Source organism: Myxine glutinosa, chromosome 1 (assembly GCF_964187855.1).
Source record: "Myxine glutinosa chromosome 1, kmMyxGlut1.1, whole genome shotgun sequence".
Lineage (NCBI taxonomy): Eukaryota > Metazoa > Chordata > Myxini > Myxiniformes > Myxinidae > Myxine > Myxine glutinosa.
In genome coordinates this window covers 71,707,903-71,779,690 of record NC_136261.1, presented here as the reverse complement: position 1 = coordinate 71,779,690, position 71,788 = coordinate 71,707,903, and the positions used below count along the sequence as shown (strand labels likewise).

At 46.8% G+C, this 71,788-nt stretch overlaps 2 protein-coding genes across 5 annotated transcripts; both read right to left on the bottom strand.

Moving 5' to 3' along the window:
- Nucleotides 1–19,840: 19,840 nt before the first annotated feature.
- Nucleotides 19,841–39,616, bottom strand: LOC137424949 (protein YIPF1). Of its 3 annotated transcripts, none has more exons than XM_068112873.2 (9): nucleotides 39,328–39,616; nucleotides 36,561–36,619; nucleotides 35,086–35,237; nucleotides 31,691–31,771; nucleotides 29,178–29,265; nucleotides 28,446–28,562; nucleotides 25,341–25,507; nucleotides 20,843–21,025; nucleotides 19,841–20,461 (listed from the first exon to the last, which is right to left on the bottom strand). In XM_068112873.2, exons 2-9 carry the CDS (start codon nucleotides 36,589–36,591, stop codon nucleotides 20,375–20,377), a joined length of 906 nt encoding a protein of 301 aa, XP_067968974.1. In that variant the 5' UTR covers nucleotides 36,592–36,619; nucleotides 39,328–39,616; the 3' UTR covers nucleotides 19,841–20,374. The 3 variants fall into 3 exon arrangements, with proteins under 3 accessions (XP_067968974.1, XP_067968982.1, XP_078629366.1); XM_068112881.2 differs by having other exon boundaries at nucleotides 35,086–35,177; nucleotides 39,328–39,386; XM_078773240.1 differs by lacking the exon at nucleotides 39,328–39,616 and adding an exon at nucleotides 36,917–37,155.
- Nucleotides 39,617–44,459: 4,843 nt separating this feature from the next.
- LOC137424939 (cysteine protease ATG4C) lies at nucleotides 44,460–69,933 on the bottom strand. 2 transcript variants are annotated; one of them, XM_068112851.2, is made up of 13 exons: nucleotides 69,469–69,933; nucleotides 67,187–67,361; nucleotides 66,847–67,019; nucleotides 66,442–66,525; nucleotides 66,006–66,269; nucleotides 64,203–64,363; nucleotides 58,347–58,507; nucleotides 57,444–57,514; nucleotides 55,560–55,741; nucleotides 47,300–47,378; nucleotides 47,083–47,159; nucleotides 46,022–46,141; nucleotides 44,460–45,854 (listed from the first exon to the last, which is right to left on the bottom strand). In XM_068112851.2, the coding sequence occupies exons 2-13, from the start codon at nucleotides 67,219–67,221 to the stop codon at nucleotides 45,645–45,647; spliced, it is 1,617 nt and encodes a 538-aa protein (XP_067968952.2). In that variant the 5' UTR covers nucleotides 67,222–67,361; nucleotides 69,469–69,933; the 3' UTR covers nucleotides 44,460–45,644. The 2 variants fall into 2 exon arrangements, with proteins under 2 accessions (XP_067968952.2, XP_067968962.2); XM_068112861.2 differs by having other exon boundaries at nucleotides 44,604–45,854; nucleotides 55,695–55,741; nucleotides 69,469–69,727.
- Nucleotides 69,934–71,788: the final 1,855 nt, after the last annotated feature.

The following is a 71,788-nucleotide window of genomic DNA, read 5'->3' as shown; positions in this document are numbered from 1 at the left end:
AGCCCTGGAAAGGCGAGTCTGGACCTGCCCGGGCGTGCTGGACGAGGCCTGGCAAGTCGACAGCGGGCATGCCCGGGCGTCCTGGACGAGCCCTGGAAAGGCGAGAGCGGGCATGCCCGGGCGTTCTGGGCAAGCCCTGGAAAGGCGAGAGTGGGCATGCCCGGGAAAGACGAGACCGGGCGTGCCTGGGAGGTTCGGGCGAGCCCGGGAACAGCGAGTCCGGGCATGCCCGGGAGAGGCGCGTCTGGGCCCGTCCGGACGAGCCCGGCATGGCGATTGCGCCCTGGCCACGTCCTGGCAGGTGCAAGGCGATTGTGTACACCCAGCGGTAACCGCTACACACGCCCCTCCAGAATCGACCTGCACCGGCAGGGTCAATTTAAGGGGGGTCCGGATGACACGGCCGAAGCGACCCCTGGAGGGTCGTGGGGGGGGGGTCCGATGTGGTGGTGGGTGGTCGAGCGGGGGGAACTGTGGACGGGGGGCGGCCTCGCCGCAGAGGAAGGGCCAACCGTGGTGGTCGGTCGACGTCCACGTGCGCCGGTTTGAGGCGGTCCACAGAAATTCGGTCCGACCGGCCGCCGAAGTCGACGACGAATGACTTGTCGCCCCGTCGCAGGACCCGGAAGGGCCCGTCGTACGGTGGCCGGAGTGGCCCCCGGTGTGCGTCATGACGCACAAAGACGTACTCCGCTGTGCGAAGCGCCGGGGGGACGTAGGACTGGGGGCCACCGTGGCGGGACATTGGCACGGGGGCAAATCGTCGGGCGGCCTCCTGGAGGTCCGAGCGCTGGCGTGCGGCGGACCAGGGACTGGTAGCGTCGGGCACGAACTCGCCCAGGACGCGGAGCGGCTGGCCGTAGACGAGCTCGGCGGCGGACGGCCGGAGGTCCTCCTTGGGGGCCGTGCGGAGGCCCAAAAGGACCCACGGCAGCCGGTCGGCCCAACCGTCGTCCTGAAGGCCGGCCATGAGGGCGGCCTTCATGGAGCGGTGAAACCACTCACACAACCCATTGGCTTGGGGGTGGTAGGCCGTGGTGCGGTGCAGAGTGACTCCCAACGAGCGGGCGACCGCGCCCCAAAGTTCGGACATGAACTGTGGGCCGCGGTCGGACGAGATGTCCGCCGGTGCGCCGAAGCGCGCGACCCAGGTGGCGATGAACGCCTGCGCCACATCGGCGGTGGTGGTGGAGGTGAGGGGCACGGCCTCCGGCCACCTGGTGGTCCTGTCCACCATGGTGAGCAGGTGGGTGAACCCCCGCGATGGGGGCAGGGGACCCACCAGGTCCACGTGGACGTGGTCGAAACGCCGTTCAGGCACGGTGAAAGGTGCCAGCGGGGCTGGATGTGGCGGTGGACCTTGGCCCGCTGGCAGGCCGTGCCCGGGCGTTCGCGACGTCCGCGACGTTGGCCCAGTCGCGGACGTCGCGTCGAAGGCCGTGCCAGACGAAACGCGCTGACACCAGCTTCTGAGAAGCTTTCCGGCCCGGGTGAGAAAGGCCGTGGATGAAGGCGAAGATGCGGCGCTTCCAGGTAACGGGCAGGATGGGGCGAGGCTGGCCCTGGGAGACGTCGCAGAGCAGGACAGTGTCCGCGAAGGGGATGTCGGCCAGGCGGAGGCCCGTGTCCGCCGCCCGGAGGGCCTGCACCATGGTGTCGGTGGTCTGGTCGGCCGCCATGAGCGCGAAGTCCACGCCGAGGTGGACCGCGTTCGCGCTGGCCCGAGAAAGACAGTCGGCCACGGCGTTGTCTTTGCCGGCGACGTGCCGGATGTCCGTGGTAAATTCCGACACGGCGGAGAGGTGGCGCTGCTGGCGGGCCGACCACGGCTCCGTGACTTTGGCCATTGCGTAAACCAATGGCTTGTGGTCGACGAAAGCCGTGAACGGGCGGCCCTCCAGGAGGTGGCGGAAATGGCGAACGGCCAGGAATAGACCGAGGAGCTCGCGGTCAAACGTGCTGTATTTTAACTCGTTCGGCCGGAGTTGCCGGCTGAAAAAAGCGAGTGGCTGCCAAACCCCGTCCACCCATTGTTCATGGACGGCGCCCACCGCGTAGTTGGAGGCGTCCGTAGTGAGGGCGATGGGCGCGTTGAGCACCGGGTGAGCCAGCAGCGTTGCGTCGGCGAGGGCCCGCTTTGCGCTCGCGAATGCCGCGTCCATGGCCGCGAACCAGACGATGTCATGCTTGGCCGGCTTGCCCCGGAGGGCCTCGTAAAGGGGCCGCATGAGCTGAGCAGCGCGGGGCACGAATCGGTGATAAAAATTCACCATGCCGAGGAACTCTTGTAGGGCCTTGATGGAGCGGGGACGCGGGAACGTGGTGATGGCCTCGACCTTGGTCGGCAGCGGCACGGCCCCGGTCTTGGTGATGCGGTGGCCCAAAAAGTCAACGGTCGTCGTGCCGAAGTGGCATTTGGCCGGGTTGACAATTAAGCCGTGCTCGCTGAGGCGACCGAACAGTATTCGGAGGTGGAGGAGGTGCTCGGCGCGGGACGTGCTGGCGATGAGGATGTCGTCCAGATAGACGAAAATAAATGGCAGGTCGCGCAGCACGCCGTCCATCAAGCGTTGGAATGCCTGGGCCGCGTTCTTGAGGCCAAACGGCATCCTCAAAAATTCGAACAGGCCGAACGGCGTGATGACGGCCGTCTTCGGGACGTCGGCCGGCCGGACAGGTACCTGGTGGTATCCCCGTTTCAGGTCAATTTTTGAAAATATGACTCGTCCTGCCAAACGGGCGGAAAAGTCCTGGATGTGCGGGATCGGGTACCTGTCGGGGGTGGTAGCGTCGTTGAGGCGGCGGTAGTCGCCACACGGGCGCCATCCGCCCCCCGGCTTTGGCACGATTTGCAGTGGTGAGGCCCACGCGCTATCGGAGCGCCGCACGATGCCGACGCGCTCCAACGCGTCGAACTCGGCCTTTGCCACGGCGAGCTTGGCCGGGTCGAGGCGGCGGGCCCTGGTGTAGACCGGCGGGCCCGTAGTGGGTATGTGGTGCTCGATCCCATGTCGCACTGCGACGGCCGAAAACGTCGGCCGCGTGAGGGCCGGGAATTCCGCGAGCAGGCGAGCGAACTCGTTCGCCGTCGGGAGGGCGCATGCCAGTTCGGTCGGCGCAGAGCTGCTCATCGTACACGCCAGGGAGCTGAAGGTCTCGGCGTTGACAAGGCGACGACGTTTGACGTAGACCAGCAGCCCGTGCGCGCAGAGGAAGTCGGCGCCCAGCAAAGCCATGGGGACGCTGGTGGTCACAAAGGTCCACTGAAAGCGCTGGCTGCCGAAGCAGAGGGTGACGTTGCGCGGGCCGAAAGTGCGTATGGCCGATCCATTAGCAGCGACCAAAGAGGGGCCGCAAACGGCGTTCCGCCTGTCCTGCTCGGAGGCGGGTATGACGCTCAGTTGGGCACTGGTGTCACAAAGGAAACGCCGCCCGGACGCTTTGTCCTTAATAAAAACCAAGTTGCCCGAGTGGCCGGCGCTCATGGCTGGTAATAAACGCCGGTCCAGCCGTTTCCCGACTTGCCGAAAGTGCACGGGGGTCGGCATGTCCGAGCCTTGTGTCCGAACCTGGCGTGGTAATAACACCACGCCTGGTCAGGTGGAGGCCCCGGCCGTCGTGTTGGAAGCGGTCGGCGCGGCGTGGCGGCCGCCAGTTGCACCGGCAGTTCGGCCTCCAACCGCGCAGGGCGCTCGGGCGTCGCCTCGGACGGCGGCGGGCTCCAGGTAGCCGCTCCGATGTGCTGGCCCGCCGAGGAGATCTTGTCGGCTTCCCTGGCGAGGGCGCGGGGATCCGTGATCGACGTGCCAGCCAGGGCGAGGCGTACCGGGTTAGGCAGCTGGCGTAGGAACAGCTCGCGGAACAGAAAATCCGGAGAGTGCTCACCGAGCAACGAGAGCATGTAGTCCATGCGCTCGGACGGGCGCGTGTCGCCGAGCTCGGGCAGGTCGAGCAGGCGCCGTGCGCGTGCCGCCGGTGAGAGGGCGAAAGCGTCGAGGAGGAGCGTCTTAATCGCGTCATACTTGTCAGCAGCTGGCGGGCGCTCGAGGAGGCTCAGGGCGCGGGCCGCGGTGGCGGAGCCGAGCGCTGCCACGACATGGTGGAAGCGGGTGTCGTCGGCGGTGATGCCTCGCAGGGCGAACTGGGAGTCCGCCTGGGCGAACCAAACAGCCGCGTGAGCCTCCCAGAAGGTAGGCAGTTTAAGAGCCACTGCCGTGTCCATGTTCGGGGTCACCAATGAAGGAGCTGTGCTCCAACGCGAGTCGAAAGGATTGACGCGACCAAAGACGGAAATTCGTCCGAGTTGCTTTATTGCACGTATCAAACTTGGGTACTCTGAAAAGCCCGTTTATCGGGCAGCAATATATATATACACATTTATGCCGGAACGTTTGCCCGGGGAAAGCGAGACCGGGCATGCCCGGGTGTCAAGGGCGAGTCCTGGAAAGGCGAGTCTGGACCTGCCCGGGCATCCTGTGCGAGCCTTGGAAAGGCGAGGCTGGGCGTGCCCAGGCGCTCTGGGCGAGCCCTGGAAAGGCGAGAGCGGGCATGCCCGGACGCTCTGGGCGAGCCCTGGAAAGGCGAGAGCGGGCATGCCCGGGCGTTCTGGGCGAGCCCTGGAAAGGCGAGAGCGGGCGTGCCCGGGAGGTTCGGGCGAGCCCGGGAACAGCGAGTCCGGGCATGCCCGGGAGAGGCGCGTCTGGGCCCGTCCGGACGAGCCCGGCATGGCGATTGCGCCCTGGCAGGTGCAAGGCGATTGTGTACACCCACCGGTAACCGCTACAGTACAAGAATTTGAAGTAGTAATTAAAGTTTCCAAAGCGACATCAACACAAACCACACATCGTAGTTTCATAGTAAACGCAACAGATGACATTGTCGGTTGTAAGTTGTGACTATATGTAACCTCTGCATGTGACGTCCTCAGTACATTTTGATGTAAATGACACGATCACTCAGAGGGAATGATTTACAAAAAAGTTTCTTGTACCGACATCATCGATACATCGATGACCGTTTCTCGCAGCTGGATCCGGTGTGTTCCTGGAGTTGAGGGAGGGATGAGGCAGGAAAGGGGTGGGGGGGGGGGAAGGGGATGAGGCAGGAAAGGGGTGGGGAGGGGGGGATATCCGGTCGGTGAGGGGAGGTGGAGGGATGAGGCAGGAAAGGGGGGGAGGGATGAGACAGGAAAGGGGTGGGGGGGAGGGATGAGGCAGGAAAGGGCGGGTGGGGGGAGGGATGAGGCAGGAAAGGGGTGGGTAGGGGGGGGTATCCGGTCGGTGAGGGGAGGTGGAGGGATGAGACCGGTAAGGGGCAGGGGGTCGGTCGGTAAGGGGTGGGGGGGGAGGGATGAGGCAGGAAAGGGGGGGTGGTGGGGGGAGGGATGAGGCAGGAAAGGGGGGGTGGGGAGGGATGAGGCAGGAAAGGGGGGGTGGGGGAGGGATGAGGCAGGAAAGGGGGGTGGGGGAGGGATGAGGCAGGAAAGGGGTGGGGAGGAATGAGGCAGGAAAGGGGTGGGGGGAGGAATGAGGCAGGAAAGGGGTGGGGGGAGGAATGAGGCAGGAAAGGGGTGGGGAGGGATGAGGCAGGAAAGGGGTGGGGAGGGGGCGATATCCGGTCGGTGAGGGGAGGTGGAGGGATGAGACCGGTAAGGGGCAGGGGGTCGGTCGGTAAGGGGTGGGGGGGGAGGGATGAGGCAGGAAAGGGGTGGGGGGGAGGGATGAGGCAGGAAAGGGGGGGTGGGGGGAGGGATGAGGCAGGAAAGGGGGGTGGGGGAGGGATGAGGCAGGAAAGGGGTGGGGAGGAATGAGGCAGGAAAGGGGTGGGGGGAGGAATGAGGCAGGAAAGGGGTGGGGGGAGGAATGAGGCAGGAAAGGGGTGGGGAGGGATGAGGCAGGAAAGGGGTGGGGAGGGATGAGGCAGGAAAGGGGTGGGGAGGAATGAGGCAGGAAAGGGGTGGGGAGGGGGGCATATCCGGTCGGTGAGGGGAGGTGGAGGGATGAGACCGGTAAGGGGCAGGGGGTCGGTCGGTAAGGGGTGGGGGGAGGGGGAGGGAAAGGATGAGGCAGGAAAGGAGTGGGGGGGGGGAGGGGGAGGGAAAGGATGAGGCAGGAAAGGAGTGGGGGGGGGGGGGGGCGATCGGTCGGTGAGGGATGAGACCGGTTAAGGGGAAGGGGGTCGGTTGGTAAGGGGTGGGGCCGTGGTCAGCGTGGCCAAGGAGGACCACGTGTGTAAAGGTCGTTCTGTGCAGTCTAAGAGTGGCTAGACCTCGACCTGATGATGATTCGACGCTTCATCCATCAAATCAAAATATTTAATATTTATTTTTCGTCTCTGAACATTTTCCCCAAAGTTTATTTATTTAACCCGCGAGTCCGATAAACAACGAACACCTTTCACCGCGTCCGGTTTTAATAACTCCATCGCGCATTTATAAATATCATAGTTAATACCCAGGTAACAGTAGTTTATAAATCAGGTGACAAACTCAAGAAGATCCTTGGACCTGGTCGACATCAACACGTACTTACGACTCAGTCAAGATAACGATATCGATCAGGTAATCAGTCACTCAGGTAGGTGTTTTTAACGAGGCGCCCTCACTCCTCAGCCCGCGCAGGTGAGAATAACACGGAACATTTCCCTCCAAAGTTGCTGATGATGATCGATATCGGCAGATAGATAGATAGATTGATTGATGACGTGCCGACGCAGAACCAATTGATTATTAGTTTATTACTCACCAGTGTGCGGTCTTCAGGTGGCGCAGGATGAGCGGGAGGGAGATCGCGTGAAAACACTTTTTGGGGGATTCCAGTCAGCGGTACGCGCCGAAAATCCACATAAATTTGGATTCTACCTTTACCACACTTGGTTGTGAGGGGTGGGTTTGAGGACGATACCATTACTCCGCTTGGTTGTGAGGGGTGGGAGTGAGGACGATACCATTACTCCAGTTGGTTTTGATGGGGGTGGGTTTGAGGACGATACCATTACTCCGCTTGGTTTTGAGGGAGTGGGTTTGAGGACGATACCATTACCCCGCTAGGTTTTGAGGGAGTGGGTTAGAGGATGATACCATTACTCCGCTTGGTTTTGAGGGAGTGTGTTTGAGGACGATACCATTACCCCGCGAGGTTTTGAGGGAGTGGGTTAGAGGATGATACCATTACTCCGCTTGGTTTTGAGGGAGTGGGTTTGAGGACGATACCATTACCCCGCTAGGTTTTGAGGGAGTGGGTTAGAAGATGATACCATTACTCCGCTTGGTTTTGAGGGAGTGGGTTGGAGGACGATACCATTACTCCGCTTGGTTTTGAGGGAGTGGGTTGGAGGATGATACCATTACTTCACTTGGTTTTGATGGGTGGGTTTAAGGATGATACCATTACTCCGCTTGGTTTTGAGGGAGTGGGTTGGAGGACGATACCATTACTCCGCTTGGTTTTGAGGGAGTGGGTTGGAGGATGATACCATTACCCCGCGAGGTTTTGAGGGAGTGGGTTAGAGGACGATACCATTACTCCGCTTGGTTTTGAGGGAGTGGGTTGGAGGACGATACCATTACTCCGCTTGGTTTTGAGGGAGTGGGTTGGAGGACGATACCATTACTCCGCTTGGTTTTGAGGGAGTGGGTTGGAGGACGATACCATTACTCCGCTTGGTTTTGAGGGAGTGGGTTGGAGGATGATACCATTACTTCACTTGGTTTTGATGGGTGGGTTTAAGGATGATACCATTACTCCGCTTGGTTTTGAGGGAGTGTGTTTGAGGACGATACCATTACTCCGCTTGGTTTTGAGGGAGTGGGTTGGAGGACGATACCATTACTCAGCTTGGTTTTGAGGGAGTGGGTTGGAGGATGATACCATTACTTCACTTGGTTTTGATGGGTGGGTTTAAGGATGATACCATTACTCCGCTTGGTTTTGAGGGAGTGTGTTTGAGGACGATACCATTACTCCGCTAGGTTGTGAGGGAGTGGGTTTGAGGACGATACCATTACTCCGCTAGGTTGTGAGGGAGTGGGTTTGAGGACGATACCATTACCCCGCTTGGTTGTGAGGGAGTGGGTTTGAGAACGATACCATTACCCCGCTTGGTTGTGAGGGAGTGGGTTTGAGGATGATACCATTACTCCGCTAGGTTGTGAGGGAGTGGGTTTGAGGACGATACCATTACTCCGCTGTGTTTTGATGGGTGGGTTGGAGGACGATACCATTACTCCGCTGGGTTGTGAGGGGTGGGTTTGAGGATGATACCATTACTTCGCTTCGTTTTGATGGGTGGGTTTGAGGACGATACCATTACGCCACTAGGTTTTGAGGGAGTGGGTTGGAGGATGATACCATTACTCTGCTTCGTTTTGAGGGAGTGGGTGAGAGGACGATACCATTACTCCGCTTGGTTTTGAGGATGTGGGTTGGAGGACGATACCATTACTCCGCTAGGTTGTGAGGGGTGGGTTTGAGGACGATACCATTACTTCGCTTGGTTTTGAGGATGTGGGTTGGAGGACGATACCATTACTCCGCTAGGTTGTGAGGGGTGGGTTTGAGGACGATACCATTACTTCGCTTGGTTTTGTTGGGTGGGTTTGAGGACGATACCATTACGCCACTAGGTTTTGAGGGAGTGGGTTTGAGGACGATACCATTACTCCGCTAGGTTTTGAGGGAGTGGGCTGGAGGACGATACCATTACTCCGCTGGGTTGTGAGGGGTGGGTTTGAGGACGATACCATTACTTCGCTTCGTTTTGATGGGTGGGTTTAAGGATGATACCATTGCACATCGACACCGGGAGTGGGTTATTAACGCACGTCGTGTCTGTCGCTTTGATGTAAATAACATTTTAGTCAGTTATTTAGGGTAACGAAAGCGAAATAAAATTTGCATTTCACACTCCAGAAATTTGCCTCGGCAGTGAAATAATACAGTGAATGCTTTAATACAAGTTAAACTGTTGAGGTGTTTATCATGTCGTACTCATAAATGATGTAAACACCATATGCTGTTACAGAACGGTCGTTAGACGACTTGTTGGTACAAACTATGTAATGACGTCATGAATATTAATGAGGAAGTGTTCATACTCCATCTCACCCGGAGTGCAATGATATATTATTTATTTTCCCACCGACGGTGCTGTTTAAAGATAACAGGTAACAATGGCCGAGAATCGCAGGCGATACTATCGTCTATAGGTAGTTAAATATCGCCTACTTCTGTACATTGGCAGAACGCAAATGTTAATACCATAATAGGCCATATATTTGTTATGTTGAAGCACGCGGTGCTACGTGCGTGACTTGCTACCAAGGAGGAAGCGGACAACGCGGTAAGTTTATAGTTCTTTATTCCAAAGAGGTCACTGGAGCACTGGCGCGCTCCGGGCTGCGCGCCCGGTGTATATCCTGAGGCCACGCCTACCCCTCGGGCGTGGCCGCCGCCCACTTGGTGCGCGGAATGATGTCACCACGCCAGTGGGCTTTCGTGTACGCCACACGCGCCCCCCCAGAATTCCCGCGCACCTGGAGGGCTAGTTTGCGGGGCAAACGGATGACCCGGCCGAAGCGCCCTCTGGCGACCGGCGGCGTCCGGGGTGCAGGGATGCCAGGTGGGATGCCCCCGGCTGTACCCGGGATGGGTGCCGGACCGGGGGGCGGCATGCCTGCAGTGCTGGGCAGTGCCGGCGGTGGGTGGTCCACGTCGAGGTGGGCCGGCTTGGGGCGGTCTATGGAGACCCGGTCAGGAGTGCCGCCGATGTCCAGGGTGAAATGTTTCACCCCGGTCTCCAACATGCGGAAAGGCCCGTCGTACAGGGGCCGCAGTGGTGTCCGGTGGGCGTCGTGCCGGACGAAGATGTACTCCGCGGTGCGGAGCTCCGGGGCGACGTGTGTAGGAGGGTGCCTGTGGTGCGCCGTCGGCACCGGGGCGAACCTCCGGGCGGTCTCCTGCAGCGCAGAACGCTCCTGCGCCGCGGACCAAGGTGCCGTGGGGTCGGGGAGGAACTCGCCCGGCACCCGCAGCGGTTGTCCGAAGACCAACTCCGCCGCGGATACGCGCAGGTCCTCCTTGGGCGTGGTCCGGAGGCCCAGCAGGACCCAGGGGAGCCTGTCGACCCAGCCACCGTCGTGGAGGGTGGCCCGGAGCGTGGCCTTCAACGAGCGGTGGAATCGCTCGCACAGGCCGTTGGCCTGGGGGTGGTAGGCCGTGGTTCGGTGCAGCTGGACCCCGAGCCCCCGCGCGACCGCGGCCCAGAGCTCCGAGGTGAACTGGGGGCCGCGCGCGGTCGGACGAGATGTCCGAGGGGGCGCCGAACCGGGCGACCCAGGTGGCGATGAACGCCTGCGCGACGTCTGCCGCCGTCATCGCCGCCAAAGGCACGGCCTCTGGCCACCGGGTGGTGCGGTCCACCATGGTAAGGACATGGGTGAAACCCCGCGAGGGGGGCAAAGGTCCCACCAGGTCCACGTGCACGTGGTCGAACCGACGTTCCGGCACCGTAAACGGGGCCAAGGGGGCCTGGGTGTGCCGGTGCACCTTCGCGCGCTGGCACGCGAGGCACGTCCTGGTCCAACCGCGGACGGCCTTCCGGAGGCCATGCCAGACAAACTTGTCAGCGACCAACCTCTGGGAGGCCTTCGTGCCCGGGTGGGACAGGCCGTGGATGGTGTCAAAAACCTGGCGCTGCCAGCCTGCGGGCACGATGGGGCGAGGCCGCCCGAGGGAGACGTCGCAAACGAGGGCCGTGCCCACGCCGTCGAAGGGCACCTCGGTGACGCGGAGGCCCGTGACGGCGGTCCGCAAGGCCTGGACCCTGGGGTCGGCGGCCTGGTCCGCCGCCATCCGGGCATAGTCGATGCCAAGGTGGACTGCGTGGGCGACGGCCCGGGAAAGGCAGTCGGCCACCAGGTTGTCCTTTCCCACGACGTGTCGGATGTCCGTCGTGTACTCGGACACGGCCGCGAGGTGACGCTGTTGCCGGGCCGACCATGGCTCGGCGACCTTGCCCATCGCGAAAACCAGCGGCTTGTGGTCGACGAAGGCCGTGAACACACGGCCCTCGAGCAGATGGCGGAAGTGCCTGACCGCCAGGTGGAGCCCGAGCAACTCGCGGTCGAAGGTACTGTACCGGCGTTCGGGCGGGCGAAGCTGCCGGCTGAAGAACGCCAGCGGTTGCCAAGCACCACGCACCCATTGCTCGTGCACCGCGCCCACCGCGTAGTCCGAGGCGTCGGTGGTGAGGGCGATCGGTGCATCGGGCGCCAGGTGCGCGAGCATGGTGGCGTTGGCCAAGGCGAGCTTCGCGCCCGCGAACGCCGCGTCCATCTGCTCGGGCCAGGTAACGTCACCTTTGCCCGGCTTCCCTCGAAGGGCCTCGTGTAAGGGGCGCAGGAGCTGGGCGATGCGGGGCAGGAACCGATGGTAAAAGTTTACCATGCCCAGGAACTCCTGGAGCCCCCTGATCGTGCGGGGGCACGGAAACCCCTTCACCGCCTCCACCTTGGCCGGTAGAGGGACGGCCCCGTGCCTGGTGACGCGGTGCCCCAAAAAGTCGATTTCAGCGACACCGAACCGGCACTTGGCGGGGTTCACGATCAGACCGTGCTGGCCCAGACGTTCGAAGAGCGTGCGGAGGTGACGAAGGTGCTCTTTGCGGGACGCGTTGGCGACGAGGATGTCGTCTAGGTAGACGGAAAAAAAAATCCAAGCCGCGCAAGATGCTGTCCATGAGGCGCTGGAATGCCTGAGCCGCATTTCTAAGACCGAAGGGCATCCGAAGAAATTCGAAAAGCCCGAATGGCGTGATGACAGCCGTCTTCGGGATGTCCTCCGGCCTGACAGGGACCTGATGGTAGCCGCGTACGAGGTCCACCTTTGAAAAGAAGGACATCCCCGCCAACCGGGCGGAGAAGTCCTGGATGTGGGGGACGGGGTAGCGGTCGGGGGTGGTGGCGTCGTTGAGGCACCGGTGGACCCCGCACGGTCGCCATCCTCCGCCGGGCTTGGGCACGATGTGGAGCGGGGACGCCCACGCGCTCTCGGAGCGCCGCACGATGCCGAGCCGCTCCAGCGTAGTGAACTCCGCTTTAGCTACGGCGAGCTTCGTCGGCTTGTGGCGGCGTGCCCGGGCGTAGACCGGTGGCCCGGCGGTGGGGATGTGATGTTCCACCCCATGCTTGACGGTCCCCGCCGAGAAGGTGGGCCGCGTGAGGGCCGGGAAACCTGCGAGGAGGCGGGCGAATTCGTCCGCTGCCGGAAGCGTACAGAAGAACCTGGCCGGAACGGAGCCGCTCAGCAAGCCGCTCGGCAAGCCGCTCTGTGAGCTGCTCAACGAGGCGGGCAGCGCACACGCGAGCGAGCTGAACGTCTCAGCCTGGACAAGCCTTCTGCGCTTTACATCGACCAGTAAGCCATTAGCACATAAGAAGTCCGCGCCGAGCAGTGCCATGGGCACGTCGGCCGTAACGAACGACCAACGGAAAACCTGACCTCCGAACCGCAGGGAGAGACAGCGTTTTCCATACGTGCGTATAGACGTACCATTGGCCGCAAGCAGCGCGGGACCTCGGCCCGCGGTGTGCTTGTCGGACGTACCGGCAGGAACGACACTCACCTGCGCCCCCGTGTCGCACAGGTAACGGCGCCCGGACAAGGTGTCCGTTATATACAGAAGGCTGTTTGAATTGCCGACGCTCACCATTGCCACCGAGCGCCGGCTCGCCCCTTTCCCGACCCGCCGAATGAGCACGGCGGGCGACACTGCCGAGCCTCGTGGCCGAACTTGGCGTGGAAGAAACACCAGGCGGGCAGCTGCGGCGTCGGAGGCCGCGGTTTTCTTCGCGGTGGCGGCGGTGGTGGTGGGCGGGGCGTGACGGCGGACACGAGGTGCGGTGCATCGGGGAAAGCCTCGGGAGCGGCAACCGCGCCAAGACTCGCCTGCGTGTCCAAAGCCGCATTGTATTTGTCGGCCTCAGCAGCGAGCGCACGGGGTTCCGTTAACGCGGAACCAGCCAAAGCGAGGCGGACTCGTGCTGGCAGCTGGCGTCGAAACAACGCCCAGAATAGAGCGTTCGGGGTTTCCTCGCCCATGAGCGCCAGCATATGGTCCATACGGACCGACGGTCGCGTGTCCCCGATCTCGGGGAGGTCCAAGAGGCGATCGGCCCGTGCGTCCACCGTAAGGCCGAACGTGGCGAGGAGGAGACGCTTGACCGCCTCGTACTTGCCGTCGGCAGGTGGATCCCTTAGGACCGATACGACGCAGGTGGCCGTGCCGGGCCCGAGGGCGGCGACCACGTGGCAGTACATGGTCTCGCCCACCGTGATGCCTCGAAGTCGGAACTGGGCTTCCGCCTGCAGGAACCAAACTTCGGCTTGTGACTCCCAGAATTCGGGGAGCTTGATGGAGACCGCGTTGGTAGCCATTGTGCGGCGGTTTCGAGTAGTCAGCGACGGCTGACTCGAATGTCGGAGGTCACCAATGAAGCACGCGGTGCTACGCGCGTGACTTGCTACCAAGGAGGAAGCGGACAACGCAGTAAGTTTATAGTTCTTTATTCCAAAGAGGTCACTGTAGCACTGGCGCGCTCCGGCTGCGTGCCCGGTGTATATCCTGAGGCCACGCCTACCCCTCGGGCGTGGCCGCCGCCCACTTGGTGCGCGGAATGATGTCACCACGCCAGTGGGCTTTCGTGTACGCCACAATGTAGGCAAAATAAATAGCCTATTGATTCATCGAAATCTTTATAATACCTGCTGTACATTGGGCTTTGTTCATTTATTTTGGTGCATTTTCCCACTTATTCCCATAACAGAAAGTTCTGCATTTCAGGATTGCTGCCGCAGGACAACGATTCCGATTTGTCGGGTTTTTCCAAGTCTTTCACGAACCGGCTGGCCAGGCCTGAAGTACCATTAGTTTTGATGGAGGTTCATTTTTTTAAAATTGATGTTCACCCTAAACATGGCTGAGAGCCACGAAATGTGAAGGGCTATAAAAATTTTAAAAAGAACAGGAAAACCTGGCAAAACCTAAACCTAGTCCTGAAATTAACAAGGAAACTTCTTCACAGGACCAGTGTGCAGGAGGAGTTAAGATCCTACGGTGTCTTTCACGAAGAGTAGGCGAGCTATCACTGGCACCCTGAATTAATGACCAAATTATGGATCTTCATGTTTTCAGTTAATGGTTTAAAATGATACTATCGTGTGACTACCCTCTGGTGAACCTCTTGATATCCTCTGGTGTGACGTTCCGTTACGCCACCCACAAGACACTTTGTGGCTCACACACCAATCCCTTCACCGGCCATGCCATCACTCTCACCCACCCCAAATTCCAAATTACTCATGTCCCAATTTAAATCAGCAAGTACCAAAGCCTGGGACAGTAAACATCAATGCCTTACCTTTACCTTGATGTGCAGGTACTGTAGTTGCAGGTTGGTCGGGTCCAAAAGTGTCATCCACCTGACTGAATCCCAAATTTATCCCATGGGGCCTATCAAGTTTCCGACAAATTTCCTTTGTGAATTGGAAATATTTCCATTTCGAACTGCAGGGTGACACAGATGACCAAACGAGCTTTAACTCCGAGGCGTTCAATTCAATGGCGGACCATCGTTATACGCGCAGGGAGCAAGTGGGGGAGAAGCAGTAAGCGCTTACCTTCACGCGTCCACCCGATGTCCTCGACCCTGCAATAAATCCACTCAAACCAACACGGAATTAAAATGTACAAAAATACCGGATTTATTAAAGAAAATGCCAATCACAAAATAATGCACGATAAAGCTATATTCCTAATTGGAGTGCTCCCACACAGACCCGAATACAGACAAAGGGAAATATAACTGAAAAATAATTATGTGTAGTTTGTGGCACTTACCTCGAATCGGCTCTTTAATCTCGTCAGGAATTGTCAAAACCCCCTCGCGTCCTTGGCGGAGAAATGCGCTCGTTTGTGCGAACTAGGCCTCGACTCACGTCTGCTTACTCGTGGCTTCGTCGAGAGCGCAGCGTGCAGACCACATCCGTCCACTCGTCGTTCTTGCTTGGGAAACCGCAGTTTTCGGTCTGCAGTTCCTCCTCCTCACGATCACGAGGAAGATGTCGGAACATGGCCGTTCGTGATGAATCTTCCTTGCGCAAGATCAATAGTGACCTTTCTCTATGGGATCCAGAACGAGAAGAAGCTAATGTTGGCACACAACCGTTCACCACCAGATCCAGAACCCGAGAGATAAAATGTCCGCCGTTCTAATTGTTTTGTCCGCGAGGCTCTGACGTCATCCCACGACGTCTCCGTGTCCACTCCTATCAGCGAGTTCCATCTAACCAGTCCTTGCGCCAATCAAATCCCGGACCAATCATTGCTCTTCGGTGCATGGCTCCATGGCCCAGCCTGATTGAGGTGGTGATGTAGCGGCTGCAGCACCAGCAGTAGTGTTCGATGCCTGGTTTCTGGTTGGTTTTTTAATTAGTGTCATTAATTATGGTGTCGATTGCTTGGCTTGGCTATGGTGTGTGGTGCGGTGTCATAAGGAACACAGGAAAATGTTACAGAGGCAATTACATACAGGGGATTAATTTCCCCATAATCCCTCACTAATTAACAAACACCACCCCTCTCATGGGGACGAAGATACAAGCTTACCCGACATACGGTCCACACGAATTTCATACTTATGATACATCGAGGTTTCTTATTCTTCACGACAGTCGGAGCACACTACCTATGCAATTCTACCTGAACTAAGGTATTGCCTACAAACGTAACAGTACTTTCAAGTGCTCCATATCGTCAACATCTTATTTACTCTTATAAACATTCAATATCCGGGGTGTGTTCAGTTACCAAGCAGTTAGATAGCGCTTGCCAAGCGATCCCTTCCTTATCAATGGTTTCAAATGGAGTGCTTGCTTGAATGCTTAAGCTACTTGGCGAGCGCTCTACCAGAAACACAGTAACTGAACACACCCCAGAAGGCTTGCGATTATCACTTGTTTCTTGTGATATTTTCCCAGTTCTAGTATTTCTTTTACATTATTTGAGGTTGTATCTTATTCGTCCCCTACTTGGAGGTTTATGAAACTTGGTACCTGGCTTTAGCCCATTGCACTTAGTCTGAAACGGGGGCTTATGGATTAGACCTTGTCCATACATCCGTCCGCAACCATATCTCGGAGATGTACTGATGTTGGTCAAACTTGGCACACAGATAAATGAATGATGGCTTACATATGCACATCATTTCTTTTAAGATCAGATCCAAGATGGCCGACTGGCCGCCATTTTGTTACTTAACCCTTTGAGTACGGGAATTTTTTTTGATAAAAAATAGCCCCGGTACGGGATTAATTTGGCATTTTGGTACGGGAATTCAACCACGTACTCAAAGGGTTAATACGTACAACCATGTACTCAACCACGTACTGACGATCTATTTATAGGTATAGTCGATGACGTGTAAAAATGTCATCTGTACACAAAACTTTTTCGCGGGTTGCGGCACTGGACGTCATCCATACTCAAAGGGTTAAACGTGTCCCCAACCATTTCTTGAACATGCATTGTTCGATTTTGTTCAAACTTGGCACAAAGACAATACATGAGAGTATACACGTGCAGAAGATTTTGTTTTGTAATCCGACCAAAGATGGCCGACTGATGGCCTTTAACTACGTACAGCAAAATTACTAAAACCACGGGGGCTAAGACATTTTGTCCTTTTTCTTCTTGTTATGATAAGTTACAGAAAAAAGTTTGAGTTTCAGTGCGTTTCATCAATATCTCATAGGGTTATGCCCTTTTTGGACTTAGAAAATATCACATATTATACATGGGTCAGTCTTTACTTTCTTCCCATACCCTTTCTTTGACATTCAACTGAAACTTTGGACATTGCTTTATTATGATAAGTTACAGAACAAGTTAGCGTTCAGGGTGTTTCATCAATTTTTTTAATTTGTTAAAAAATCAAAAATATTCTTTGGCACCGATACTAAAGGGGACGTGTATTGCAAAGCAATTGTCGCTCTTGTTTATCAATCTATGGCTGCTTTGATTCTGCCACTGGTATGGCAGGTGTTTCCTTGAATTCGCCAAAATCTCTTTTTAGGTTCACGTTGTACTAACTACTTCAGGAATAACTTGGGCCAGTTATTGAGCACCCAGGTACTTCAAGTGTCATTGTCATCCTTAATTTTATTGATGAGTGCAAACTACAGGTGGTCGCACTACCTTCATCTATTCAATCTGTCCACTCCTCTTTTGTCATTCTTCCTTGTTGGTATTTTTGGTTTCTCTTGCAGGTGTTTAAAAAAAAAAACGTTCTTGATAATTTCTAGCCAGGTGAGTTAAGGATGCGGGTTTAGTCTTGTTTACTTCATGCTCATTTACAAGACCGACTCAATTATGTCTCGAACTTCTTCTTCTTCTTTTTTACATTCACGATGCATCCCACAATTGTTATTCAGTGCACCTGGTTCGTTCAACCCAATATGTCTCGGCAGGTATATCGTTTTGGGATGCACTGATTTTTTTTGTAGAATATATTGTGAATCGCAAGCAATCTCCTTGTGTTTTATTATCCAGTTTCTTCTTGATCCTTTCGGCCAATTTAATATATCTCAGCTCTGTATTGTTGAGCACAAAGCTGGTTTACAGCTTTGATGGTGTTTCTTGGGGTGACATATGCTTTGCAGGATTAGCCGTGTTGAGGCTATAAAAGATAGGTTCTGTAGTTTTCAAGAATGGCTTGGGCTTTTCCCAATTAGTTCTGAAAGTGCATGTGAACTTTGGTATCATTCATTCATATAGCTCCACTGCCACTCCACACTCCCCTCCTCCACCCTTCCACACCCCCTGCCCTTCTACACTCCGCCCTCCCCCTCCACACAGACCTTCCCCTTCCACACTCCCCCTTCCCATTCCACACTTCCCCATCCCTTCCACACTCCCCCTTCCCCTTCCACACTCCCCCTCACCTTCCACATTCCCCTCCCCTCACACACTCCCCCACGCCTCACACACTCCCCCACGCCTTACACACTCCCCCACGCCTCACACACTCCCCCTCCACTCCCACACTCCTCCAAGCATCTTTCAATAAAGATCATTGTGTTCAGTGGTGTGTTGACCTGTTTATCATCCACTAAACCCATGACTCATTGTACTGGGAATCCAGGTTCAAATGTCACATGGTACTGTACAGTATATGTATTTGTCCATGGTCTGCAAAAGTCCTTGCAACTCACATGAAAGTACATTATTCAGTTGTTATGTGCACACACAACTCTATGTATCTATTTTATCAATTATTGTATTGAAAAAGCTGCCACATTTATTTTTAAGCCCGCATCTTGTATTTGTATTAACTGCTAAAATTCCTGCAATCATATAATCTAACACCTTTCCTCTCCATGGTGTTTTAAGGCGTTTGATTCTCATGTCTATACCTTATTCTCACCTCATTAGATTAATCTACAAGTCCCCATCCTTCCCAAGATTTGCTGCTATTGCCGAAACAGACTTATGGCAAGTGCACTGGATGGTTTGTCATTCCTTTTGCAGCAGTGGAGCAGGAATTGGGATTCAGCAATAGCCTACTCTTTTGCAAGGCATCGTGGAATCTTTTGGGAGCAGGAGGTGGGCCTGGGAGCAGTGGATTAATGGGGGTAAAAAAAAAAATCTTAGTTTTGGATGGGGGGAGAAGGGTGATCTGAGATGGTGGTGAACAAATGTCTTGAACACCTGGAAGGAAGAATGCGACTGCAGAGAATGTGAAGGTTGGTTACACAGTTGAGAAAAAAAAGAGGAACAAAGGAATAGAGGTGAGCAGTGATCCTGGATTTAGGTAGTTTAACCAGAAGAGGGTTGATGGTGGACCGCGTGCACCATGCAGAAACCTGGTGAGAACAACGCACGGAAAGAGCAGTGGGTGCAAGACCAGAAAGGAGGTGGTAGAAGACAGAGAGACCACTGATCTGTCTACGATGGGAAAGTGATAGGCCCATAGATTTAGCTTCAAGGCTAAAGATTCCAATGATCTTGAAAGCCAAGGCTTCAACGGAATCAAGGTGAACAAGGTGTGAGGCAAAGGCACCAGCCTGGAGGGGAGAGCGGTACTCCATCAAGCTATGGACGAAGGCCTTGTAGGAGGATAAGAGTTTATACCTCGGCTTCACGTCCCATGCAACAGCCAACGCACTCATTTATGCAATTACCTGCATGTGAAACACCAGGATGACAATTTATAGTCCTGTCGGTAATCAAACCCAAACTTGGCAGTTCAGAGGTGAGTGAGTCTGCTATATCTGAGCCATCCAGTCAGACCATCTTAAATATAAATAACATCTTACTATAATTCACCAAATGCCTGTCTGGCCGTCTGTTCCCAGGTACCGCAAAAACGGCTGAACCGATTGCAACGAAATTTTGGGTGGGTAATCCTGGGACCCCCTGGAGTAAAATAGGCTATATTGTTTTTCCAATTTCCCAATTTTTCCAGTTTTTCCAAACATGATGGAATAATATTTACCGATATGAACAGTGATGCGGCTTTTATTGAAATTCTACAAATACTGTTTCGATTTTGATGATTTGCGTGTGATACGATTTAACGGATGTTTATATAAATCGTTTAAAATATAAAAAAAGCCTTCAATTTCTGATATTTTGCCTTTTCATGTGGGCCTCCCAATTGAAGCCCCGCCCATAGGGCGGGTACCGTTTCTAGTTATTATAATGTGCTTAATCTAAGTATATATAACCTTTTATAGCCAACATATCAATCAATAACAACTTCTATAGTTGAACACGTCCACAACCATTTCTCGGACATGCATTTACCGGTCTTGTTCAAACTTGGCACACAGATAAATGAATGATGGCTTCCATATGCTCGTCATTTTCTTTCGAGATCAGATCCAACATGATCAGATTAATGGAAGGGGTGTAGGATGTGGGTGTTTGTGAGACTGGTGTGTATATGGTTCAAACAAAGCGGAGCGGTCAGAATAAATGGAGTATTATTGATAAAATTAGGGTGCAACACAGCTGAATAAATGCTCATCTCCTTGTGAATGCAACTCTCTCGAGGTACAAATTGAGATCCTTTGACAACTGTTGCATTTTCATTCAAAACGACGACGAAAGAGATCGTTTGCCAGTAGTGATATACCTTCATCGAGAATATGCATTTTTGTACAATACAATACACCTCAATTTGAAAAGCTCCCAAAAAAATTAACATCCCACATTTACACTCAAACACAAATGGGAGAGTAGTCATGGGCCGCAGGTCCAAAGTCGACAGTCAACCACCTTGTGAAGACCGGCCCGAATATCACCATTGAAACGGTCGCTACTGGCTTTGCTGCACCGTGGCATTGTTTGCATGAGTGGTTTGTGACGTTTCAGGAACGGCTTGTGGAGCGTCAAAGAAATACAACTGTAAAGGCAGTAAAGAGTGGGGGAAGAAACCAAATAATGTCTGCCAGGCAATTCACCGTATAATCACCTTCAGCAAGCATTTGGCATTTTCACAAGAAACGTTGACACAGGAGGAGGCCATTATGCCCATTGCCCATCGAAGCCTGCAGTACTGTTTCCAACTTGTGGTTGTTTATCTATTTTCTATCCTTTGTTAATGTTGAACGTGAAGCGAGGAAGCAGCACGTATCATTTTTGAAGTTTTTGGTATGACTCGACCAGGGTTTGAACCGCCGCCCTCCCAGAAGCAGAGCGGACGCTCTAACCACGGACGCCACAGAGGCTGGTTTATTGTTCAAACTTTAATATAAACAAACCATAGTTAACTCGGGCGGCTGACCTTGCAGCCAAGGCCGAGGCCGATGTGAAGCAGCAACAGGAAAACGAGGGCGACAGCGGCATGGTGCTGGCCGTAACGCCGCAACACAGGCCACAGGGCCACAGCAAGCACACCCCCTGATAGCAGGCAGGCAAGTACCAACAATACCCAGCGCATGGGCTCTATTGGTATGAGCCACAGTAGCTGCAAACAAACAGCATCAGAAAAAGGGCAAAAAGAAACAATGGGTTCTGGATGAATATAAGTAATGAAATGAATGGAAAAAAATAAAATAAAATATAATACACAGTGAAAACTCAAAAGGCATGCAGTATTACATTTTAAGACTATCACATGTATTCGAGATCACCAGAAAAGAAGACACCGCATATAGAAGTTAAATGCATTAAGAGGTGATGCCGAGCATATAAATGCAATAAATATCAGTAATATTGTTGTTTGTAGCCGTCGGGCCGTGCAGTTCCCAAGTACAAATCCGATGAACCGCATCAAAGCAGTCACGCCAGCCAGCCGCTTCACTTCCCCAGCAGGGTCTCAGGCCTATTTTGCCACGTTACCTGATACGGACGAGTGTCGAAGCCGACCGGGCATGTGTGCTAATGCAGTGCCTCACATCTCCCCCCCCCCCCCCCCCCCCACTAGTGACCTGAGCGGATGTCACCAGATGCAGGCACAATTTATACGGCGCTACGGACCACGAGTCCAACTTGTCCTTTAACTGACTTATGTGATCACCACAATTAAAATCACTCAGAGACCAAGTGGTTTAATGATAGTGTGTATTTCAAAATGTGGTGGGGATTACAATGTAAGTGAGGAGAAGCAAACAATAAACATTTTAAAAAACCACTACTCAACCCTGAAACAATGTACAAATAAAAGATCCTTAATTACCTAAGTCTTAAGGCCTCATTTATTCCATGAGAGGACACAGGAATACAGTATCTGCACCTCAACGGGGAGCAGCGAAACAGTCTTGAGTTAATGCAACCGCACGACACAGCGTGGACTGGCTGGTGAGGAAAGACAAATCCTGGATGTGATTTATCAGCTCAATCAGGAAGACACAGGCAAAGACCTCATGCAGTTGCCAACACACATCTCACGCGACTTCCTCTTGCGCCACCTTTTTAACCTCGGGCCTTCACCCTCCCCGTGACGTTGCTCGACTCCACCCGCTCTGAGCTCATTGGCGGCTCAAGCGTAACTAATGCCGAGGTCCTGCCTTTGTGCTTCCCCGCTCACCCCCGGAGCTCCCGGCAGCCGATTCGCGCCTAAAGTGGCACCTTTCGCAGCGCGCAAGGCCGCCAATTCCCAAAAAGGAATGTTAAACAGATTACAAAGGGTTAAAAGGGTCAAGAAAGAAGCACTTTTCGACACAAACACAAGGGGAGGGTTGACAGAGCTGGCTATATGAATAGCCATGCATTTTCGATATCACAATTAAATTACCTCATGCTTACTCTAATTCATGCAAAAAGGGAGATAACTACCCTTCCACTATACAAAGTTAGCTACTAGAAGTCATTCCCATAACAATATTAAAAGATTGCGGTGGCGGGGGATAGGGGGGGTTGAGGGGGGAGGGAGGGGGAGAGGCCGATATTAGTTACTCCCATCACTTAACGATGGCTCCTCCCCATATCGTCTTCTATTGAAACAGCGTTCAATATCAACTGTCCACTCAATCAAAAATATTAGGCTCAGTGAATAGATCCTGCTGCAGAAAAGATCTTCCATGTTGGCCTCACTTTTCTCACCCTTCCCTGAGCCGACATTATCTATACAAATAAATAACAAAAACAAACGCAAGCTTTGTTTGTTCAAAAACAAACTATTTTTGGGATCTCGGGGTGGACAAAAGTGCTGGAAATGGTCAATCATTGTGGCAACAGAGTATCTGGAAGGTGGGGGACACTTTTTAAAGGCCATTATGCCCATCGACTTTGTTGACTTCAGAAAGCTAGTAGGATGCAATCCTATGTGCTTGGTGTCTTGTTGAAATGGGTCAAAATAAATAAATAACCAAGCTCGGTTGTGAACAACACAGTTCTACAAATGTATTGCACAATTACAGAGAGGGGAAAGAATCTGTTGCAAAAAAAAAGAAAGAAAAAAAGCTGCATTAACAAATGCTGTGAGTTACGGCATGATAAATGTGACCTTTCTTTATGGCACAAGATCTCAGATCAAGCCCCGTTTCTTGGATACGTCAATGACTTATTTATTTGGTTTAACCCACCCCAACCCTCCCTACCCTCTCTCTCAATTCCTCTTTGCAGATGCCTTCACTCTTTAATACAATAGAGGGATAATACATAATGGGTGAAAATAAAAACAAATACGGCATTCACAACAAAATCAACAAATTTACCAAAATTTTCAAGGCTCTTGATTCTGTCAATCAATGAGTTGGATCCGATCAAGATTGGGTTATTGAGACGCTCGGAAAGCATCAGAAAGATGAAGCCGGCAGAGAGATAAAGGTCTAGAGCGGCCGAGCTCTTCCCCTCTCCCGGCCTAGATAGCCACAGCCTGAGCCAATGTGAGATGAGGGGCGGGCACACGTCATGCGACATACGATGCTCACCTTCGCTGAGAGTGATGTCATTTAATGTTTTTACACAATTTGATCAATGAAAGTATTTATTGTGATGTTGATCTGTGTGTGAAAATAATGTGATACCGCAAATTTCAGGGAAATTGGCCCAGAGGTTTTGAAATGTATAAGGAACAAACAAACAATATTCTGTAAAATATGAAGAATGTGCTCATTTCAATTCCTCTGTGCCTCTCCCCCAACCTTTCATCCCAAAACAAAATCCAGCTCGTATCACCTTTAGTTTCCTACATAAAGCTGCAAATCAGTATCTTTGGTAATCAAAGTGTACATGATTGTTGAGGCCTTTCCCAAGCCAATGACTAATCGCATGGCCTGAAGGACTGCAAATAATAATGCCACTGACTTGTCAAAATAAAGCAAAAAATGAAACAGCAACAATAAGGAGTGTAAAACAACACAAGGGGAGGTATACAAGATTTAAAAACATGCTAAACTCGAACAGCACTAGGAGAACGCATAGTCTCGCCTCACGTCTTCATTCTGAACAAAAATACCATTGTTAGCTGAACACGCTTCTATTATGGCCCACTACTATTATGGTCTATATACCCGTATCATCCACGCACCCTATTATGTCACACAGTATCTTGTCATGGGTTATGAATGTCATAAATTAAATTCGTCCCTCACATCAGGTGATAGATCAGATATACAGGGTGCGCCAAAAGTAGGTATACAGTTAATTAATCTATTTTTATTTATTTTATTTTTATTTAACTGAATGAATGAATGAATGGTCGTTTTAAGGCCATTTTCCCTGCTAGAGCGGGGGTTAGCCTTGCGGACCCCATGACAATCATGGTTCCCTGTTTGAGGCAATGTTTTTATGGCCGGATGCCCTTCCTGACGCCAACCCTTGGTCGCCTCTTACGATGCGCAGGGATACACACGTACAGTGTACCTATTCTAAACTGGGGTACACACCGTGATCATTCATCCCAGCAAGCTGGTACTCAATTTGCCGACCTCGGAAGGATGACAGGCTGAGTCAACCCCCCTGGCGTTAATTCAGCGATCGACCGGGATTCGAACCCAGGATCCTAGGATCCCAAGCCGGCACCCTAACCGCTAAGCCAACACCAGGCAATTTTTTTTTTTTTTAAAGCAATATAGATGGTTAAAAAAAAAAAAAAAATTCTTTAACTCTAAGGCATTAACTTTCCATGTGTTAAAAAATAAGATTAAACAAGCAACTGTATACCTACTTTTGGCACACCCTGCATAACCACTGTTTAGAGGCCATTTTTCCCCGCAAGGCGGGGGTTGGCCTTTTCGGGGACCGTGGTTGTTGTTGTTTTTTTTTTTTTGGTCCCCTTTTTGAAGCAGTAGTTACCCTGTATGAAGTTACCCTGTATGAAGTTTCAAATTTCGTATAAGGCTTTCAATTCAACCAATTATGGGTGGAATATCACATCATCAATGACATCATCATTATTACCCTATATACACCATAGGAAGTTGATGACATATGCCAAGTTTCAATTTTTTTCATTGAGCGGCTTCAGAGAAAATTATGTCCAATTTTTTTCCTGTAATCCAATATGGTTGCCATACCATGTGACCTATGACGTCACAGTTAGAAATACAATAATCTCCGTGGAGGATTCCCACCTAAGTTTAAGGTTTCGCATTGGTGACAAGCAGTTGCAGAGAAAAACATTTTTAAAGTAAATAATATATGGACGCAGACACACACAGACAGACAGACAGACAGACAGACACGTACACAGACAGACACACAGACAGGGGAATTGTAATAGTCTCGAATCCCTTTTGGGTGAGACTATTGAGTCAATGTTTCAGGTACTATTGCGATGCAAAAGAACAAGGTGACAGAAGATGCAAATGAAGAAATGGGTAAGCTCACAACCTCACCGCGGCAGGTATGAAGGACGAAAGGCAGTAGCCATATGTGCAGACGAGTTCTAGGAAAGAATATGGTGCAGGAGCTCCTGCATGGCCATGCCACCACACCAAGCAGCCCCACAGTACCAGAGGAACCAGCCACGCATATGCATACACCGCCGTGGCAGCGATGGATACTGAAAAGAGAAAACGCGTAATGGGAGCTCTTCAATTCAATTAAGTGAAAACCCCAAAAACTGGGCATTACCATTACGCAACTTGGTGCAAAAGAAACATTAATTTAATTTTTTAAAACTTGTATCTTATGGTAACGCTTTTCTGCAAGTAAAACAATGTATCATTTTTGCTTCTAATTGTGGTAAAGGTGGACTTGTGGCCCTAGGAGTTGTTTGGGGGCTGGACCTACAATCTTCTGATTAGCTTTGGTTGTCCACCATTGGCCTAGAACCTAGATGATAAGCACCAAGATCAAGGTATCACGTCGTCATAGTCTTATATACATGGCATGAAAGCACAAGCATGTTAGACAACATCGGATAAACCTAAAACAAGATAAAACACAAGAAAGCAGGTCCAAGCTTTCCCAATAACCTTCGATGACCTCTCCCCCCTTTTCTTACCTTTACAAATGAAAATAAAGATGGAAGCTCGATTTTTGCTTTTCAAAAATAAATACAGTACATCAATGCATATGGTGCAGAAGGAAGCCTGTCCTGCAATATAGTTACTTAATCCTCAGAGAATATCCGAATTGGGCTCAACCATTCCCAAAGGGATGGGCGAGGCTCTCGTAATCTCTGTGTATCAGTGCCTGAGTGGGCAGACAGATCTACTTTCATATAGATCATTCATTCTCAGATCTAACATAATCAACATATGCCTGCAAATTTCAGAAGGAACAGAAGATGCTATTATAATGGGACCACGTCGGTTTGCAAGGGAGACCACACCGGTTCTCAGATCTACTGTAACCTATATACCTCAGCAAGGCTCTGTGATGCCAAATTCTCAATCTTGCTGTTTCTGTAAGTTTCTGACAAAGCATTCTGTTTTCATTCCCCTGGGATCTTGGTGCGATTGCTTCTGAGTCGTCTACTCTGGATGGGACTTCCAACAACACGTGACATTTCACGGCCAATCATTGAGCCTAAATAGCAAGACAGCCAATTCCAAATAAATGACTGTCCAAGGAAATTCACTTTGTTGCATTTGCTGCTTTATGATGCATTATTATTCCAAGGCTGCAAAGTGAAAATGTTATAATAATTATCAGATGGAATCTGATAGCAAAGTCATGGAATCCATCATTGCTTCGGATATGAAATCTTTCCTCTTCTCCAATGGCTTGATCTCTGATCATCAATTTGGTTTCAGACCAGGTCACTCTACTCTGGACATGCTGCTTCTGCTGTCTCAACAATGGATGGAGGTCCTCAATGCCAAACAGGAAATTAGAGCTGTCTCCCTCGACATATCACGTGCCTTCGATACGGTCTGGCACCCCGCTCTGCTCACCAAACTCTCCTCCTTTGGTATCCATGGAAATTTCCACGCATGGCTGGCGGACTTCCTCTCTAGTCGTCGTCAATGTGTGGCCCTGAATGGGTTTCTCTCATCTCCTCTTCCTGTTCAGACTGGAGTTCCCCAAGGCAGTGTTCTGGGCCCTGTGCTTTTTCTGGTCTTCATCAATGATCTCTCTGACTCTCTTGAAAATCCTCTCTATCTCTTTGCTGATGACTCCACTCTCTGCCGCTCCATTCCTCTTCCCTCAGATCGGCAGTCTGCAGCCTCCTCACTCTCTGAAGACTTGGACAAAATCACAGACTGGTCAAACAAGTGGAACATGTCTTTCAATCCTGACAAATCTCACACTCTTACTATGTCTCTCCGAAAAGATCGACTGGACAACCCTCCCATCTACTTTCTCAACAATCCTCTCCAAGAAGTTCTGTCGCTCAAGCTTTTGGGTCTCACTATCTGCCATGATCTTTCTTGGGAAAACCACATTTCCAAGCTGGCCTCCAAAGCCAGTCGCCGACTGGGCATCCTCCGTCGTGCGAAGTCCTTCCTCGGCACACCTGAGCTCCTCACCACATACAAGGCTTTCATCCGCAGCTCAATGGAATACTGTTCTCCCCTATGGGCCGGTGCTCCTGCCTCACACCTAGCTCGGCTTCACGCTGTTGAAACCAAAGCTTTCAGAATTATTGGAATCTCCCGCGATGAAGCTATCTCTGAGGGCCTTTCACTCACTCACCGCAGGCAGGTAGGTGGTCTTTCTGTCTTCTACCGACTCCTCTCCGGCCTTGCACCCCCAGCTCTCTCTGTGCTCTGTCCCCCAAATATTCCTACAGGTCGCACAAGATCTGCCAGCAACCCTCTGATGGTTAAACTGCCGAAATCTCGGCTCTCTGCTCACCTTCACTCTTTCATTCCTCTTTTCTCCCGCCTCTGGAACAAACTCCCTCACTCCCTTCAATCCCACTCCTCCCTCCAGGTCTTTAAAACAGCTGTTCACCACCATCTCTTATCTTCCCCCATCCAAAACCTTGATCTTTTCTACCCCCGCTAATTCACCCCAGATCCACCTTGTTTGAAATTCCAACTTCTTTCCTGGAAGTCCTGGCAGTGTCCATATGTTTTATACCTCTCCCACCGCCCCCTTCCCATGCCCCCCCCCCCCCAAAGCCCTCGCCCTCTCTCAGATCTCTCGATGTCTCCATGTCTCTCGGTCCCTGCTCTCAAATGTTGTGTTTGTGTCCTTCCCCCTCTCTCCCCATCTTGTCTACCGCTCCCGATGTTATATGTTTTATGTGTCGGTTTGTCTTTCTGTGTGATTAATGTTCGCTCTTTCACGAGCCTCGATCTTGTATACAAAAAAAAAAAAAAAAAAAAAAAAAAAAAAGATGTAGTGAACCTCACCTTTTGAAATTTGTTTCCCTTTAATGACCGAGAGGCATGAAGCATGGCAATATCATCATGGCATTAATAGGGCTACACAATCTAGGTGACCGTAAGTGAATGGTTTCACAGCACAGGTTGTATTGTAGGAAGTGTTTGCACAAGTAAGCAGAATCAGATGAGGAAGAAACTAAAAATGGACACTCTGCTCACCTTTCTGAAACTCCGGTGTATAACGAAATCCACTTTCTCCCCGATGCACCAAAAAATTGGAAAGGTTTCCACTGATACTGATGGCAAAAACCAATGTAGCACAAATCCAGAAGGGCCCTGTTTTAAAAACACGCACGCCAGCACACATATCTGAGCATATCGTACCCATACGACCAAATAGATGGGTGAGTGCTTTTTAAGCAACCGCTAATACCTCGTAGAAGTTTCACTTTGTTAAACGAGTCCATTATAGCAGTTTCTAGGGATCAGAATCGCAGTTTCACTTCAGTGTGATCCTGCCCACTATACAGTAAGAACCAAGCAATTAAACAGTGATTACAACACCAACTCCTGACCAATCCTGCATCTACCAATAAGTGAAAGGGAAGGTAATTGGGGAGGAGTGTTTCGTTAAGCTGTTTATAAGTGGAATTGTCTGCAGGAAAATTAAGAGACACATCAGAAGTCAAGGCGTTTAAAAGGAAAACAGATATGTCCGTGGAGGTAAAGGGAATGATAGAATACAGGAAGTTGCATCGTGTTGGAACATTGTGCCAAATGGCTGTGCCCATCTCTGAAATTTATACTTTAAAAAGCAGAGGCGCATTCCGTGTTTTGCTTGATCAAATGGAATTTGATGAACCAACTGAGTGAACAAACATTTGCAATAGAAGCGCAAATGCACCATGACAAAAACCCCGAACGAAGACTGCCGAGGATTTTAGGACTGACCGTAGAGATCGGGTTTATTGCGGATGTAATGCCGCACAAAGTTGCGCTTCGGCAGAGGAATCATTGACCCCTTGATGCGATTTAGGACCTGATGAAGACAAAGTGGAACAATAAATATATTGGAAATGGTTTACCAATGAACAACACATTTTGACAGGTATACTTTTGGGAAGTTAGAAACACACTAGTTGCGCCCGTTCGTCTTTCGATACTTAACACTTTGCTGTTCTGCTCATACATGAGCCGTGACATCTTTATACACAACCAAAAACTAATTTACCAGAGCTTGTCTGGATAAGTGATCTTCCTGTCAAAACAATATTTAACAACTAACTCTGACAAAACCAGCTATGTGTGGCGCTTTGCCTAAAACCAGGTTCAGTGTTGCCAAAGCAGTCTCCTGGCAAGGATTACACTGGGGTGGTTTGCCTTTGCCTTCCCAATGGTAAACAAGGGAAAAGTATTGGAATCGATCTGTTAAGTGTCACTCATTTACTCTTCATGAAAGACATCACTGGATCTTTAACGTCCACCAGCTAATGCTAGCAGACAGGAGGCCCAATTCAATGTCCATCCAAGAGACGGTGCACTGTGTCACGCAATACACTTCCTGTGAAACACCAATTGGGCAGTTTATAGTCGATAAACCAATGTGCAACTTCAAAAAAATACATACCAGACATGTTAATGCAATAGCAATACGAAGAATCATAAGAAATCGCTTACAAGTCCTCACTCGGCGAGTAACTGTGGGCCGGACAGCGTACAAGTTATACACCAGAAAATAAAGTTCTGTATGAAATGCATTCCAGTTAATTATATGTAGACTATTTTCATGATATTATTTGTGTAAGCTGGGCTATAAAAAATTTTTTAAAAGACAATTTATGCAATTTTTAACGAAGACTTTTTGCTCCCCTGCATTTGTCGTGTTATTTGTAATCTTCATCTTCTGTGTCTCCTTTTATCTCCCTTCACCTTCTTTCAAGAAAACCGTTACATACTCCATTTTCCCACACCATACTCTTGTTTTTGTGCACCGCTCCTTTCCTATTCCATCTCCAGGTGCTGCATGACGTCATCGCCGGTCCCCTTTAGCGCCCAGCGATGATGCGCACTGAAAGGGAGTACTCAGTTTTCACTCTGGTTTCTTTCTTTCTTTCTTGTTTGTTTGTTTGTCCTGGCGATATCTCAATCATCCTTTGAGCTGGGAAAGGGAAGGGGTAGGGGGGAGGGGAAGTGGGAGGGGGAAAAGGGAGGGGAAAAGGGAGGGGGAGGGGGAAAAGGGAGGCGGAGGGGGAGGGTGAGGGGAGAAGGGGAGGGGGCAGGGGGGAGGGGAGGACGGAGGGGGGAGGGGGAAGGGGGAGGGAAGGGGAGGGCCAGTCAACAATGACGTTGCAGTTCTCATGGTCGGAGAGCAGCACAACAATCGCGACTTCGTCCTGCATCTTCGCAACAGCACGAAGCGGATTTTGGAGACTCACCGATCCTGTGACGCCCTCCAGTACCGGCGTTGCCGGGCGGGGGAAGGGAGACCTGTACATTACACACATTACAACATTACACACACACAAACTGTGTTTTATGTTCAATGGTCTGGCGGCGGGGATGGAACATCACGTGATCGCTCTGAGCGAATCAGCGCGCTGCTCTGCCACCAGGTCAGATTCCGTGTATAATATTCCTTGCTGAAATGCGCTGAGGTAAATATGAATAAAAAATATGGATCTCGTCAAATATTTTTAGGTAGGCCATGTCCTTCCCAGGCTCAATGGCCATGTCTGTGCCAAATATCAAGTACGTGAGCCTCTCCGTTTAGGAGTCTATCGGTAACATTACACACACACAAACTGTGTTTTATATATATAGATTAATTAAGTACTTATTTATTTTCTTTCTCATCTGGGCAATATCTATTTTTTTATATCATTTGGGGTCTGATTTGTATATGTCCTTTAAAAGAAGCTAATATCATCTGGGCAATATCAATTAATTATTTAATTTTCGATTAATTAATTATTTAATTGATTTTCAAAAAGTTACAGCTTCAGATGAAACGCTGGTGGTTTAGGTATGTTATTCTCCAATTGATGAAGAAATTAATTATTTTACGATCATTATTTATTTATTTAATTACTCAATGAATCAATCAATTATTGTACATCTCTCCCTCTCAATACTGTCTCTATGTGCCATGCGCTGGAGGATATGTTATTTATTTACAATGGGTGCGGTGTATTGTGAACCTATCTGTACTTGTTATACTCTTCCCACCCCCTCCCCCCCCCCCCCCTCCCACAAAACTTCATTGTGGTGCAATAATTTCAAGCAAACGGGCATTTTTATACTGAGCAGGTATGTAAGAAAACGTTTCTCAAAATCGAATATTTGCAATTTAAATGATATTTCCAATGGGTGATGCCTACTTTGATACCTTATACAGCTGGCAAGTTAAATCTGAGAGCAAAGCTATTCTAAGTTTTCAAATTTTGCTATCAGGTTTTGCTATATACCTGCCATGTGTCCACATCGAAGAAGGTTTGGTAGTAGCTGAAAGTCCAGAAAGAGCTGCTCTTTTTCTGGCCAGCAAGCAGCTGTAAAGTTCATAAGAGAAACAAAGTCAATTTGGCTGGAAGGGAAGAAAATGTTAGAGTATATTTTGCACCATCAAAACAGGTGGATGCGATGACAAAATAGATAATACAACTGTAGCCACAAATCACTCAAAAATGTCATAGAATTATATAACTACGGATGAAGAACCAGTTTTCCTCGTAAAGGCTCGTGATGTTCTCCGTTGGCGGAAAGGTTGTACGATGACTGGAACTAGAACAGCACTCGGTGGAGTGCATAGTCTTGCCTCGCGCACTCATTCTGAAGAAACATACTGTTACGTTTGTGGGCGTAGGGGATGACATACCATAGTGGAGATATAACTGTGTAGGGCAGCAAGGACCGCATGCGAGTAGAGAGCCAATCTCGATGTATTTAAGTAGAGAAACTGTTAGCTTAAGATCGTGTACGTGTCACCACATGGGGGGTGGTGGTATGTTAATTAGGGAGGGTCTAAGCTAGTTCTCTCAGTATGCGATTGCCTCCTGTGATTTTCCCTATGTTTTTACAATTATAACAAGCCGACCATAAAAACCCACGTCTCTAACCAACAACAACTGACATAACTGTCGACAGAAACATGAACATTTCCGAGCAGAGCCGAATGTTCTCGATAGACAATTAACCCCGCCCACCAAATGAGCAAGGAAAAAGGCCGCGCCCAAAAGTTAGTCATTGGTCAGGCCCGACCATGGGGGGAATCAGTGGAACTCGGCGATTAGTCGGGGTGACGTCAGGGTGACGTCAGTGCCAGAAGGTTCGAGTAGGGGAAGAGGAAGAATCGCTCGGACTCTCGTGCTGGTTTCGTGGCGGGCAGACACTTTTGTCTCTGGCTCTTGGCTGCGGCTGGCTCGTGTGTGTTTTTGGGGAGGACTGTTCGGAGCTCAGAGAACCCTTGCAACGTTGGAGCCAGGGGTGTTGCTTGCCGGTGGTGTTTTTTGGGGAAGCTGGAGCCGCGTCACGTTTCGGGGGGAGACAACAGTGAAAGAGGACCGGCCGCACGAACCACCTCACGTTCGTGGTGACGCAGAGAGGAACATCTTGTGTGTTTCCCGCGTGAGCGGCTTCGGGCAGCGTGGTGCTGCTGACACCACATTCAACGATCCCGTTGAGCAAGCTGAGTGCCAACTGATATAAAAAGAACATCATTTTATTTTATTTTACCATTCCACTGTCTATTTTTGAGTCTGCGTGTGTAGGTACCTCGATTAGGATTATAGATTTACCTCACCGTTCATTTTCATTCCGTGCATCAATTTCATTAAATTCATTATTGTGCATTTTATTTGATGTGTCGTGTTTCTTTGTTCATGGTTTTTGGATAAAACCCCGTGAGCTCCGTGCAGGTAAGCACCTTGCCCCTTCATTCCCGCGCGCGCCAAAAAAACGACCGCCAATTTTCGTAAGACCAACCGGCTATCCGTCCAAGGCTGGTTTTCATCGGCCACGGACTTGACAATAACATCATTAACTGAACACGCTATTATTATGGCCCATATACACCCTATTATGTCACATATTTTGCCATTATCTGTAGCTTTATTGATTGATTAATAGGATATTTAATGACCACATTTCTGCACATTAAGGATAAATTGCATCGATGAAGATGAATATGAATTGTTTTTCAAACTATATTCCCCTGGCTAGTTGATCATATGCGTGAAGTTTCGCATCGATCTGTCAAGAGGTTCTGGGGAAGATGTTTTACTTCTTTTTTTTCACTCCAATATTTTTCACACCAGACCACATGACCAATGGCATCATAAATTTAATTACTCACTCACATCAGGTCGTATATCAGATATATGAAGTTTCAGCTTTTTTGGATAAGGATTTACAGTCAAACAATTATGGCTGGAATACCACTTCACTGATGACATCATCATCATCCATCTACATACCTCATGGGGAGTTGATGACATATCCCAAGTTTCAGCTTTTTTCATTGAGTGGTTTTGAAGATGTCCAATTTTTTGCCTTTAATCCAATAAGGCTGCCATACCATGTGCCCTATGACATCAAAGTTATCAAAAAAATCTATCTATAATTCCAGTAATCTCTGTGTGTGTGTCTGTGTGTGTGTCTGTGTGTTTGTTTGTCTGTGACCGCTGTTTCTCGACAACCACGGGTCCGATATACTTGAAACTTGCCAGGTATATTGCTGGGGACCTGAGGATGTGCCTTTTCAAGGCTTCATATTAATCGGAGAAGTAGTTACCGAGCTATGTCCAAAAAACGATTCAACCAATCAGAGAGCAGCGAGCTATCACGTGTGCCGAACGTGGCGAACAGACTCTGCCTCGGACGGCACATTTGAGAGCGTATTCATTTATTTCACGTTGGCAAACTATGTTGGCGCTATGTTGGCGTTAAACTATGTTTTAAAACTAATTAAAACTAATTTGCGATTCATCGTAACTGCGATATGCGACCTTCCAGACATTCAAATGAGGACGTCACTTCCGGACTTACGGATAGTCATAGTGACGACGTACTGATGCTGAACGTGGCGAGCAGACGCTGTAAGGTACGATCGATTGTAGTACACGTTTATAATAACTCTGCCGATACAGGCCCGATTAACTGCAGCGCCATCCGAGCTGCGGCGTCGGGACGATACATTCATTGTACGGTCACATCACGCACTTACGGGCACGCCCATGGGCCCATGGGCACGCCCATGCATGCATGGGCGAAGACATTTTTTTTTTTTTTTTGGCAAGGAACGGGCACCCACGTACGGGCACGTCCTAGTATTATTAATGGGGAATTCCCTCCCATGTTTAATGTTTCACATCGATCTCGAACAAATGGTTGCAAAGAGGATAAATTAAAGAGAAAATATATAAAGACGTGGGGACACACACAGATACACAGACAGGCACGGGCGTTACAATAGTCTCGCAACTCCTTTGGGTGGAGACGAATCAACGGGAACGTATGATAACTGCAGTGGAAAGGTACGAGGTATGATAATTGCAGTGTGAAGTAAGGAGGAGGTGACGTTACAGGTGAAACCCCTTCATTGGAGCAAAATAACAAAATAGGTATATTTTGCTCCTCTTTCTCTCGCTCTGCTGTACCATACTCATCGCAGAGCGTCAGTGCCGCCGAAGCAACTTCCGGTGCAAGGGTTATGCTGGGTAAATTGCTATTTTCTTCCCAACAGTAGTTATGGCAGGAATTTGTAATTTGTCATCACAACAACGGTGCCGCTTTTCTCATCACACCTAGCGGGGCATTTCTCAAGGCGGAAATGAGGCAAAATCAATTTCACAATATCATGGCTCACCTCCGTTCTGACGCCTTCATCGTAAATCAATTCTTCTTCTGTATCTTCCTCTTCTACTTGTATGCGACCACGTATGCTCTCCTTTCCCTCATCTACGAATAATGTCCGGGAATCGGGTGAGCCAGACAACTTTCTTGTGGTAGTATTGAACTCTGGAGAATAAGCCACAAGGTAGGTTTTACTGTCGTTTTGATCAGTACTAAAGGTGCCTACCCATTGCTTCACTGACGGATTTCATCAAAATACACCATGTTCCACTTCACAAACATATTGCACGAGCGTCTGTGAGTCTCAATAAGGATGTAAAATGAAGTTAAACATGCGAAAACCAACAACGGGGCTTGGTAGAGCGCACACCTCTAAGGCTGAACAGTTTACGTTTTGTATCCCACTTATAGGCCGGATCTGGATTTGAACCTGAATCAAAATCAAATGAGTTTGTTGTTGTTACCTAACCAACTCATCCACCTAGCTTTGTCATAACTCATCGTCAATTTTTTGAAACATCATGCTATATATTGTGTTTGGCCACATCTCTCAATGGTGAAGAATCACTTAAAATTAAATAAATCTCGTATCCAAATCCATATTCAGATCTTCAGCAAAATTGAATCGATTCGGCCATGTCACACACACAACCACTGCACTATATTTCCTTGGAATCTGTCCACAACTTTTTGAGACATCCTCTTTAGGTTTTGTTGTAGCGTTCAGGTGTGAAGCTTTTGCTGTACAGCGTTCAGGTGTGTAGGTTTTGCTGTAGCGTTCAGGTGTGTCGGTTTTGCTATAGCATTCATGTGTGTCGGTTTTGCTGTACAGCGTTCAGGTGTGTAGGTTTGGCTGTAGCATTCATGTGTGTTTGTTTTGCTGTAGCATTTAGCTGTGGTGGTTTTTCTGTAGCTTCCAGGTGTGAAGGTTTTGCTGTAGCGTTCAGGTGTGAAGATTTTGCTGTTGCGTTCAGGTGTGAAAGTTTTGCTGTACAGCATTCAGGTGTGTTGGTTTTGCTGTAGCATTCAGGTGTGTAGGTTTTGCTGTACATCATTCAGGTGTGAAAGTTTTGCTGTACAGCATTCAGGTGTGTTGGTTTTGCTGTAGCATTCAGGTGTGTAGGTTTTGCTGTACATCATTCAGGTGTGTACGTTTTGCTGTAGCATTCAGGTGTGTTGGTTTTGCTGTAGCATTCAGGTGTGTAGCGTTCAGGGCTATGGTCAAGGAACATATCAGGATTGTTCATGAATGAAAGGATTAATTTGCTGGGCTTGAAAGTGATCGAAAGAAAAGAACACTTTGCATGTTTTCGGCAGCCTGGACATGCTTACTGTTTTGAGAGCTGCTAACCATCCAGTGGGTGCAGGTTTCACTGCCATGTCCTGCAATATCTGCTTTTATGCCCTCATCCATGTGCCCCTTATACAGATGGATTTGTCAGGATACATATTAAGTATGCAGACATCTAGTAACACAGAACAACTCACCTTCAAAATCAAATTCATCTGCTGATGCCATGCTTCCAAATGCACACTTCCTGGGAAATCTGCAAAAATCACATTTATCATTGAAAATGACAATATGAAGTCTAATTATTGGAATGCAGGTGTTTGCCTATTCATTCCAAAATGCATATCCAGGTGGTATGGGAAAGACAGAAAAGTGAATGAATTTTTTAATTTTTTTATTTCATCCATCAGTCAAGCAAGGGTCTTAAAAAAGAGAGAGAAGAAAAAAAAAACTAAATTGATTGACAAACTAAAACATGGAGCATTTCCATCAGTGAGACAGGTTTATGGTAAGCCAGTACTGGTCAGCTCTCTACCATATCACCAATGGTCACCTCTCAAGTGAGCTATGCAGTTTGGGTGGGGGCTGGTGTCATCAAAACAGTTTCTTCATAGTGACACCACATTTGGGGCAGAGCATTAGGAGTTGTTCCTGATCTGATGGAATCTGAAGTTGCCATAGTAATGACCTGCTCAGATGTAATAACGAACTAGAGCAATGCGACTGTGTCGCCAACATGCCTCCGCGTAGTCCCTGCGCGTGACAATGAGTAGAATGCCCTCGATCACTGTCCTAAAATAAACAAGTTTGATTTCAATCCTTTCAGTTGTTTTCAAGTATCACATTTTTTTACCAGACAGTACAGGTTTCACATTGATCGGTGAAGCTGTTTCGGAGAAGGGATTTTTTTTAAATATTGGCTTTCAAGCTAATATGGCTGCCAAACCACGTGACATATGACATGAAAACGTGCACTCTGCATATGTATGGTACGGGATTGTGTTTGTGAAGTTTCGTGTTGATCGGATAAGGTTCGTTTTTCTATCCAAGATGGCTGCCAAATCACGTGACCTACGATGTCATCATTTTGAAACTATATGCAACAAGGGGGTTAAATGTCATTTGTAAAATTTCACATAGATAGGGTAAGCGGATTCAGAGATATAATTACCTCCGCCACCAAAGGTGGATGGAGGTTATCTTTTCACCCGTCTGTCCGTTTGTGAACAAAATATCTCAAAGAGTAGTAGACGGATCTGGACGAAATTTGGCAGAGATGAAACGTATGTGACACCGACGAAATGATTAGATTTTGGTGAAGATCCGGATTCGGCTACTAGAATTTTAAAAGTGATTCTTCACCAGGGGGCGATAGGACCAAAAACGATACATAGCAGGATATCTCAAAAAGTTGTGAATGTTTTTTGGACGAAAGTTGGTGGACCCGTCGGGTGTCGGACAAGGACGATTCGATTCGATTTTGGTGAAGATCTGAATATGGATTCGGATATGAGAATTATTCAATTGTTTAAAACGATTCATCACCCTTGGGAGATTGGGCCAAAAACGATACATAGTGGGATATCTCATAAAGTTATAGATGGATTTGGACAAATCTTGTTGGACAGGTTGTGTGCGTGACAAGGAAGAATCGATTCAATTTTGGTGAAGATCCGGTCCGGATCCAGCTCGTATAATTTTTAAAGTTATTCTTCACCATTGAGTGATATAGCTGCGATGAAGGAATCTCCCGCGATGAAGCTAACTCCGAGGGCCTTTCACTCACTCACCGCAGGCAGGTTGGTGGTCTTTCTGTCTTCTACTGACTCCTCTCCGGCCTTGCTCCCCCAGCTCTGTCTGTGCTCTGTCCCCCAAATATTCATACAGGTCGCACAAGATCTGCCTGCAAACCTATTATGGTTAAACTGCCAAAATCAAGACTCTCTATTCACCTTCACTCTTTCATTCCTCTTTTCTCCCACTTCTGGAACAAACTACCTCACTCTATTCAATCCCACTCCTCCCTCCAGGTCTTAAAAACAGCTGTTCACCACCATCTCTTGTCTTCCCCCATCCAAAACGTTGATCTTTTCTACCCCCGTTAATTCACCCCAGATCCACATTTTTGAAATTCCGACTTCTGTCCTGGAAGTCCTAGCAATGTCAATGTGTTTTATACCTCTCCCAACCCTTCCCCCCCACCCCCCTCTTCCCGTGCCTCCTCCCCCCAAGCCCTCTCCCTGCCACAGATCTCCCGATGTCCCTGCTCTCAAATGTTGTGCTTGCATGCTTCCCCCTCTCCCCATCTTGTCTCCCGCTCCCTTTATCATGTTTTGTCAGTTGTTTTTTTTTGTGATGAATGTTAGTTAGCTCTTACACGAGCCTCGATCTTGTATACAAAAAAAAAAAGAGAAAAAGAGGAGGAAGAAGAAGATTGACTTTTCATCGCAAAATTACCCACTTTATGTTTATAAATTGGAAATCGGAAAAAGACACCATATATATTTTGTGGGGTATCGAGGGATAGATTAGCGTAGAGGTCTGAGCGTTTGGGTTCCCCTTTAATGACGAGGTGGAAAAATACGAAGTGATCATTGTTGACGTTCCTTTGCTTACAATGCGACTCTGCCTACTACTAGTACTACTGGTGTCACGGTTTGCCTGTAGTTTTGCGGTGTGTATTCGAAACAGCACAAAGCAACACGTCCTCAAGCTTCTCTTCTCAATTATTAGTATTAAACCTGGGCAGGTCATTACATTACGACAGCATCCTACGGCCCATCGGAGACCGAAGAAATGGGGAATCTTCCGAAGAACCATCAATTATCAGGGAAAACGGAACATCTCCAAACACAACCGAACGAACTTCGACCGGCAACACTTGTCTGAGTAGGCCAAGGTACTGAGACCAATAGTCCACAGACGTCCGTGTGTCAAATCCCACAAACCCGCACCCGCACTCACCATATGACGTGTCTTGTGTGATCTCATTTAAAAGGTAGCCGACTGTACTTCCGTTCACTTCATATTGGTAACATTGACAGGGAGCTTCCTATTATTTGTTTTGATTCAGGTATGTGTATTAACTTATCGAAAATACCATTTTAAGAACGTCCAATCAAATTATCGGTGAAAAAGGACAATAAAGAACAGACCGATTGAAACTACTGAGCTCTATAACAAACATGGAGGAACCTCCCGCCGATGAAGGTGCCTTTACCGATGAGGCCACTCAGCCGCCATATTTGGACTCCCTACCCAGCGAAAGTTCCACAGCAAACGTGAAAAAAAATCAAAGATTAGCAGGTTTTGAATTAAACTTTTTATTTTTTTAGAGAGCCTTTTCATGTTTTGTCGAGTACCAAGAGCAGGTTTTAAAATAAACTGTAAGTATTTTTTTTAATAGCGCGTTTCATATTGTGGTGCGTACCAAGATGGCGGCCGATGACTTCAGTTTTTTCAGCAAACCAGTGATCCAGTTATGTTTTGATCAGTGATTGAAACAGCCAATATACCGCTCATCATATCGTCTGTATAATTCTCATGCAGGCATTGAAAATGAAGTGCAAAAATGAAGTGCAAATATATATAAATACATATATATATATATTCCGTACGTATTTTTTTTTATAGCCCAATGTAAAATTTCAATGAATATTGAATTATTTTCAATAATTTAAATATTCAATGAATTTCAATAATGAATATTCAATGTAAAATATTCAGCCCAATAAAAATGTCAATTGGTGTGTTTGCAGTGAAAACAAGAAAATAAAAAAGACATCGGAAAGCAAGGGGCCAACATTAAAATATGAGGAATATAATATCGATTGATACTGTCGCCATAAATTAAAACTATTAGTCCAAGATTAATTCCATTCGTAAAAAAATATGCCAACCGTCTGGTTCATTATATACACCGCCCCAATAGTTATACGAGGCGCGGAAGGTCACTCGGCCCATCATGCCTAGCCTACACAGCTGCACTCCACCAACAACAGATACAATCCATCATGCCTGCACTCCACCAACAGATACAATCCATCATGTAATGAAGATGTGTGGCAAACCGCATAATATACACTGAGGATATAAATGTACAAGAAAGGAAATAATTCACAGTGTCTGCTACGTTTATCAATGTCAAGTGCAAAGGGTGGCAAAAGACCACATCATCTGACATCTGTTGGATGAAGGATGTTTTTGAACGGAGATAAGTTTTCAGTGGTAATGTGTTTAGATATAGCAGTCTGTGTTTATTTGGACGGTGCAGATGTGCAGTCATCCGAGGATTGAAACAAAGATGTGTTACGTTTATGGAGGTAGGTAAGAGAATACTGTAGGAAATGTAGGATTGAATAGGAAATAGTATGGACCGTGTGACGTGTAGGAGCATTTTGATGTAATAAGTAGGGGAAATGTAGCTTAAGGCTGTGTTTAAATGTGCATCACACGAGGGATGATGGCGTGTTAATTAGTAGTAGGGGTTAAGGTTAACTTCCCCAGTTTGTGATACCCTCTGTGGCCATCGCTAACTTTTAAAACGACTGCCGGCCAAGCAAAACGGCAGCCGGCTAGTATTCATGCTCCATGGACACGATAAGGCAAAGATCCGTCCAGGAGAGGCGGGGCCACAGTGGTTCAATGGGCGGGGAACGGGACCGGCAGGACCACGCCCCCGAGTGACACGGCCGGATGACATAGGTGGCCGAAGAAGAAGCTTCACGATTTGTTCTGGGGAGTGAGAGCACAAGCACAAAGTTTTGCCATTTTTGTGTCCTTAGTGGAGAGCGTTTTGTGCGGCAATTGTGAGGGAGCTTTGACTGCTGGGCTCACCAGAGCTGAAGGCTGCGCTGTCCTTCCCCAAACGGAAGAGAAAGGAACGAGGGCTGTCTACGTGCTCGCCACCAGCCTAGATACCGGCGTTTTCAACGCGCGGCGTTTCCGCCATTTTTTTGGCTTCCCGCCTGGTGGCTGTGGGCTTCGACAGCCGCTGAACTTACCACATGATCCATATTGGGGCCAGCTAAGTGCCGAAGGGGGATTTTCATTTCATTACTTTACCCTGCTTGCGTGTTTGCATTCGTGTGGAGGTACCTCAAGTTAGCATTTTTACCTCAGCTTTATTTTCGTTATTTTCATTCTGCACCTTTATTTTGCTATAAATAAATTATTGTTACATTTTCGTTGTCATGTTCTTGGTTGGGTTTCGGAATAAATCCGTGTGTTCGTGAAGTTAAACGCTTGGTGGTTCTTCCATCCCGCACGTGCCATAAGCACCAAATTGGAGATCGCCTCAGGAGTTAAAGCTGGTTCGGTTTATCCATCCAAGATTGCTGATAACTAGCTGCGGACGCGACATTTGCTTTGTGATGAATAGCGGCAGAACATTTGCGATTGAAACATTTGGGAGACTAACGTTCTGGTATGTCTACCAGGTCTTTCACAAGCTATCCCTTGTCAATATGCTGCAAACAAAAATATATTGTCCTCCTATTTTCTGGCTATTTTAAATTTTTGGTATTTCAGCTCTATATTTTTTTAAATGCAAAAAAATAGCAAAAAAAATTGGGTTTTCCTTTTCACTATTTTTGGGACTTTGGTGGTTGCAGTCATTTTTTCACTATTTTCCTGGATTTCGTTTTTTTTTTTTTGTGCACTGGCATTTTCACTTGGATGCATCTGATTAAATAATAATAATAATAATAATACATTTATTTTATATAGCGCTTTTCAAGAAGCCCAAAGGCGCTTTGACAGAGTACAAAAAACAAGTGCAAAAAGACAAAAATCAATCGGTAAATTAATCAAAGCAAAAGGAAGGAGAAGGAGAAGAGATAGTCAGGGGTTAAATGCTGTGGGTTAAATGTTGAATGCAGTGTTGAACAGGTGGGTCTTGAGTGATGTTTTGAATGTGGTGAGTGAGGAGTCTCTGATGGTGTGAGGTCATGAGTTCCAGAGGGTGGGAGCAGCGATGGAGAAGGCCCTGTCCCCCCAGGATCTGATTTGGTCCGCATGGGGGGGGGGGGGGGGGGGTCAGGAGGTTGGTACCAGCAGAGCGGAGCTTGCGGGTGGAAGTGTCTGGAGAGGAGGTCAGTAAGGTAGGATGGGGCCAGGTTATGGAGGGCTTTGTAGGTCAAGAGCAGGATTTTGTACTGAATTCTCTGGGGGATAGGGAGCCAGTGAAGCTTGTAAAGGACGGGGGTGATGTGGTCACGGATCCGGGAATGGGTGAGTAGACGGGCAGCGGAGTTCTGAATGTATTGGAGTTTATTGGTGATTATTGAGGGCGAACCAAAGAGGAGGCTGTTGCAGTAGTCAAGACGGGAGGTGATGAAGGCGTGGATGAGGGTTTCTGCAGCCGTGGATGAGAGGGATGGACGGAGACGGGCGATGTTTTTCAGGTGAAAGAAGGCTGTCTTTGTGATCTGTTTAGCGTATTTGTCGAAGGAGAGGGTTTGGTCAAAGATGATGCCAAGATTCCGGATGTGAGGGGAGGTGGATACTGGGAAACCGTCGATGTTGAGGGCAAAGTTATGGGTGGATTTGGTGAGCGTTTTTGGGCCAATGATGATTATTTCAGATTTATCATAGTTAAGTTTGAGGAAGTTGATTTGAAGCCAGGATTTTATTTCAGTGATGCAGTTTGTCAAGATAGAGTGGGTGGCGGTGGAGATGGACTTGGTGGAGATGAAAAGCTGGATGTCATCGGCGAAGCAGTGGAATTGGAGACCATGACGGCGGATTAAATGACCAAGATAAACCCCAAGACAAGATCAGTGCACATTGAGGAAGTGAAACCCGGTTATAAAACCGTTATCCCCAGGAGAAAAACGGTAATTAGACTGAGGACCCTGGGGGATCTCGTAGATTAATTGGCATTCGCGGTTGATTAGCAACCCACCAGGTCGCAGAGTTATCTGGGCTCGGTGGCTTCGGGTCTGCTAGTCCGGGAAGAACCGAGGCTCCCCTGCATGGTAGACTCCGAAACCCACAACCGCAACACTATTTTTTCATTATTTTCCTAAGCCTGGTGTTGGCTTAATGGTTAAGGTGACTGGCTTGAGATTTTAGCCTCTGTCATGCTGTGCAAATAACGTGGGCTGATTCAATCCGTCATCCTTCCAACGTTGGCAAAATGTGTACCACATTACTGGCATCAGTGGCACAGCCATGCTTCCAGAAAAAGGATGCAACCAGAATGCAACTATTTTCATCGAATTTTTTTTTTTACACCAAATTTGCTGCTAAAGGGCATAAAAACGATATATAGCACAATATCTCAAAAAGTTGTTGCCGAATTCAGACAAAACGTGGTGGATAGGTTGCATGTGTGTGACAAGGAAGAAGATTCAACAGGTCTGGATCAGAGAATTTTAAAAGTGATTCTTTACCATCGAGTGATAGGGCCAAAAACGATATTTCAAAAAGTTATGGACGAGTTATGACTAAACTTGGGGGATGAGTTGGTTCAGTGACACAAACAAGCCGATTCGATTTTGGTTCAGGTCTGAATCCAGATCTGGCCTATCAGTGGATAGAAAAGGAAAAGTGTTCAACCTGGCGGGGGTATGCTCTCTACCGAGTGCCGTTCTAGTTTGAGATGAAGTCAAGTTGAGGGAGAAACGGTATGGTCATGGGTCTATTTGCCTGCAGTACACACTTCCACATAAGGATGAAATGAGTTATTGCAGCCTTCGAAACGACACATAGAATGGAAATTCAAAATAATGTACTCACTTTGTAGCAGTGAGTTTTCCAAAAAGCACTTAAGACAAGTTGAGGAATATTGTTATCTTCACCTCTTATAACTCCACTCAAGGCAATGTTTCAAATGACAGGTCATCACACCACTTTTAGAACAGCCAATCAAACGAGATTTTCAGAGGAATGCAAATTAAGCTCGCTGAAAGCAGACCCAAGATCAGCCCAGGCCAAATGTTAAAACATCAGATGAGATACCGAACTGGAATTTGAGATTTGGTAGATTTCATGTCCTGCTCCAAAATCACATGCTGATAAGCACCACCAAGCACAACAACCTGGAGAGAAAAAAAGTTTACACGGTGGACTCTGGCGAAACAAGGCAAAGCACATTTGATCAAAGCTAGATAGGATTTTTAATGGGCATGAGAAGCATTCTTTTACCAGGTGGGCACTGTAACGAGAATAGCACAATCAGCAAGACGATGACGTCCCAAAATGTTGCTCTAAAAATAATTTACAGCTCAGTAAGTCGATGGATGTATAAAACAAATAATTTAATCTTATGTACAATTCAGCATTATCACAACAATTTCAGCAACTGGTGATCGACTGCCAATGTGAAACAGGATGACAGGTCAAATAAAGTCCCAAAAAGTCTTACCAAGCAGCAGCATCTGAACTACAACAAATCCTCCGATTTATTCACTCGGGACATTTGTTCGATTCGTTGCTTTCAAAATAAAACTTAAACTTTAACCATGTCACGTCCCAACCAGTCACCCAAGCAACACGAGACATTAAACTGTGTCAAGAACCAAATTGCAAGTGAACAAACAGTTAACGCCTTGTTCTCCTGAAGGTGTTGGTGTTTAGACGGAGGACCCGAACAAGCTGAACAAGCACGGAATTTTTTTAAATAGTGTAGTGCAAGGTTCACTTTTCGGTTGCATGGCTTGTTCGATCAAAGAAGATCACAGAAGAAACAGTTCCCTCCCCACAATCACAATTATTCAAAGAAAAAAAAGCATATTTTACATGATGCACCAGCTTCAGTCACTTGGAGACCGTGCTGTCAAAGTGCACGGTGTTCGACCTGATTTACCCACAAAATACACTTGATTTATTTTTTTTTGGTTGCAAAAAGATTCAAACTCAATTTTCATACAGATAGGATGTAATACATAGAATGTTTTAAAAACAATGATGTAGCACTTATTTAGTCTGTAGTTTGCGAAAATAATTTTTTTTAAATGTAACATTGGCAATATGAACCAGACTTGGACTTCGATAAATAATTAGGTCGGAGAGGGTTGGATTTGACTTGTCAAACAAGTCCATTATACAACACATTTGTGCTTATTTTATGGCGGGGTTGGACGGTAGTTCGGTAGTTCCCGGTAGATGAGATCGTTAATTCCCCTAGATGGTCACATTGATGACCAAGCTTCGTCGTCAATATTTAACTTTCAACTTGAATCCAGAGCACAAATTTTATTTTTGTTTGGAACAAAGTGTAGCACGATGCAAGGGAGGCCTTAATGGAGACTTATGGGGACTGAGTAAGTGATGCAGGTCTAGAGAAGAACAAAGTCATCCGAAGAGCTAATGGGAACGACGCGTTTTTTGCCCCGACTCTTCGCCTGCCGTGCTGAGGATGGCGCATCGGCAATCTCCTCGCCAAGTGTCGTGATATCTGGTAAGTCTGAACCTTTTCCATCAAGAAGTGTGAAGATCGAGTAGGCTTCATGCTTTTGTGAGCCCGTGGCTCCATCTGACCTCAGCACCTTGAACAAAGAATCAAAAGTCAAAATTGTTTATTGTGCTCGAAGTCCTATTGCAGAATTTTGAACTGCATCCATCAAATAAAGCAAAGCCCATTCAATTACGTGACAAATGTTTTGACAACGAAGGCAAATATTTCCTTTGCAAAGCCGCCGACTCATGTACTTACTGTCTGGATCTCCTGGCAAAACAAAAGGAAATCTTCATGTGTCTTGCAGTAGAACCCCAGCGTGCAACTTGGGTCGAGCTTTGAGAATGCCGTCTTCCGCGGGGAACAGCAGTGATATGACTAGTCGGACCGAGAAGTGAGAGACAACAGTATTCACAATAAAACAATGGCAATAATTAATGCTTCAAACCACATCTCAAGCAGTGCTTTTCACATGGCTCACATGTTTACACATATTACATGATTCATTTGTTTAAATTCCGACGGTTCCGAGCTCTTTCATCTTCACTGTTCTGAGATGCCGTCTTCCAAAGCTGAGAAAACCTGCTCTGGAACAATCTTGTTTAACAATTTTGTCAACATGTGGATGTAACGCGCATACACAAGTCTCGTCATACTCATCTGCCCGTTTTTGGACTGAGTTCGTGTGTGCTTCTCCAGGTTGCATGCTGTTGTGGGCCTTGTTTGGGTCTGTTGCTATGTCCCCTATCCCCTTCCTCTATTCATTCCATCTGATGGCAGCCCCGTTGCCGATGCACCCCTCCAGTAATGACAAAACATTGACTTTCCCTACATCAATTTTTGTTTCCCTCTCCTTTCATTTTCCCTCTCCATCATCGCTCGCTGTCCAACACAAGAATGGAGTCCATGCGTTTTATACCTTTCCCACCCCACCCCCCTTCCCATGCTTTCCTCCCCCCCCCCCCCCCGCCCCCGCCAAGCCCTCTCCCTCCCACGGATCTTCTGTTGTCCCTGTTCTCTGCTGTTGTACTTGTGTGCTGCCCTCTGTGTGTCCGTTTTTTTTTGTGATTGATGTTAGCTCTTTGATGTTAAAATTTTGGTGAAGATTTTGGTGAAGATGATTGATGTTTAAAAAAGAAAAAAAAGAAGTGAATTGATGCAGGTTGTTTATAGTCAAGTAAATTCCATTTGTATGGCTTTCCTTCTCTATCCCTTTGTCATTTAGCCCTTTCTTAAGCTGAGATATTTGGTTTAGAAACACCACTGCCCCCTTCTTCCCCCCTTCAACAAACACCCCAAAAATAAAAATAAGTCTTTACCTCCACTGAGAAGTCTTGCTGACTAGTTTCCACAAATGGCTGGCAATAATGAGGATCCAGATAAATGATATGATCATCTGCAACATCATACAACATCTGCTTAAACCATGGAAATAAATCGTGGATCATTAATCTGCATTGCAAAAGACTAGGTTTAACTACGTTACAAAAACGAGATGTTCAGGCCCCTCCATTGCCAGGCCAAAAGGGAACTCACCTTGGAAACCAACAAAGTAAAGGGAATGTTTGGGTTTTCCTCCAATGATGCCGATGCAGGATTCCAAACCTAATATTTTCTGCAAGGCAAATGAGAGAGATACAAAGAAAGACATTACTCTCACTCCCCCCTCCAAGCTTCAAGACAACGGTTCACCACCATCTCAGATCGTCCTCAATCCAAAACAATGATATTTTCTACCCTCATTAACCCCACCCCAATCGCTCCTCCTTCCAAATTTCCAGTTTTCCCTTCTATATTCATCTTGTTTACCCCATGCATCCTCTCCTGCTCCCCATTCCACCCCACACCCGTTGTTTGTTTGTCTTCAGCTTTGCTGGTCCACAAAAAAGTATGCAAAAAATTATATATATATAAATAAATAAATCGGGAGAAATTAAATCAGTAGTGGACGTAGCTTCAAGGCGGTCGATCTTTTATTTTCGACAAGTTTTCGACCAACAGGTCTTTTTCTTAATCTCCCTTGAGTTCAACGAAAGTCTCCCTCGAGTTATTTTGCTAAACTGGAGGAGGACTAAGAAGACCTGTTGGTCGAAAGCTTGTCAAAAATTAAAGATCGACCGTCTTGAAGAGACGTCCACCACTCATTTAATTTCTTCCGATTATTTTTTTAATGCAAATGAGGCACCCTGCTCGTATTGTGGAGTTTCCACTATTTTTCACAGATATATATATATATATATATATATATATATATATATATATATATATATATATATATATATATATATATATATATATATATATATTAGGGTGGTCCACAGATATATGTAATATTTAATACTATTAAGCATCCATGCTCCACAATGCTGCTCTTGTTCCTATGTTTATAAAGATCATATGAACCAAATATGAGGTCAATTGGAACTTATTTAGAGGTTGCTCAAAAAATAACATTTTTAATTTATCCTGTTTTTAAAATATGGCAGAAACTCGCAGCTCTTCCACAGTTTGGTTGCTGGGCAAGTCTGAAAAGGAAATAATATGTGGGGGACTACCAACCAAAGGACACACATTGCAGAAAATGGTGTACCATCACATTCAAGAACATCATACAGTTCGTGAAAGTGCCAAACTTAGTGTACAAGCTATGTGTGCATACTGGTAGAAAGCACGAATTCCAGTGCAGAGAGTAGATTCCCGTGAGCGTCAACTTTTGAAGTTGTATGGTGCCTACAAACTGGTAAAGAAAAATAGAACCAAGACATTCGAAAACTATAGAGTGAAGGAGCAGATGTTCAAAGATGATCTTCAATCCCTCTTCGATATCTCACCAAATGATGCGCTTGAGAAAATGACGAATGAAGAAGACAAAGCATTCCTTATCATGCAGCGTGAGGATCCCTCAAGTTCACGTATGGGATCTGTGGACAATACTCTGGCAGTGGAGGAGAACAGAAAGCGTATCAGGCTTGAGAATGAAGATAAAAGAAAGAAGAAACATGCTGCTGAGACTCTAACAGCAATGCAATTTGTTCAATCAACATCGGCTGTGGTTGATGATGATGATGAGTCTGAGATTGAAAGCTCCGATTCAGGGGACAATGAATTCAAACTCCAAAGTCCATTTTCTGCCAAACAGGTGAAAAAGGCTCCAATCAAGGTGATCACTCCAGCAATAGTGGCAACTCTGGACAGAGTAAATCTCTCAGATCGGCATGCTGTGTTTGTGGCCAGTGCTTTTGCACAATCTCTTGGTCATACCATTGAAGACAAGTGCAAGCCAACAATTATAAATAATTTGAGTAATTGAAAATAGATAATTATCTATGAATTGATGTATGATGCTAAAAATTCTGTATCTTATTATTCATTAAAATTTGTCAACATTTTGAGCAACCTCTAAATATTGTCCAATCAAGCTCAAATTTTCACCACAAACTACTTTCTTCAATGGGAATAGGGGCAGGCTTGTGGAGAAATGAAAATCCAATCTTCAAATTTTTGGACCACCCTAATACAGTGGAACCTTGACTTACGAGTTTAATTCGTTCCGTGACCGAGCTCGTAACTCAAATTGCTCGTATCTCAAATCAAATTTCCCCATTGAAATGCATTGAAATGCTATTAATCCGTTCCAGCCCGCCAAAAACCACACCAATTTTTTTTTAAATATACAGAATATATAAAAATATCTCGCGCTTTATATTTCACCTGTATGCAGCATACAAGTTGGCAGGATGGCCTGGACTGGAGGTACGCACACTTGACTCTAAAGTCTAAACTGTCCAGCCTGGGTTTGAATCCCGACCCAGCTATAACCTGTCATGGGTGAATCACAGGCAGGGTGATTCATCAATGTGTGTACCGCTAAACTGGGCGCACCGTTTGCGTCCCATTAGTTGTTGGATGTTAAGGATCTCACCGTGTTTTCCACAAAGAGAAGGCGAGCTATCGCCGGCACTCTGAACAAGTTGTGGCCTGGCATGGCATGAACATGAAAACATGAACATGAACATGAAATGTTCGACATGAACATGAAATTTTCCGAAATAACCAAAATGCGAAAACTAAAATGCATCGCTATACGACAGAGATACGTACTGTACTTGAACGGCAAGATAACCACGTGACCAGAACCTACCTGGCGGCGTGAACTCGAAATAACCAAAATGCGAAAACTAAAACGCAGCGCTATACGACAGAGATACGTACTGTACTTGAACGGCAAGATAACCACGTGACCAGAACCTACCTGGCGGCGTAAACTCGAAATAACCAAAATGCGAAAACTAAAATGCATCGCTATACGACAGAGATACGTACTGTACTTGAACGGCAAGATAACCACGTGACCAGAACCCACCTGGCGGCGTGAACTCGAAATAACCAAAATGCGAAAACTAAAACGCAGCGCTATACGACAGAGATACGTACTGTACTTGAACGGCAAGATAACCACGTGACCAGAACCTACCTGGCGGCGTGAACTCGAAATAACCGAAATGCGAAAACTAAAACGCAGCGCTATACGACAGAGATACGTACTTGAACGGCAAGATAACCACGTGACCGGGTGGCGAAAGCTCGTAACTCGGATCTCGGCTCGCATCTCAAAGCAATAAACTGCCGGAGCGACGGCTCGTATCTCGAAAAACTCGTAAGTTGGGGCACTCGTAAGTCAAGGTTCCACTGTATATCTATATATATATATATAGATATATTAGGGTGGTCTATATATATATATAGATATATATTAGGGTGGTCCTCTATTCCCCCCTGTAACCTAGCCGTATTATTCCTCACCTCTTTCTCTATACGCTTTTCACCTCGCTTTACCTCCTCGCGTACCCCCGAGACCTCCTCACTTACACCTCGTCGTATCTCCTCTTTCATCTCCTCCCTCTCTTTTGTAGATGCCGCCCTCATCTGTTCCAATTCATCCCTCTGAGCATCCAGTTTGGTTTCTACCCCGATTTTCACCTCCTCTATCTGCTCTAGATATATATATATCTATACACACACACACACACACACACACACACACACACACACACACACACACACACACACACACACACACACACACACACACACACACACACACACACACACACACACACACACCAGTAGAGAGCATACATCCGCCAGATGGACAGTTTACGTTTTGTATCCTAGAGTAGACCAGAAAATCACAACACAGAATCACATTTAATCGAAATCATCCATCCACAACTTTTTGAGATATCCTGCTATTTTTCGTTTTTGGCCCTATCTCCCAATGGTGAAGAATCACTTAAAAGAAATTCTACTAGCCGGATCCGGATCTTCGCCAAAATTGAATCGATTCTTCCTTCTCACATACCCAACCTGTCCACCAGGTTTCATCCAAATCCGTCCATAACCTTTTGAGATATCCTGCTATATATGTTGGTTTTAGCCCCATCACTCAATGGTGAAGACTCACTTTAAAAAAATCAAATAATTCTCATATTCTAATCCATTTTCGGATTTTCACCAAAATCGAATCGAATTATCTTTGTCACACACCCAACCTGTCCACCAGGTTTTGTCCAAATCCGTCCACAACTTTTTGAGATATCCTGCTATCTATAGTTTTTGGCCCTATCTCTCAATGGTGGAGAATCACTTAAAAAATTCTAGTATCCGGATCCGGATCTTTACCAAAATCTAATCATTTCGTCCTTGTCACATACACTACATCTCTTCCAAATTTCATCTGAATCCGCCAACAACTTTTTGAGCTATCTTGTTCACAAACAAACAGACAAATGAAAAGTCACTCATGGAGTGACACTTGGCAAAACAGAACAAAGTCGAACATCCTTTTGACCTCAAAAATAATTGGTGGTTGAATTCAATGACCTGATATGAAAATCGTCTTCAAAGTTTAAGTTAATCTGTTGAAAATTGACAATTTTAGAAATTTGTCCTATGTTGACCTTTTGGCCTATGTTGACTTCAAAAATAGTTGGTTGGTTTCAGTAAACTGATATGCAAATCCTATTCAGATTTCAAGTCAATCGGATTAAAATTAAGGATTTTAGAAATTTGATAAAAGTGGTGGCCCTTTGGCCTATGTTGACCTTTTAGCCTATGTTGATCTCAAAAATAGCTTGTGGTTGAATTCAGTTCGCTGATATGAAAATCCCATTCAAATTCCAAGTCAATCGGATGAAAATTGAGGATTTTTGAAATCCGAAATTGTTGTTGACCTTTGACCTATGTTGACCTTTTGGCCTACGCTTTTTTTTTGTTGTTGTATACAAGATCGAGGCTCGTGAAAGAGCTAACATTAATCACACAAAAAGTCAAACCGACACATAAAACACAAAATAAGGTGAGCGGTAGACAAGATGGGAAGAGAGGGGGAAGGACGGACACAAACACAACATTTGAGAGCAGGGACATCGAGAGAAATGTGGGAGGGGGAGGGCTTGGGGGGAGGTGGGAGAGGTATAAAACATATCGACACTGCAAGGACTTCCAGGAAAGAAGTTGGAATTTCAAAAAAGTGTATCTGGGGTGAAAATTAGTGGGGGTAGAAAAGATCAAGGTTTTGGATGGGGGAAGATAAGAGATGGTGGTGAACAGCTGTTTTAAAGACCTGGAGGGAGGAGTGGGATTTTTTTTTTTTTTTTTTTTGGTATACTGAATCGAGGCTCGTGAAAGAGCTGACATTTACTTCACAAACAATTGGAGGGAGAGGGGGAGTTTGTTCCAGAGGCAGGAGAAAAGGGGAATGAAAGAGTGAAGGTGAAAAGAGCCTTGATTTTGGCCGTTTAACCATAAGAGGGTTGCTGGCAGATCTCGTGCGACCTGTAGGAATATTTGGGGGACAGAGCACAGAGAGAGCTGGGGGAGCAAGGCTGGAGAGGAGTCGGTAGAAGACAGAAAGATTACCAACCTGCCTGCGGTGAGTGAGTGAAAGGCCCTTGGAGTTAGCTTCATCGCAGGAGATTCCAATGATTCTGAAAGCTTTGGTTTCAACAGCGTGAAGCCGGGCTAGGTGTGAGGCAGGAGCACTGGCCCAGAGGGGGGAACAGTATTCCATTGAGCTGCGGATGAAAGCCTTGTATGTGGTGAGGAGCTCAGGTGTGCCAAGGAAGGACTTCGCACGACGGAGGATGCCCAGACGGCGACTGGCTTTGGAGGCCAGCTTGGAAATGTGGTTTTCCCAAGAAAGATCATGGCAGATAGTGAGACCCAAAAGCTTGAGCAACAGAACTTCTTGGAGAGGATTGTTGAGAAAGTGGATAGGAGGGTTGTCCAGTCAGTCTTTTTGGAGAGACATCGTAAGAGTGTGAGATTTGTCAGGATTGAAAGACATGTTCCACTTGTTTGACCAGTCTGTGATTTTGTCCAGGTCTGCAGAGAGTGAGGAGGCTGCAGACTGCCGATCTGAGGGATGAGGAATGGAGCGGCAGAGAGTGGAGTTATCAGCAAAGAGATAGAGAGGATTTTCCAGAGTCGGAGACATCATTGATGAAGACCAGAAATAGCACAGGGCCCAGAACATGACCTTGGGGAACTCCAGCCAGAACAGGAAGGGGAGATGAGAGAAATCCATTCAGGGCCACACGTTGACTATGACCAGAGAGGAAGTCCGCAAGCCATGCGAGGAGATTTCCATGGATACCATAGGAGGAGAGTTTGGTGAGCAGAGCGGGGTGCCAGACCGTATCGAAGGCACGTGATATGTCAAGGGAGACAGTTCTGATTTCCTGTTTGGCATTGAGGACCTCCATCCATTGTTGAGACAGCAGAAGCAACATGTCCAGAGTCGAATGACCTGATCTGAATCCAAATTGATGATCGGAGATCAAGCCATTGGAGAAGAGGAAGGATTTTACATCCGAAGCAATGATGGATTCCATGACTTTGATGATAATTGGGAGCAGGCTGATTGGTCTGTGGTTGCAAGGATCTGTTTTGCACCGTTTTGGGGAAAGCGGTAATGTTTGCTGATTTCCAAGATTCTGGCAGATGACCTTGAGCAAAAGAGAGGGTGAAAAGAACAGAGAGAGGGTGAGATTGAGCGGCAGAGCAGGATTTTATGACCCGTGGGCTGATGCCGTCTGGTCCAGTTGCAGAATCAGAGTCGAGGTTTGACAAAAACTTCTCCACCTTGTCAGGAGAGAAGGACACAGAGTCCAGGAGCAGTTTGGTTTGACTGGGTAAGGTGGGAACAGAGAGAGATGGGTTTGGGACACAAGATTTTGAGGCAAACGCAGAGTTGAGGCATTCGGCTTTGTCACGTGCGGTGTCAACTCTGTGGCCATTTGAGGTAAGGGAGGGGATGGAGGGGGAACAAACACCAGAAACGGATTTGACCAGACGCCACCAGGATTTGGAGGAAGGAGACAGGTTTGAGAGTTCATTCTTGAGTGTGGAGAGACAGTGCTTCCTGGCACTCCTGAGGGTAGACACACACTTGTTCCGAGCTTGGTGGAAGGAACTGAGATTGCCTTCAGTTGGATTAGCCTTCCAAGAGGCAAAGGCTAGTTGTTTCAGGGCAACTGCCTCACAACAAGATTCAGTGTACCATGGACGGGAGGAAGGGTAAGACAACTGAAGACGAGATGGGATAAATCTGTGCATGAGTCTCAAACGCTGATCTCAAAAATAGTTTGTGGTTGAATTCAGTTTGCCGATATGTAAATCCTATTCAAATTTCAAGTCAATCGGATGAAAATTGAGGATTTTAGAAATTTGGAAAAAAAGTGGTTGACCGTTGGCCTATGTTGACCTATTGATATCAAAAACGTGTAGGATTTTGTCGGACGACGAAATCTACCATTTGGTGAAGTTTCGTGAAGATTGCTTTAAAATTGTGACCTGTAGGCAAGTATAAGTGAGCGGACAGACAAACACACAAACACACACACAAACACACAAACCGGAGTGATCAACATACTTGCAAAAAAAAATGTTTGTTTTTTTGCCAAGTAACAAACAGACCGACAGACAGACAGGTGTGAAAACACAACCTCCATCCACCTTCAGTGGCGGAGGTAATAAACTGTTGGAATGCCAACTTAATTTATTTAATCAAAAATAGCCAGCATTAAAGAAAAGCTTATGTTCCCTGCCCCAAAACCATCATTTACTTTAATAAATATGCCTGGTCTTGGGGTGAATTGAGTTGTTATTAATCGAGTTGTTAGTTGTTAATTGTGTATTTTAGTACGATTGACTGCACGGTGTCGTGACAATTTCCTGTCTGGGACATTCCGTGTTTGAATTGTACAAATCATTTAAAGATAGACGTGAAAGTGTACAGAATGACCAGATTCGGCAACATCAGCCAGGTTGATGAACAACGCAAACATCAACAGAGCTGAAAATCTCCTTTTGAGTGAGTGACAAGTTTTTACTCGCCATATTGGTTCAGAAGCAATTGCAAAGTTCAGAAGCAATCAGCATTGGCAATTTTGAGTCCATATCATTCATGACAAACTCCCAAAAAGTAAATCCAAGTTAGACTTCCAAAATTCGCCTGGTCTATTGTAATATGGTGTCCTTCTGCGTAACAATTTCCCTCACATAGCACTTCTTGTGGTGGCTGCATTGCAGAAAATTGTTTGGAGCCTTCCTACCCTCCTTCCAGTCCAGATTTGGAACCTCACATATTGTTCATTTGCAACTGCTACATGATCCTGTTTCGTGCAATGGCAATCATAGCAACAAGCATCTAACAAAGAGTATTCATTTGAATCAATGTGAATAAAGGGATACAAGGACAAGGATGGGAGAGAGGGTATGACGATTTACACACTTTGACGTCAGGAATGTAAATTGTATTAAACGTTTCTCCACCCAGCCGCACTGGCACCAAGATGATCACAGCACGCCAGGGGGAGCCATGAGATACATAATGCGACGCAGATGGTGCGATTCGGCTCCTACTTGCCCCATCGCTCAAGCCTCCACACAACTCCAGCACATCCGTCTTGTATACTGTAAATACACAAACCAACAATGTAACGACATTCCTTTGTCGCTAAATGTGACTAATTTGCCGTGTCATCAGCAGCTATTTGGCATTCCCATCTGAGCACAGAAACATTCCCACTTTCCCCCTCTCCCCCCAGTCAAAAAGTTCTAGGCTCAGGGAGGACCTGAATGACAAAGGACAGTGGGTTCACAAACTACCAAAGGCTACAGGGGGTAGGGGTGTGCGGGTGCGGGGGAGGAGTGTGGGTGGGGATGAACGCACACAAAGAGTAAAGAAGGAATAACACAAAACGAGTAACAACAATCTAAAGAGGAACCGAATGAGAAAGAATCATGTAGAAGGGATTGTGGATGTGCATGGGTGAACGCATGAGGTCGTGATCAGCAGCACATTTCAAAGACTGAAGCGAGGGGGCCAAGAAAGTGGACTGTAGAGGAAGTCTATTCCACAAATAGAAGAATAAGCAGATGAACATTGCAGGTGGGCAAGCAGTCTGGACTCGAGGAGGGGGGGCAGGTGATGGTTTTCAAGGAATGCAAACAACCAGGGTTGGCTTGGGGATGGCAGGGTTTGCAGAAGGTAGGCAGAACAAGACCAGAAGTAATCAATTGTGAGGAAGGACCTTTCTTTCTTTTCTTCAACTATCTCAAGAGGAGCAAGGTTAGAAGCAGGAGCACTGACCCAGAGTGAGGAGCCATACTCCATGTACATCTTAAGTCGTGTACGCAGTGATGACCTCAACATGACTCAGGAATACCTTGGCTCGATAGAGGAATCCCAGACAGCAACTAGCCTTTGACGCTATGATCCTCCCATAAAAGGCAAGAGCGGATGGTGAGGCCAAGGAGTGCCAAGGACTGCAGTGGATGTCCAGAAAAGTGTATTAGGTAGTTCAATAGCTCGCCCTTGTAGAGGGGTGGAGCGCGCGACTTAGGCTTGCGTCACGTGAGCGCGTGACTTATGTCTGCAGTGAACGTCATTTCCAGGTAGCTGACAAGCGGCTAATCTTGTCTAGGTCTGACGGATTTAGCAGTTGGCAACTTTTCACAAGTGTGATGGAGCGTTATATGCACAGGGTGGAGTTATGGAATTTTTTTTGGTAAAGTTGGTTTTCAAGAGAAAAAGTCAGATCAATAGTTCAAATTTTCAATTCACCTAATCAAGATAAATTGAAAATCTTAACGACCTCTTATAGATGATATGTAGTTCTGTGATTTTGTATTGATACTCGTACGTCGACAATTCAGTATTAAAAAGTTTATGGCACATTTCAGCAATTTTGGTGGCCATTTTGAAATTCTTTTTTTTTAAACAATGGCCGCCATGTTGAAATTCCAGTTGGCTAATCAAATGGATTTAAAGGGTATCTTATAGAAGAACATCACTGCCACGTTTAATGCTTGTATCGCAATGTGAACGTTTTTTTGTCATTGCCGCTTAGAAAGGAAAGTGCGTATGATAGGACTGAAGCACAGTTCCAACCTCAGTCCAAATCACAGGATACAATCATTTTTACAAGTGATATGTCGATATGCTTATGATCTAATTATGTCCTTGTAATTCATATCAAAGTGCAATTAAGTCTCCTTACGTCCTCATCCTGAATGATACATGTACAAGCTTCTTCAAAAGCCCAAATACAGAAACAAACAAAACTACAAACTTATCAAGATAAAGGGACACATTACTTTGTGAGAACCACACCTGTACAGTCTTGGGCGACATAAAGAGTGATGTCTTGCAGAGTGGGCTCATTCGTACACTCCAAGGCCTTCCTGCAAACACCTTCAAGTCGTAAAAATCCTTTACAAGGAATTTTTTTTTACTATCACAACAAACCTTAGAGAGCACAAAATCCCAAGACAAGTATAGTTAGTCTTGCCCCGAAGGGAATGCGAGACTATCGCAATGCCCCCATCTGTTGGTCTGCCTGCATCTATATCTTCCCTTTAAAAAAATGTTTCTCTGCAACCGTCTGTCCAATCGATACGAAACTTTAAATATTCTGAGGGACTCCAATGGAGAATATTTTATTGCTAACTCATAGGTGTGGCAGCCATATTGATTTAAAGGGAAAAAAAATTGGCATTTTCTCTGAAACCGCTCAACGAATAAAATTTAAAATTGGAATATGGACCATCAACTCCACATGGGGTATATAGAGAGATAACGATGATGCCATCGGTGAAGTGGTATTCCAGCCACAATTGGTTGAATTGAAATCTTTAACCAAAAAATCTGAAACTTCATACATCTGATCTATGACACGGTGTGAGGGAAGAATTAAGTTTATGACGCACATAATCAATGCTAAGAAACTATGTGACATAGGACACATGGATGATGCGTGTATATGGGCCATAATAGTAGCGTGTTCAGTTAACTATGCGCTTTACGAGTGCTGTTCCAGATGATTAAAGAGACTGAAAACAAGTCGATTTATTGCCACATGTACAGAAATAAAATGGCCTCTAAAGGTGGTTCTTGTACAGAATAACCAGTGTTATTTAGTTCTTAAGATTGTGTTCCTGTCGATGCAAAACAGGAATAACAGTTATCGACAAATAAAAATCTAACAGAAAAAAAAGAAAGAAAAATAACCATTACCTGAAAATGTGTGCTACAATGGCTGGCCCATACCAGTCACCGGCCTTCTTTCCAGAGCTTCGTCCAAGTGTGACCAACTGGTGGATACCAAGAGGTGCAACAGGCTGATCGGCAAACAGCGCGAGGATATGCCTGTGCATGGTGACTTCTGACGAACTTTCCTGCGATGCAAACATGTTTTCTCTCTTAATCATTTTGTGCTGTGAATAATGTCATCAGATGACACACGTTTGCCATTTTGAGATATCTTATTTTACATGCAAAGCCTAGGCTTGTGATGAGTGAGGTGATGCAGGGTAGAAGAAAACATGCCGACAATGGAGCAGTGGAACATGTGGGTAACAGGTAAAGGGATGAACGAATAGGATAGGGAGAAAATAGGGAAATAAACAAAACAACACTCAAGTGCAAGTTCAATCAAGTAAATGGGGGTAGGAAAAATGTATATTAGGTCAGGATGGAGGATGACCTGATGAGGTGGCATACTGCCAATTTAAACAATAACATTATAAGTTTTTTGCACATGAAAAGGGTGACGTGGAAAGGGGTAGAATTGAGAAAAGGAAGAGAAGGATGGATAAATATTCCTAGATGGAAAGATCTATCAATTGTTTTGTGCAGATGTGTCCAGCCCTTGCCCCAACCCCTCACTCACTTCAGGGTCGATTCTCCACCCCAATCACAAATGTCATTTCTGAATGCGACTTCTATACTGCCCTTTTTATTTCAGGCTCAAGATCTGAGTGACTAGGGTGTATGCTCAGATCTAGGGTTGCAGGGGCAAGAGCAGAGGAGACGGAGCGGGTAGGGGTGGTGAAGGAAGGATTGATTGCAGTTTCCACCTCAGGATAGCCAAATCAGCAATGTGGCAATAAACATCATTTGGGGTGAAAAGTAATGCTATTTAAGGCTTTCACGACGGCCATATTGTCCCTTTCGTGGTCTGTCGATTAAGAATGGACCTTTTTACTACACAGGAAGGAAGATATGGAAATGGGGCAAATATGGAAGGAGGTTGGGAGAAGGGGTCGGATTTGGGAGATGATCAAACAAATAACTAGAACGACACTCAGTAGAGTGCATACCTCTGCCAGGCTGAACAATTTATGTTTTGTATCCCACTGATATGCGCTTTACGAGTTTTTTACTTTATGAGGCTGGATCTGGATTCGGCCCTGAACCAAAATCTAATCGGCTTGTTCTTGTCACCTAACCAACTCGTCCACCAAGTTTTGTCATAACTCGTCCATAACTTTTTTAAATATCATGTTATCTATCGCTTTTGGTCCGATCTCTCAATGGTGAAGAATCACTTGTAAAATTAAATAACTCTCGTATCCGAATCCATATTCAGATCTTCACCAAAATCGAATCGATTCGTCCTTGTCACACACCCAATCTGTCCACAAAGTTTCATCCAAATCCGTCCATATCTTTTTTTCAGATATCCTGCCATATAATCGGTTTTATCCCTATTACTCAATGGTGAAAAATCACTTTAAAAACCTCTGATCCAGATCCGGATTTAAATCTTCACCAAAACTGAATCAATTCTTCCTTGTGACAAACGCTAACTCTCAGCCAAAGTTCGTCCAAATCTGTCCACAACTTTTTGAGATATCTTGTTCACAGACAAACAACCAGCCAGACAGGAGATTAAAATGGAAGAGGAAGAGGAGAGATGAAGAGGAAGAGGAGAGATGAAATGGAAGAGGAGAGATGCAGGAGATTAAAACAATGAAAAGATGAGAAAAGATTATGAGTAGGTGGGGGAAGAGAAGGAAGAATGAAAAGAGTAAAGGACTGGGGAGAGGAAGAGGGATATATTAAGATAGCAAGAGTTGAGACTTTTTAAATGCTTTTTTTTTTTTATATGATGCAAATGTGTTGATGGATACATTTGTGAACATTAACATGTCAGCCCACCTATGTTTGATCTCAATTAAAAGTTACATGAAAAATTATAGGTCACATGAGACAGAAAAGGGATAAACAGAAGAGCGACAGATGTTATCTAACTGGAGTTATTGTCTGCAAAATTATTTTCAAAGGGCACAAACCGATTGGTTCTTCAGTCATGACGTCATTGGTATTCTGAATGCCCATCGGTCACCCTCAGTCACCACTGTCCCTGGCTCCGATTGGCTGGAGCAGAGTTGTCAGCGATGACGCACCATTTGCATCATTACCTTGGACAGCGGTCGGGGAAATACCTTTAATCTTTCCGTGTTGAAAGACAATGAGAGAATGTACAAATTCCTTTTGACGACAAAATGTAGGGTCCGTGGAATGGATGAAGGTTTCTTCTACCATATGTATATGTAACGTACTATGACCTCGGCTCAATATCTTGAACATATCTGCATTGTACTGGTCTACACAATCGGGGTTGGCATCCAAGTGCCGTGCAATGGCAGAAGAAGAAGGAGAAGAAGAAGAAATGGTTGACGGTCCTTGAACGTTCTTGCATGCTCGTACCGGTTGTGTCCTCACTCCCAAGTTCTTTCCTCGAATCACCAGGGGGACATGCTGTTTGATTCGATCAGCCAACCTTTGGGTTGTACGGCCCACGTACCGAGCTTCATGTCGGCACTTAAACTTATAGATAACATTGCTGATTTGTGAGGTGGGCAGCACATCCTTGTTGACCGACGTGAGCAGACGGCGAGAGGTGATGATTACTTGAGGTTGCACAGCCAGGTACGTGTTTGATACCGTATGTTTGATTTGTTCTTCAAACCTTTGTGATTGTCCTTTCCATGGCATCCTGTTATATACCGGACATTTGTCAGGACCGATCTTGTGTTTCTTTGTTGTGTTGAGAAACTTGGGCACATATCTCTTGATTATATACTCAGGATAACCATCGTCACCGAGTATATTCATGATTTTGTCCATTTCAGCAGGAAGATTACAAGGCGAGCAAATCTTTGCCGTGTTTGAACTCCTATATGCTCAACTGTCAATGCATCAACCCATATACGAAAGCTGACAATGCCCCCCCCCCCCCCCCCCACCATTATAACACTATGTATGTGGGAAAATCTTATCAGAATAAGGGGTCGTTTCATATATACTACTCACAATAAGTTAGGGATATTGTGGGAGTGAGTTTATTTTTTTTATAGGGGTTAGGGTTAGGGTTTATAGGGGTTAGGAAATCAAGAATGCTGTGTTTTTTCACACTCATTAATAACCATAGAATTAGGACCAACAACTTTTTTCAACATAATTAATACACAAAATCAACCACACCGAGGAACCTGCCAATATCCCTAACTTATTGTGAGTAGTGTAATGTCGAAGTTTTTCGGAACGTATCCATGATGCAAGTCGGTGACTTGCTGTATCTCCTAATTAAGCAATATTGTTCAAGATATGAATGTCATACCTCTTTGTTAGAGTGCGTAATACTAATAAGTAGCAAAATATGTTTCCTCTTCAAGACGTTCTGTCACTCAAGCTTTTGGGTCTCACTATCTGCCATGATCTTTCTTGGGAAAACCACATTTCCAAGCTGGCCTCCAAAGCCAGTCGCCGACTGGGCATCCTCCGTCATGCAAAGTCCTTCCTTGGCACACCTGAGCTCCTCACCACATACAAGGCATTCAGAATCATTGGAATCTCCCGCGATGAAGATAACTCCGAGGGCCTTTCACTCACTCACCGCAGGCAGGTTTGTGGTCTTTCTGTCTTCACAGACTCCTCTCCGGCCTTGCTCCCCCAGCTCTCTCTGGGCTCTGTCCCCCAAATATTCCTACAGGTCGCACAAGATCTGCTTGCAACCCTCTTATGGTTAAACTGCCAAAATCAAGACTCTATTCATCTTCACTCTTCATTCCTCTTTCTCTCCCCTCTGGAACAAACTCCCTCACTGCCCCCTCCAGCTCTTTAAAACAGCTGTCCACCACCATCTCTTATCTTCCTCCATCCAAAACCATGATCTTTTCTACCCCTGTTAATTCACCCCAGATCCACTTTTTTGAAATACCGACTTCTTTCTTGGAAGTCCTTGCTGTGTCCTTGTGTTTTTTTTACCTCTCACCCCCCCCCCCCCCATCCCATGCCTCCTCCCCCAAAGCCCTCTCCCTCCCACATATCTCCCGATGTCCCTGCTCTCCATCTTGTTCTCCCGCTCCCTTTATCATATGTTTTATGTCTCAGCTTGTCTAAAAAAAAAAAATCAGTTATGTGAGAACAAGTCTCACCCCTCCCCCACGAAAAGAGAAAACAGATGAAATGTGGGTTATCATGTTCAATAAGACCCCCTCATTGTGTTCCTATCCACAAAGTACTAGCAATGCTTTCTGCAGAAATGTAAAAGGCACAATCCCTCATTCGACGTGCATGATGAGAACCCATGACCTTGCAATGATCTCATCATGTGCATGGAAGGGAGGCAGAAAGGTTACAAGTTCTTAAAAAGGATAAACTAATAAACTGTTCATAAACCATGTCCGATGGAGCATGAACATGTGAATGGTTAGAACCAGTGCCGTATATTAACAGAGTCTGGCCAGCCTTTGATCTGCTCAACTACCGCCGTGATTGGTCGAGCCCGCGTCACGTGGTTTACAGGCGCCATTTTGCATACCACCTCAGCCAAGCAGCTTTCCCGCTGCACCCATTCCGTGCCATTGCTTCGTATCGTTGCATATTTCATTTGAGTAATATTTCAATAAAATCAACCAATATGGTTAGTGTGTTGTGCCGCTTAGGGATGTTCTGTTAGACCAGGACATGGTCGTATAATGCACAGATTTCCTCGAGACAAGGAACGAAGTGCTATTTGGGCAGTTAAAATACGCCGAGTTGGATGGAATCCATCACCTTACTCGTATTTATGTTCGGTAAGTGAAATCGCTTAATATATATTGGTTTCAAATCAAAAGTGACATGACACGTGTGTATTAGGTCTCTGGTGAGCTTAACATTTATTTCATCAGCCATATATATATTATACGTTCCCTGTAACATTTTTCATGTACATATGCATTATGCAGTGTATAGGATATATTATATATATATATATATATATATATATATATAGATATATATAAGGGATTACGTATAATAACTGAAAATCAGGTATTATACATAATCCCTTATTATACATATACCCTGTAACATGCACTGTTTATATATGCTTATATATCAGGAAATACTTGTTTATGACGCAATATTTGTCACTGTTTGTGTCAGTTTCCTGAGTAAAGTGTTCTTTGAAAACGTAACATTTTTTGGGGGAAAATAATAGTTTCCAAATATTATATTGCCAAAAAAATTATAATAAATGACGCCGCTTGCAGATTTTATTATTCCAATAACAAACAACACGTCACTTTAAATGGAATTAGTTGTTCCTCATTAAATCTGCGACCAAACAGTAATAACATCGATTCCCTCGTCACAGAACTACAGGATTGCCACAGCACTTATGAAGTGGCCTTTTTTAGAAAAAAAAAAAAAAAAAAGGTTAAAAAAATCAAACATTTGAACATGCACCTTGACCCCATGGCCAAGGCACACCATCTATCAAGGCTGTCCTAATAACATTACACATGCACCTCAACCCAAAGGCTGAAGCACATGGTCATTCAAACACATGCATCCTGACCCCGAAGGGACACAATGCATGGTCATACAATTGGACCACTCCTCAATAGGGGTAGGTCCACTGACAAGGTATTACTCCTGTCAGGTAAGTATTGCCACAGCTGACATACATCTCGCAGTGCCAGCGCGCGAAGTTAGGTATGCAACATGGCACCAGTATTTCAGTTGGCCAGACCCTCAATATACACGGCACTGGTTAGAATATAAGAGCACGAGGCAGAAACGGGGCATTAAAAATACCTTTCGCATCGTGAGGTCATCGATGCCAATCTGAGAGAATTCAGGCGCTTCATTTGAATAACATCCCTCACCCACAAAGACATAGTTGTTGTCAGCAGTGTCACTGCGCCTCGCCTCAGTGTTCTGCGTCAAGAGCCTGGCAGACTCTTCACTTCGCCAATCTGCAGAACCAAATACATCAGGTGGTCATTTAATGTTAAAATCAACTGTCCCAGCCAATGTGCCGATTGCAAAATTCCTCTTCAAGCGTGCTACCATTCTCGCATCTATTTTGCCATTTCATACTAGCATATTTGATGAGTTGCATTCTGCGTAAAGACGAAACAGATTTAGACTCGCTTAGCGCCATTTCTCGGAGACGAGCCATTATAGTTTTCAAATGCACTGGAAATGCGTGGTTCATATTTTCCTCCTCCTTTCATATGCAGCACTTGGTGGGAGACAGCATCATTCCCTGAGGTGCAGCTGTGTTGCCGATTCTGTGCCTCCTGTAGGTTAGAGCGGGAATTTGTAATTTGTTCAGGGAGCCAGAACCCTAAAAAAAATGGAACCCTATTTTATTGTACTCTTCACACATTTTTGATGTAATATAGCTTGGGTGCCAAGATTTATCATGAGATTCCCATGGGAGTTGTTGATGTAATTTTTTCCTTGTTTTGTTGGTGTTGGCTGGTGTTGGTGGCCTGGTGTTGGCTTAGCAGTTAGGGTGCCGGCTTGGGATCCTAGGATCCTGGGTTCGAATCCTGGTCGATCGCTGAATTAACGCCAGGGGGGTTGACTGAGCCTGTCATCCTTCCGAGGTCGGCAAATTGAGTACCAGCTTGCTGGGATGAATGATCACGGTGTGTACCCCGATTTAGAATAGGTACACCGTATCCCTGCGCATCGTAAGAGCGTGACCAAGGGTTGGCGTCAGGAAGGGCATCCGGCCATAAAAACATTGCCTCAAACAGTGAACCATGATTGTCATGGGGCCTGCAAGGCTAGCCCCCGCTCTAGCGGGGAAAATGGCCTTAAAACGATCATTCATTCATTCATTCATTCATTCATTTTGTTCAGGGAGCCAGAGATGGCATCCGGGTGATCTTTAACGTCCACCAACTAATGTTAATGCTAGGAGAAAGGACGTAAAGTTTAACCTCCATCCATGGGACGGCAGGCACATTGATGAATCACCATGCCTGCGAAACACCAGGGTGCCAGTTTATAGCTGGGTCGGGTTTCAAACCACGGTAAACCCACTAACAATGCACATTCTGAACAAAAGAGATCTCCCAGAGCTGCGTAGACAACAAGAATGGCAATCGGTAGAACCAATACCCCCCTCCGCCAGGCTGAACAGTTTATGCTTTGTATCCTGCTGATAGGCCGCATCTGCATCCAAACCATGTCTTTGTCACACACAAAAAAAAAAAAATCTAATCGGCTTTTTTATTGTCACCTACCCAACTCACCACCACGTTTTGTCAAATCCATCCACAACTTTGTGAAATACTGTCTCCTGTTATATAATCGTTTTTGGCCATATCTCTCTATGGTGAAGAATTACATAAAAAGTTTTTTTTAAATTTCTAAAATCCGAACTCTCATAAAAATTGAACCAATTCGTCCTTGTCACACACCCAACCTGTCCACCAAGTTTCGATCAAATCCGTCCACAACTTTTTGAGACATCCTGCTCAGACAAACTAACAAACAGGGGTGAAAATAAAACCTCCGTCCACGGATGTCCACAGATATAACGTCCGTAGCGAATGTAATTACAAATAACCTTGGAATAATTTTGCAATGAGCAAAACTCACCTCTAGATAGAAAGTGCTGCAACAAAGCCTGTGCCATAAGCATTTGTCCACTGCGTAACATACAGCCCCAGCCACAGTCTGTAGTCAAACTGGATCCCTCAAGCTGTGGGAACTCTCTTCGGTACGTGATCCAAATGCGCGAAACAAAGTCCTGACGGAAAGCCACAAAGAGGGATCTGCTATCAGTTGCAATCCTGCTTCCTCCAGACGACCTGCTATCAGAAAGCTGGCACTCGCCCGACTGCTGCAAGGACGGACCGTCACCTGGAACAGATGAGCACAAAACCCATGATGAAGCAGCATCACAAGCACCATACGCCTTCGATGGCAGAAAACATGCACTATGACTTTAAACTGAAAAACAAAACAAAACGAAGACTTGACACAATCACAATCTTGACTTCACAGCCAATAAAAATGTTTGATACCAACTCACCAAGAGAATAAGTGGTGTACAGTCTTCCAAGCAGGACAATGGGTGAGTGACGGCTGAAGTTGGTTTTGGTTTTAACGATCCAGCCTGGCCCACAAACGTGACAAACGGTTTCTTTAATTTTTGAACGGATTAAAAATCAATTCAAGGCTATCCATCTTAACACATATATGGAGGGATTTAACCACTACCAGAAATGCTCCAAACATGCCCGCCTTACCCCTCTACTCCAAATCTTAGTTCTATTCTCTGATCTCACCTCAATTTCCAATCTCTCCTCTATTCTCTTGCAATTCCTCAATACTACCCCGTTTCATACATAATATATGTGGTTCCACCTAGGGTGGATCGTTACCGACCAGTTAGCCTTTCCATGAATTTACCCATCAGATGCAGCTTAATAATCACCATGCTTGAGATTGTTCCAAGAGGACATAAGCTTGGCTTTCAGCTTGTCGACCTCGTCAACCTCAGGGTCTTCACTCTTGCCGACACCAGGACCAAAGTACCCATTGCAATCCGACGTGACGGGGCCAGGTACTGCACCAGTGTGGTTGCTTTGCACCACCCATCTGTTTACCCTGCATCGCACACAAGGTGATGACAAAGACTGGTCCATGGCACAACGTACATCAAGCGAGGTCCAACTTGATATTGTAAATACCTTGAATGGATTCAGCACAACTCTACTGGCTTAGGTAATCATGGACTAGCACGAGACCAATGATGCTGCAAAATGAAGACATACCCAACATGGTTTGTTTGCCGTTGCCTATCCTCCATGACAGCATGAGCTCCAGCGTAAACCAGAGGAGTTTTATGGAGGGGGAAACGTGAGGGCCGCAGATTGTTGGTGGGGTTAGTTTCCAAGAGGAAGAAAATGGGTCAGTAATGAAAAGGAGTCAACAGGTCCTCACATGCAGCTGAGAACAAAAACAAAATGCAAAACATAACCAAACAGCAGCAATAATAAAATAGTTATTTTGAGAAACTCCACTACACAGACATTATTCCTGCACAAAGATTAGAAATGCAATGTAAACTACGACACTCGGTAGAGCGCAAACCTCCGCCAGGCTGAACAGTTTACGTTTTCTATCCCACCGATAGGCCAGATCTGGATTCGGACCTGAACCAAAATCGAATCGGCTTGTTTGCGTAACCTAACCAACTCGTCCACCTCGTTTTGTCATAACTCATCCGCAACGTTTTTGAAATACCATGCAATACGCATCGTCTTTGGCCCCATCTCTCAATGTTGAAGAATGACGAAAAAAATTCTCGGATCCAGATTCGGATCTTCACCAAAATCTGGTCACATACCGAACCTCTCCCCCAAATTTCGTCCAGATCCGTCCACAACTTTTTGAGATATGCTGTTTGCAAACAGAAAGACTGGTGAAAACACAACCTCTGTCCTCCTTTGGTGGCGGAGATAATACTCTAACCCCGTGCCCTGTCACAACCTTCTTATTTTCTGTGTCAAATAACAATGAGAACTTGTGCAAGAAATACTGCAAGGATAAAATTCATTCGGATCAGACATTGATTGATACAATCATGTCAATACATTACATGGAAAACAACAACTGAAGCAAAACTGCAGCCTCAGTCTCCCATGTCTGGCAAGATACAATTTTCCAGGAAAATGATTCTTCTTCTTCTACCTCTCTTCCCTTTATATGGGGCGAGGTCCAACAGCACCAAGCTTCTGCCCTGCTTTGAACACGATACTCCTCCACTTCCCTCCATCCTCAGCAAACTCTTCACCCTCAAACCACCCCCACCTTATTGAAATCCCTCTTCAACCAATCCTCTCATCTCAACCGTGGTATACCTTTTTTCCTCCTACCTTGCTCCCTCAACCTATCCACTCTCTTTGCCATTCTGTCTTCCCCCATCCGCACCGACCGTGTCCAGCCCATCTCAGCCGACATTTCACCAATCTCCCCATAAAGCTCATCTGCACACCAATCTCCTCCCTCAGTTCATCCATTCTCCTTCTATCCACCCTCTTGACTCCCGCAAGCCTCCTGACTCAGGTGTTCTCGCAAACCTGCAGCATCTGTTGTTGTCTCTCTGTCAGCGCCACCGTCTCCAGACCGTAAAGGTAGGCCGGCATTACACAAGACATCAGAACCTTTCCTCTCAATCTCCGTGAAATCTTTGTCTGCCATTATCCCTGCACCCTACCCCACATATTCGCACCCACCTGAATCCTCATCCGCACCTCTGCCTCCGACTTACCATCCCCAGTCATTGTTCCCCCCAGATACTCAAACCTATTTCCTTGTCTGATCTTTCATCTCCTGGAACCTGATATTCTGCCTGACCAAAATTACTCAGTATTCTCCATACTCAGGTTCAGGCCACGTTTGCTGAATTCTGACGACACAAAATGGCATTTACTGTCCCAATCTTCTTCTTCTTTGCTAACATCCTCATTCATACAGCAATAAATGCTCAACCACATGCTGTACCTTAATATCCAACCTGAGATCTCAATGAACCCAAGATCCCTCCATACGTCATTGCGAACTCAACCATTAAATACACCCACACAGGTAAATGCTCCCACACAGGTAAATGCTCCCACACAGGTAAATGCTCCCACACAGGTAAATGCTCCCACACAGGTAAATGCTCCCACACAGGTAAATGCTCCCACACAGGTAAATGCTCCCACACAGGTAAATGCTCCCACACAGGTAAATGCTCCCACACAGGTAAATGCTCCCACACAGGTAAGTGCTCCCACACAGGTAAGTGCTCCCACACAGGTAAATGCTCCCACACAGGTAAATGCTCCCACACAGGTAAATGCTCCCACACAGGTAAATGCTCCCACACAGGTAAATGCTCCCACACAGGTAAATGCTCCCACACAGGTAAATGCTCCCACACAGGTAAATGCACCCACACAGGTAAAAATAAACAAAGTTTTTCTGAGACCAAATCAAATTAAAAGGCAATAGCACCGAGGTCTTGAGATCCTTATCAATAGCCCCGTATAAATGTGATAGAGCACACCTGGAAGCTGGAACGTACGGCCAGGTAAACGTGATCGCGAAGGGACCTTCTCTTCTCCCTCTCGCTCCTCTTCTTCTGGACTGGAATCTAACGTAGGTTATCCAGCGTTTCCAAATATTCCTGATGCCTCTTGACTATCCTACATGTGAACTATTTACACGATAACAACCAATATTGACGATAATTCGACAAAAGGACACCGCGTACTGCAATGGATTCCACATCGAAAACAACCGCAAATAGGTGAATCCCGGAAGTCGGATCAAGCAACCAAACATTCAGGATCCTTCAAGATTTTTTTTTCATCGTGCATGTTATTTATTCTAATATTTATCAATCCTATTCAATTACAAAATGGAGCCTACTTATGGCGCTATAATGACCTATAAACACGATAAAAATAATCATAGTAGATGCTGGGAGGTGTGTTCCATTACTAATCGGCTTGCTATCGCTGGCCAAGCCAAGCGTGCTCTCGCGAGATTTCAGCCAAGCTGGGCGTGCTCTCGCGAGATCTCAGGCATGAAAAGGTGTGCTCTCGCGAGATCCCATCATCCCAGTCAATTCAGTCCGAGTGGAGTGCTTGTTTTATCACTGCAAGAATTTACCAACACTCTGCATTAGATCAGTACTCGATAAGGAGTTTCAATTTGGATTTTAAAAAAAGATTTTTTTTTTCCTACTTCACATGCCCGGCCTACTAGGCTATGAGCCGAGGGGTAGACCATGCTCAATCAGAGGGAGGATGGCTAACAGTTATTTTTGGCAAGGCCAAGGTCCCTAGTGCTGAAAAAAATGTGATAGCAGTGTGAAACTCTTAGCCGTATCTGTGTTATCATCACATTTGTCAGATCACCCATTTATCGCTTTTCGGGTCATTTTTCCCGCTTAAGATTTAGGGGGTGGGGTTAGTTTTTTGGCTCTCAAATAATATCACGTGTATATATCAGCTAGTGTGGTATATCAGGTATAAGGTTATTGAATTACCTTTCAAATGATGTATAGAAAGTGCCTGTGTGATCTATAGTAACCTCTTTATAATGATTATTAAAACATAATTACCCTAAACCCGAAATAACCCTAACCCTAAACCCTAAACCTAAACCCTAAACCCTAAAACCCTAAACCCTAAACCCTAAAACCCTAAACCTAAAAAACCCTAAAAATACCCTAAACCACGCTCGGAGGGCCGAGGTGGTGGAATTGCCGTTATCCACCGTCAAGACATCAAGACCAACCTCATCTCCATCTCATCTGCTCCATCATTTGAACACCTGGCTTTTAAACTCTCTGGTCGCACGCAGTCAGTCATGGCTGTCGTCTACCGCCCTCCCAAACCACACCCATCATTCCTGTCTGACTTCTCCTACTTTCTGACCCAGCTATGTTTCCTCTCCCCCTCAATCCTCCTCCTTGGTGATTTCAATATCCACATGGACTCCACTGACTCCACAATAACCACTGACTTCACTGATTTACTCACCTGCTTTAACCTCACTCAACATGTCGACTTTCCTACCCATATCCGTGGTCACATTTGGGATCTTGTCTGCTCCACTGGATTAAATTTGCACCATCTCTATGGCTCCGACCTCACCCTCTCTGACCACTTAGCCATCACTCTGACCATCAACATCCCCGCCCCAACACCAAGGCATTATCGCACAATCAACTTCCGTAAGCTAAACGCTCTTTCACCTACCTCATTCTCATCCACCCTCTCTGAAAAAATGTCCACTTCTCCCTTCATTGACCTCCACACCCCTTCCGACCTCACTGACTACTACAACCACACTCTCTCCTCCTGCCTTGACCAGCTTGCGCCTGTAAAAACCAAAACAGTTTCTTTCACCCATTCTGCTCCCTGGTTTACCCCTGAACTCCACCTGATGAAAACTCGTGCTCGCCAACTTGAAAGACTCCGCAATAAAACGGGTCTCACAGTTCACTCCCAAGCCTACAAGGACCACCTACAACACTACAAAGATGCCCTCTCCCGCGCCCGCTCTGCCTACTACTCTCAAATTATCCACTCTGGCTCCGGAAACCCAAAAGCACTCTTCTCGACAATAAACAAACTCCTCCGCCCCCTGAACACCACCACCCAGTCATTCACAGTAGACAACTGCATCTCCTTCCTCTCTTTCTTCCAACGCAAAATTGACAACATCTACAACAGCTTGACCACCGCCGCACCCGCTCCCCCTCCAACCACCTGCCCCCCCTTGTCCTGCCATCCCCTGTCTCGGTTCTCCCCAATCTCCCCTACTGACCTCTCTGAACTCCTCATAGGAATGAAAACTGCCACCTGCACTCTTGA

What these genes read in the sequence shown, in the direction of transcription:
- LOC137424949 (XM_068112873.2), bottom strand. Translation starts at nt 36,591, where the DNA reads ATGGCATCAGCAGATGAATTTGATTTTGAAG. An exon ending in ATGAAGGCGTCAGAACGGAG is followed by an intron (nt 31,772 to 35,085) that starts GTGAGCCATGAT and finishes TGAACTTTACAG; the next exon opens with CTGCTTGCTGGCCAGAAAAA. An exon ending in TACACCGGAGTTTCAGAAAG is followed by an intron (nt 25,508 to 28,445) that starts GTGAGCAGAGTG and finishes TTCTCTTTTCAG; the next exon opens with TATCCATCGCTGCCACGGCG.
- LOC137424939 (XM_068112851.2), bottom strand. Translation starts at nt 67,221, where the DNA reads ATGGAGGATAGGCAACGGCAAACAAACCATGTTGG. An exon ending in GCAGCACTTTCTATCTAGAG is followed by an intron (nt 64,364 to 66,005) that starts GTGAGTTTTGCT and finishes TTGGTTCTGCAG; the next exon opens with ATTGGCGAAGTGAAGAGTCT. An exon ending in ATTGTAGCACACATTTTCAG is followed by an intron (nt 57,515 to 58,346) that starts GTAATGGTTATT and finishes AGGTGTTTGCAG; the next exon opens with GAAGGCCTTGGAGTGTACGA.